General features: G+C 43.2%; 1 protein-coding gene and 1 pseudogene across 1 annotated transcript; both read left to right on the top strand.

Annotated features, from left to right (window-relative positions):
- The first annotated feature begins 16,380 nt into the window (after positions 1-16,380).
- On the top strand, positions 16,381-42,710 carry LOC127648110 (transmembrane protease serine 9-like). Its single transcript, XM_052132715.1, has 9 exons — positions 16,381-16,467; positions 18,867-19,009; positions 35,012-35,169; positions 35,271-35,416; positions 37,695-37,983; positions 38,367-38,529; positions 38,621-38,886; positions 38,985-39,130; positions 42,408-42,710. Exons 1-9 carry the CDS (start codon positions 16,381-16,383, stop codon positions 42,708-42,710), a joined length of 1,701 nt encoding a protein of 566 aa, XP_051988675.1.
- Positions 42,711-43,061: 351 nt separating this feature from the next.
- On the top strand, positions 43,062-51,542 carry LOC127648109 (transmembrane protease serine 9-like; annotated as a pseudogene).
- Positions 51,543-58,934: the final 7,392 nt, after the last annotated feature.

Genomic DNA, 58,934 nt, shown 5'->3' with positions numbered 1-58,934 from the left:
CGTTCCCTCCATCAGGGAACGGAGGTTACATCCGTAACCTAGACGTTCCCCGTCTGTTGCTCTCTCGATGTTGTGTTAGAGAAGCGACACTAGGGGTCCAATTTAAATCACGCCATGCGCTGAGCGTGTATGTGTACTGCTGACACAGGAGCGGGCAGGTCTTTGACGTGCACAGGCGACCAGCTGTGTCAGACCGCACGTACCCTTCCCCAATGCCCCAAAATAGTCGTCGGAGTCCTTCTGGTTACCCTAAACAGACCCTGCAGAGACCACACCTACCCTGAAGGGGAGGTAAGAGTGGTTGAATACATCACATGGGTTTTTAAGGTGGCATGTGGAAATGGCGCAGTGGTAGATCCAACCTCATTAGGTGGGGGAGTTGCCACAACACGGCGACCGGAGGGCAGCTGGGACTGCCTAAGGGAGACACGGGTCCACTCGCAAGGGGACCGTACCGCGGAAAATACACACAGGGGGAGTCCATGTAGGAGTCCTACCCTGTGGATCACCTGTTCCAGTACAGGGTAGATTAAGTATGGCCTGGGTGTGATAGGCCAATGAAATGGCATCCACGACCCAGTGGGAAAGCCTCTGTTTGGAGACAGCGTTCCCTTTCCGCTGTCCGTCAAAGCAGACAAAGAGCTGCTCAGAACGTCTAAAGCCCTGCGTGCAGTCCAGATAGATATGCAAAGCACGTACTGGACACAGCAGCGAAGGGGCTGGGTTCCGCCTCCTCCCGGGGCAGCACTTGCAGGTTCACTACCTGGTCTCTAAAGGGCGTGGTAGGAACCTTGGGCACGTAGCCCGGTCGCGGTCTTAGGATCACATATGTGTCTACCGGACCGAATTCCAGGCAAGTGTTGCTGACAGAGAACGCTTGCAGGTCCCCGACCCTCTTGATGGAGGCGAGCGCGATCAGCAGGGCAGTTTTAAGAGAAAGGGCCCTGAGTCCAACTGACTCTAGCGGCTTGAAGGGAGGTCTCTGGAGGCCCGCTAGGCCCCCCCAGGAGGGGAACAGACTTGGCCAGGAGGGATTTAACCTCTGGGCGCCTCTTAGGAACCTGATGATTAAGCCGTGCTTACCCAAAGACTTGCCATCTACTGAGTCGTGGTGGGCCACGATAGCAGCGACATACACCTTTAGGGTGGAAAGGGAAAGCCTCCCCTCCAGCCTCTCTTCCAGGAATAAGAGCACTGACCTAACTGCGCACCTCTGTGGGTCTTCGGCCCGAGAAGAACACCAATCTGCGAACAAGTGCCACTTCAGGGCGTAGAGATGCCTGGTAGAAGGGGCTCTGGCTTGGTTGATCGTGTCTATGACAGTAGGTGGTAGACCAGCTAGATCTTCCGCGTCCCATCCAGGGGCCAGACGTGGTTCCAAAGATCTGGGTGCGGATGCCAGAGCATGCCCTGCCCCTGAGAAAGAAGGTCTTTCCTCAGGGGAATTCGCCAGGGAGGGGCTGTCGCGAGGAGTACGATGTCCGAGAACCAGGCCCAGGTGGGCCAATAGGGAGCCACTAGTGTGACTTGTTCCTCGTCCTCCCTGACCTTGTACAGCACCTGTGCAAGAAGGCTCACTGGGGGAAATGCGTTCTTGCGCAGCCCCGCGGCCCAGCTGTGTGCCAATGCGTCTGCCCCGAGGGGAGCCTCTTTTCGGGCATACCAGAGCGGGCAGTGGGAGGTCTCTCGAGAGTCAAACAGGTCTACCTGGGCCTTGCCGAACCGTTCCCAAATCAGCTGAACTGACTGGGAGACAGGGGTGTTGAGAAAGTGAGCCTTGTCGGTCTCACGCATCTCGACCAAGTTCAGCCACAGATGACATTCCTGGACCACGAGCGTGGACTTGCAGGAGGGCCATGGCGTGCAGGATGGAAGCGGCATACCCGGTGGTGCTGTAGGCCTTCGCCAGCCGCATCATCCTCAATCCCGTGGGAAGAAGGAGCAATGCGGTGGGCGGCTGGAGTGGCTTGCTTTCTATTGCAACGCAGCCTCGGTGTGATCGCTGCCCAGACACATGGGACAACACCCAATGATCCAACAGCATGCAGAGTGTCAGAGAAATACAGGAACAGGTGTGACTCGTAGCAAACAGAATACACAACCATCGGCCCCGAAGAAAATTTCTGAATGAACTCAACGTATTTCCTCTCCAACACAACGTTGAGAGAGCGACAGACGGGGAACTTTATCTACATGTTTTTAGATCTAGAGTTCCCTGTCCAGAGGAAGTTCCTAGTGTTCCTAGAAACTTGACAGGGCTTTGTTCTGTTGTTAGTACCGTGATACATGGTCTTTTGTGAGGTTTGCTAAAGTTGCAGAAATACAACCTGAATGAAAATTAGTGATCTATAAATGAGTTCAATTTGAGCATTTTTTTTTACTTTTAATTTGGATAATTTTAATAGATTGACACATTTTTTAATAATACTTTTTGAATTTAACTATGTTTTGAATTGTCTCCATATTTAAGCATTTGTAGATGGTTCCATTGGCTGTGTCGGTTCTCTGGTAATACTCCCTGAAAAAGAAAATATATGTTTACTGATACCAAATTATTAAGGATTGATGACAGAGCTGTATCAAGACCAGTGGCAAGAGGTGATGACCCAATGACGAGTAAGACTCTACAATGGCAAAAAAGTTTGAGCGACCTAAGGCAGGGCTTCACCGCCCTGGAAACCTGCCCAAGAAGGTTTGAAAGGGGTTTAAGGAAGTGGATGAATGCTCTTAGATCAGAAGCATCAAAAGGGAGGTCTAGAAGAGACCTGCCCATAAATTGTAAGTTCCACTCAACCCGACTGCATTTTAATAACCAAGCATTCTGTCACTGTTATCAGGGGATCATACCCTGTGTAGAGGATTATTTATAGATTGGTTTTGGGGTAAAGTTTTGTGAACCGTTGCAGACAAAGGAGTGCCTGACTTATTATAGAAGTATTAAACAAACATGGGAATGTTTGTATGATAATTAATTTAGACTGGAAGATGATTTATTACTTTTACTTGTGCTTTTATTGAACTCATGTACATTTTAAAAGTAATGAAGAATGGAAAAGAAACATGTTGGTGACTAAAGATTAAGATTGCTTGTCTTGTTTGTTTGTAACAATATAAATTGAATTGTTTAAGAAATAGGGTGCAGGGTTGGCTAAAATTGGTATAATAATTGAAACAACAATTCTTCAGAGGACCCATGTGTTATGTGGTGCAACAAACAAGATGCAACAAATGTATGTGGGTGTGCACACATTTCCTATCTTACAAGAATGTGTGTAGCCAATGACTGTAATAAGGGAAATCATTTAATATACTAATCAAATGAATGCAGAAAGTAATGACTGTTAGTTAATATAAAACATGTAACCATATGAGGTGATTACAGTGTTCTTTATGCATATAAAATGAAATAGTCATGCTGTTGCCATCATTGAAGCAATTTGGGTCAGGATGACCGGCTGAAAGAGAGAAGGTGGAAAACAATTGCGGCCAACATTACCAATGAATTAGAAAGGAGTAGCCTGTGTACCAGAGTAAGACAAGTTTAAGAAATAACTATGTTGACATGGGACCCATGAAGACTCTGAAATTCAGACTGCATCTAGAAAAACTGTGCAAAACAAACAGAGTGAAAAGAGCATACCAGCCAGACCTTAATGTAATAATAGTTGCAATTGGTCAACCAAGAGGAATACCACAAGAATTTAAGGCCAGAGATTAAGTACATTTTACTACAATCAGCAAAGATTAATTAATTACATTGATGACTCATTGAAAGCCTATAGACCAACTAGAACATACAAGTAAAATGGCTTGGTTAGAAATTGGTTTGACAAACTATTTGGATCCTGGAAAGAATGGCTTACTAAAGTGGGAGTAATAATAGCCATAGCTGTTGTTATTATTTGTGTTGTTGTTTTGTTGTGTTGTGCCTCTTCTCAGATCAATGCTGGCCAATGCTGCAGTTAAACAGATGATCAATGTATCTGTAAAACCATCTGGAATTGACATTGGGGCCACTGTATACCCCACATGCCCTGGACTGGATGAGCTGGACGAATTCTAAAAAAAGCCCAGGAATTACACAAGAGTGGTGGGGAAGGGGAGCCTTTTATTTTGACTATTTATTTTCACTTTTCTATTGTTTTTGGATAGTAAGGGAGCCAGCATATTAACTGAATTTTCTTTTATAACAAAATTTTGGCTCAGAGTGAACTGGGCCAAAATACAAAAAAAGTTAAACATTCAATGTGAAGGCTAAGGTATTATTTCAAGATGTATGTATGTAATGGCCAAATAGTTATTTTAAAGTATATGCCTCCTGTAAATGATATACATTTAGAAGGACATTACAGTACAATTTTAAAGTAAGATGTGAATATTTTCTAGACATAAAAATTCCAGACACTGCAAATAAATTTTTGAACTTTCTGTATTTTATTATTCTTTCTTAACAGGTTCTTCAAAATTCTAGTCACAAAAAATCACAGATGATTCAAAATTAATCACAATATTTTAGATAAAAAAACATTCAATTCTCAAAGTGAGCAGAGTGAAAAGCGTATCAATTGTCAGTTCATTGTTTTACACACAGACCACACACGCACACAGACATTATTTCATAAACGACATGCTCTTGGAATGACAGAATGCAAAATTTTTAAAATCTTCCATCTGCCTATAACTCTCTCTGCGTGTATTCTCACATGAGACAGTTGTCTGGATGAGTCTACTTAACAAGCAGGTAACTGACTCTTTCCTTTAGTGAAACTTGGTATCACAAAGTTGCACCATAAGCAACAAGTTCATCCTTGATCAGAAATCCCATTGTGGCATCGGGGGCATGGTCAAGCGCCCATCCAGAGAGAGAAAGCGGTAAGGGTGCTTGCACCTGTGCTAAATGATGTCTAACACCTGTCTCTAATTTCAGTGAGCATGGGGAGAGCGGCATGGTGGCCACAGAACCACCAGGCGGGAGAGAATCAGAGACTGAGAGAGTCTTGTTGGGATGTTATTTTTACTTTGTAAAACTTCGTTACTTGTGAAGCTGTAAGTGCTGACGTGACTAATTAAAAAGTCTTACCTTGGTTTGGAGCAACCTGCCTACCGTGTCCTTCCTACATTGCATAGGCTCCATGGGGCACACTTTAATCCGTGTCCCGGGTTTCGTCACCAGTGGGTTGTTACAAACCAAGCTAAGACTTTTGGTGGTTTTGTGGCCGTTTATATGCCGCTCTCCCCATGATCACTGAAATTAGAGACAGGTGTTAGACATAATTTAGCTCAGATGCATGCGCCCTTACCACTTTCTCTCTCCAGATGGGCGCTTGACCACGCCCCCACTGCCACACCCATGTCTACTAAGATTTCACCTTTGGCTCTAACAGATGCAAAAACGTCTCGGGTTATGACTATAACCCTTGTTCCCTGAGAAGGGAACGAGACACTGCGTCGTTGAAAACGACTCTTTGGGGAACGCTCCTTAGCGTGCGCCTCTGAATTATGAATGAAACTATTCCAATCTTGATTGGTGTTGCGTCATGACGTAACATGTGACGGCATAACCGGATGCATAAAAGTGACGCCGGTACACATACACATTAGCCTAGCGATGAAGCAAGCCGCTCTCAGGCCTTGAGGGCGTGGCAGGGCGACGCAGTGTCTCGTTCCCTTCTCAGGGAACAAGGGTTATAGTCATAACCGAGGCGTTCCCTTCCGAGGGAACTCGCACTGCGTCGTTGAGAACGACTCTTTGGGGAACGAATGCCCACTAGGCCACGCACCGAAAAAAGGCCTGCCCTAGGGTGAAACTGAACTCAGGCACTCAGCTAGGGCGAGAGCACACGTGCGCCAGGCGTACTAGGGAGGTGCAGACTGTAAAACCTGATGAAAGTGTGCGGGTAGCCCAACCGGCTGCCTCACAGATCTCCTGGAGGGGTACTCCCGATAAGAGAGCCCTAGAGGACGCCATGCCTCTAGTTGAATGAGCCCTCACGGCCAAAGGTGAAGGCAAATTAGCGTACCTTGTAGGCCGAGATAATAGCCTGAACAATCCAATTACTAATGGTTTGTTTCGAGGCAGGAGCCCCTTCTTAGGTGACCCAAAACACACTAACAGTTGGTCCGACCTCCTCCAAGAAGAGGACCTCTCGAGGTAAACACTCAAAGCTCTGACAGGGCAGAGCAAATGGAGCCTCTCTTCTTCGGCCGACACATGAGGTGGAGGATAAAAAGCCTGCAGGACCGTGAGACCGTGCCGTGTTAGACGGCACCTTAGGCACATAGCCAGGTCTCGGGTGTAAAATGGCTTTAACTCCGCCAGGGGCAAACTCCAAGCAAGCTGGCGTCACTGCCAGGGCTTGAAGATCACCCACCCTCTTTAGAGAGGTAATAGCTAAGAGAAAAGCCATCTTGAACGTCAGGTCCTTGGGCGAAGCCGACTGAAGGGGTTCGAAGGGGGCCAGGGATAACCCTTCGAGAACCACCACCAGGTCCCAGGCAGGAACCCTGGACCTGGTTGTCAGTCTCATCCTCCATGTACCACGGAGAAAACGAATGACCAGCTGGTGCCTCCCCAGAGGCCCATCACTCAGTGGTGCATGGAACGCCGAAATGGCAGCCACATACACCTTAAGTGTGGAAGGGGAGAGACCCGCAGAGAAACGATCTTGAAGAAACTCGTGGTTTCAACCACCCCCGCTGATAGACCAGCATTTAGGTACTGAACCCCCTCAGGGGCCAGACCCACAGTTTCCACAGCTCTGGACGAGGGTGGAAGACTGTGCCCCCCGCCTGAGACAACAGATCCCTCCTCAGAGGAATCTGCCATGGCGGAGCTATCAGGAGTGAAATTATGTCTGAGAACCATACTCGGGCCGGCCACATGGGGGCAACCAGAAGTAGACTGATGCCCTCTTGGCGGACCCTTTCCAGGACTCCCGGGAGCAGAGCGATCGGGGGAAATGTGTACAGGCGAATCCTCGGCCAAGCCTGCACCATGGCGTCCAACCCCAGTGGGGCTGCATGTGAGAGGGAGAACCAAAGTGGACAGTGGGACGTCTCTCGAGACGCGAATAGATCCACTTCTGATGGTCCAAATTTGTCCCATATCAACTTCACCACCTCTGGATGAAGTCTCCATTCCCCGGGCCTCAGCCCCTGCCTCGACAGGATGTCTGCTCCTGATTCTGAACCCCGGAATATACATGCTCTGATAGACAGTATTTTCCCTTGGGACCAAAGAATTATCTGATGCGCCAGTCTGCACAGAGGGCTGATCTGAGTCCTCCTTGTCGGTTCAGATAAGCTACCACTGATGTATTGTCCGAACGTACTAGGACATGGTAACCTTTGATGTCTGGAAGGAAGCTCCTCAGAGCCCTGAACACAGCCAACATCTCTAGACAGTTTATGTGCCAAGAATGATGATGGTCCTGCCACAGACCCCTGGCAAAGCGGCCGTCCATGACCGTGCCCCAGCCAGTGAGGGAGGCGTCTGTCGAAACTGTTTTCCGGCGACATGACGCTCCCAACACTGGCCCTAGGGACAGGAACCAATGTTTCTTCCATATTAGCAGAGAACGAAGGCATCTGCGCGTTACTCTGATTATACGAAATGGATTCCCCTTGGGGGAAAACACCTTGGCTTTCAGCCACCACTGGAGGGGCCTCATGTGTAGAAGGCCCAAAGGTATCAAGTTGGATGCTGCTGCCATGAGGCCCAGCAGTCTTTGAAACTGCTTTACGGTGATGGCCTGGCCTAGTTTTAACCCGGACACCATCGCCAGAACGGACTCGATACGTGCAGGAGACATGCGTGCCTGCATCGTAACCGAGTCCCACACAACACCCAGAAACGTTGTGCACTGGGATGGTTGTAACACACTCTTTTGTGTTGAGTCTCAACCCCAAACTTCGAATATGGCCAGGGCGACATCTCAATGCCGAACCGCCATTTCTCGAGACTGGGCCAGAATGAGCCAGTCATCGATAAAATTCAGTATCGCGGATGCCCTGAAGTCTCAGAGGAGCAGGAGCTGCATCCATACATTTGGTGAATGTGCGGGGAGAGTGCTAGGCGAGCGGAAGAACCCGATATTGGTAAGCTTCGCCCCCGAAAGCGAACCTCAGGAACCTCCTGTGACATGGAAGGATGGGTACATGAAAATAGGCGTCTTTTAGATCTATCGTGACAAACCAGTCCTCGGATCTGATCTGACTCACGATGACAGGAATGGTAAGCATTTTGAACCTGAACCTCCTCAAAGGCCGGTTCAAAACTCTGAGATCTAAAATCGGCCTCAACCCCCCATCCTTTTTTTTTTTTTTTTTTTGGAACTATAAAGTACCGGCTGTAAAGACCGGACTCCCTGTCTGAATGAGGAACACATTCTATGGCCTCCTTCAGCAGCAGAGATTGCACTTCTTGTTCCATCACCTGAGCCTGCTCCGGAACCACTGTAGTCTGCACCACCCCAGAGAATTTGGGGGGGGCGGTGCCCGAACTGCAGTTTGTACCCTGATTTTATTATATGCAGGACCCATGCAGATATGTTGGGAAGATGATTCCATGCCTCTACAAAATCTACTATGATCGCTCTCGAGGCTGGTCTCGGGTGTTTTTCGAGCACTGTTCTCGACTTCCTGAAGCGAGATACCGGCAGGATTTAGTCGATACAGTCCTTGTGACCACAATTGATGTGTGTTTTTTATTTTTTGACGCTGAACGGCACGGTGTGCGTTCGCTGGAAATTGATGTGGCCCGAGCGTCAGAGACGGCGGGAACCGACACCGATTTCCTGAGGACTCCGCTGCGAGAGCAACCTCGGTTGCTCTGCAGCGGAGAGGGGACAGCCCTCCGAGGTTCTACCACCTCGGTAGGACCTCTTTCCGAAGCTTCCACTAAGGGAACCAGCCTCTCGAGGCTGGTCTCGGGTGTTTTTTCAAGCACTGTTCTCGACTTCCTGAAGCGAAAGACCGGCAGGATTTAGTCGATACGGTTTCTGTGACCACCACTGATGCTTGTTTTTTATTTTTTGACACGAACGGCACGGTGTGCGTTCAGCTGGAAATTGATGTGGCCCGAGCGTCAGAGGCGGCGGAACCGACACCGATTTCCTGAGGACTCCGCTGCGAGAGCAACCTCGGTTGCTCTGCAGCGAGAGGTGGACAGCCCTCCGAGGTTCTACCACCTCGGTAGGACCTCTTTCCTGAAGCTTCAACTAAGGGAACCAGCCTCTCGAGGCTGGTCTTGGGTGTTTTTAGAGCACTGTTCCCGACTTCCTGAAGCGGGAAACCGGCAGGATTTAGTCGATCACGGTTCTTGTGACCACAATTGATGCTTGTTGTTTTTATTTATTTATTTTTATTTATTTATTAATTAATTTATTTTTTTTTACACGAACGTTAGCTATGCGTTCAGCTGGAAATTGATGTGGCCCAGCGTCAGAGGCGGCGGAAACCAACACCGATTGTGTGCGGCCATGTAAGCCCTACTTATTAAAGCAGATGTATCTCTGCAGGGCTTACTAGGCAGCGCCGGGGTTTTAGCCCATATACCGTGCCCCCAAAACATCATCTGTAATCAAACACTGGGGCTGGAGATACGGGACGAATGCGGTTTACCCCACGATCTCGTTTTAGATATCTTTGTGGAGATCGGGAAAAGCGGCAAACCCGGCGCTGAGTTTGTGATCTGTGCCGCAGGAAACGCACGTCTAATTGCTTTCAACTTGCGTTCCCTGATCATTTTGTGGCCAGCTGATATTCAGTCTGGCCACGGCACGCGTCACAACCTCAATCAGCTCCTCATAAGCTTGGCCAAAAACTGCCGTGCTTGGCTCACGGTCAGTCCGCATCGATGCTGAGCATATCCACTTCCTCGGAAGCAGTGAGCTCAAGCAAGGGGACCTGATCATGGGCAGAAGAAGCGCGACGCGGCTTCTGCACCACTCACAGTAGGCTCGGGATCCTCAAGCGAAGAATGAGAACGTGCGCAGCAGTCTCATTCTCATCTGCAAAATCCGCTCGCGAACCCCGCGATTTCAATCGCCGCTGCCTCAACAGACGCGGGACCAAAACCGTGGGGAACGCGAGCCTGACCGTGCTCATCGAAGCACACCAACCGGGAGCGCAGCACTCTCATGGGTAGTGCTTCACAACTTTCACAAGCAGATCCCTCGAGAGCTGCCTGTGCGTGCTGTGCTCCCAAACAGTTCACACATAAAGCGTGCGTGTCCCTACCCATAATGAAACGAGGGCAGGAGTGCACGCACTTCTTGAACTGTTCGGTGGCCATAATATTTTTAAATCAGAAAAACAACACCAAATAAGACAAACAATTTCAAAATAGAGCGCTTGCTGAAGAGCGAAAGCTAATGTGTATGTGTACCGGCGTCACTTTTATGCATCCGGTTATGCCGTCACATGTTACGTCATGACACAACACCAATCAAGATTGGAATAGTTTCATTCATAATTCAGAGGCGCACGCTAAGGAGCGTTCCCCAAAGAGCCGTTTTCAACGACGCAGTGCGAGTTCCCTCGGAAGGGAATCCTGATTCAACTGTTATTTTCTTATCTGACACTCTCCCACCCCAGGCTGCGGACAGAAATGAAACTGCCCCTGCAGGTGTTATTCCCACCAGGTACTTAACAGTGTTATTATGCTTGTAGTTGGACCAGGTTTGAGCTCTAGCAGTCAAGTTAGTAGGTCTCTCTCTATGAATATCTCTGTACAGTCAATTATACACCTGCATCTCTTGAAATGTCGCCTGAAACCTTTGGGCATATTTTTAAGGACAGCATGTTTGTTTTTAAGGACAACAATGTTTGCCATTACAGGCAACCAGTATCTTAGAATGTTTGACACTGCTTTAAGAAATGTTTAACCTATATGCTATATCTCTGTTACTGAGCCCCAATCTCAATTTCATAAGGACCACTAATAAATGATCTTCCAGCATGAGACTTTCAATTCGCTTCAGCACACTGTTTTTTATTTTTGACATTAACCAACTGAAGATGACTGAAGTTAGCCCAGTGGGAAACAATGTGTGCAGCCTTGTTTTTGACTGTGGAGAATGAGAATCATGATTTCTGAAGCTCCTCTTTCAGTCTTTCATTCTCCTCTTTGAGTTGGTAAAAGTCTGTTCTCAAGTTGACATATTCAGTTTTGAGTTGGTCAAACTTCTCACTGAGACTGTTTTCTGCTGCTTGAGGGACCATTGCATCAGCATCTTCCACTGGTTCTTCTGGTGTCATTGGATCATCATCAGCTGGAAGAAATTTGTGAAAGACAAGACATGTCAAAGACAAGTGACAAAGCAGTTTGATAATTCTGTATGACAAAAACATTGTACAGTGCATAAAACATAATTTGAATGTTCTTACCATGGCAAGGAGCCTCTTAATCCAATGTAAGGCTTTCCCTTTCCTTTTTCTTTCTAGACTTAAAAAAGCAGGACAAAAGAGAGACAAAATATAGAGATTTTAGTGAAGAAGACTGCACACATGAATTACAGCCTAATCCACTCACTTAGCCACATTTAGAAAACTCAATTCCACCTACCTCTCTAGCTTTTCCACAGGCCTGTCACTTTGCCAATTATAAGAAAACACAGAGGGACAAAGTCCGGGCTGTCTTCATCCACAGAAACCTCTCCTACAAAATAATAAGATGTAATTGAAGCTAATGTCAGCCTAGCTTACTACCTTTTGGTTAGCTAGTAACAGTGACAAACGTTAGCAAATGCAACTACTTGAACACACACCTAACACTTAACATGGGCCTTCTTGCTGTTCCCTCTCCCTTTCTACAATTGCACTTATGGCAACCAGAGGCGTTTCCAGCATTGAAGGACATCCGGGGCTTAGCCCAGACAATTTTATTTTCACACTAGCAACCACGTCTCTGTAGTCCAAAGCTGGTGAGAGGGTATTCTTTGAGTTTTGCTCTAGCTGGGCCTGTTTCTACAGTTCCTAAATATTCCACTCTAGTACTATCCTCGACTAACTCATCCTCTCTCCTCCCTGAATCATCTGGGATGCAAAAGAACAGATACAGCCCATAACTTCTTGCAAATCAGCTTCAAACAACTAATTCATAAAGTGCTACATATTTCAAATTGTAGACCAATACCATTGAAGAACATGTATTGGGAAGAGCAGATCAGTGGGATTGCCCTAAGATCTATCATGATTCTTGAATTTTCATGTACATTACTATAAAGTCATCACAAAAGAGTTATATTATAGCGAGTAAAGTGAGGTAAAAAAAATATTTAATATAAATAATTTATATTTTTTGACATAAATAGTCAAAATGATGTATAAGATCCTAAGTTAAAGCAATACATGAATGACTTCATTCTATGTTCATTGACACACCATGACATCGAACTGTATATAATTCTCCATGTTCATCTGTCAAAATCCTTTCATTAGGATCATTGGGATAAACAATGTTTAACTTTTAACTTTCTCTAAATTAAAGTGACTGATTAATTGTTACCAGGTTCCATGCCTGATTCTGGCACAGCTGCTGCTGGCTCCTCAGTCTGTAGCTCATCTTTGCTACCCTCTACAAAACCATTTAGTCAAATCAAAGTGTATATTTACTACAAACAAATATCACAAAACAAGTCACACATACATTTTAGGTTAATGCTTATTGGTTATCCTTAGAGAAAAAAAACACCTGTTAAACAAGAAAATTACACTCCGAACGGGACTAGAACCGACGTCTCCGGCGTGAGAGGTGTATGCGCTAACAAGGAGGCTCAAGTCTACAGCATTTAGCATCAGTCGCTAGTGCACCTCTTGACGTCAGGAGAGTGAGGTTTACACACTGAACAGCTATCTACCTGCTGGCTCTCGTTACAAGTGCAGTGTGATAAAACTAGTGTTCCTGGCTACCCACTGACTCCTTTCGGAAAAATCCCCATAGCCTCATTTGCTTCATTTTTGCTATCTTTCCTGCTAACTGCTGTTAACTCGCCAATAAGTAACGTTAGTTGATGTCAACTCCGCTCCTACCTGCTGCATATTCAACAGAGAGGAAGAAACGGAGTAGCCCATAGGCTACCGACAGCAAAGAATCTTATTCTATAGGCTAGATTATTTTTAAGACCTATGTCTATTTTTACAGGCTGTATGCAGTATGTGCAAAGCCAAAGCACAATGAAATAAGGCAACTTATGATTACGGGGGTTTACATAGGCAATTGTCCGGTTTCATATTTGTCAGTCAACATTTCAAAATACATTCGGGGGCTACACTCAAAACATTCTGGGCTGAAGCCCCGGCAAAATCGGCTGATTCCGCGTCTGATGGCAACCATAGAAATGGACACGACACAAACAGTTTCCTTTATGTTTAGTCTCTGGTCGTTAGCTAGCAGTTAGCTAACTGCTAGTTGTTCGACTAACAAAGTTAGCTAACTTATGCGCTAAAAATGTTAGCGTTACGTGAGAAATCACTTACCTTGTTCCCCAATTTCTGATTAGGTGGGCATGCCTGAGAAATATTTAGACATGTAACAAAACCAAATTCCATATCAACATAAGAAAATAGTTTATTTAACCTTACCAGATATGAATTGAGCGCTGCAAATGCAAACATTTTTGATGATTGTTTCTGTCCAGACCACTCGTTTTATTACATTTAACCACAGCTGTCTTCGGTTCCCCTTCTGTCACTCACTCGACGATGTGTCGATGAAAGAGATACAACGGGTATAAAAGAGAGGCCAGCAGGCAAGTTCATTCAGATTTCTTCTTCGGAGCCGAGCTGTCGCACTACAGCAAGCTGAAGTCGTCTGCTCAATCAATCACCTTCCATTTCAGAGCATTGCTGTTGGAACTACGGCACTTTCCAGCGGTCTCTCTCAACTCTGCACTCCGCAGCATACTACACCCCTGGGCACTTCGACAGCGCTTCTGAAAGAGTTATTTTCTCTAAAAGAGTGACGTTGAATGTCTTTTTAAAGACGAATCTTTTTAAAGATGCCATTCCGTCTCTGTGCAGTTCCTGGATGTGGTTACTATCTCTCCGCCTCTGACGGTCACGAACACTGCCTCACGTGTCTGGGCCAATGTCACGTTGAGGAAGCATTCGTGGATGGGTCATGTTCTCACTGCGAGAACATGATCATGGTCACTTTACAAGCACGGCTCTCTTTCTTCCGAGGGAGCGCCTCTTCAGCCGTCCACCTTCCCAGCCCTCCTACCTACGGGAACGGCACCGATGTTTCGTAGGCTACACTGGGTACGGTCCCGCTGGGTAATTCCCTGTGGGCCACTCATCCCGCAGCGCAGTCGTTGGCCTCCGTCTATCTCTAGGATGAGACTGGCAGCTCGCCTAAGTGCCAACCTAATGTCTCTCCCAGAGCCCGAGACCCGGATGAGATGTCGATCACTGCATCGGGGGAGTCCTAGCAGTGTCGGATGCTGAAGACTCAACCAGACTGCCACCTTTGGGTGTAGCAACCTGGTCTGAGGCGAATGATGAACTCACTGCCATGCTTTCCCGGACCGCCACGAGTGTTGGGCTTGAGTGGAACCACCCATGATAACTTGTGGCTGGATGACTGGTTTCTTGGTTCGGTGCACTGCTCACGGCCTCGCCCCCAGTTCCATTCTTCCCAGAGGTGCATGATGAGCTGATGCAGTCATAGAGGGCACCTTGTTCTGCCCGGACCTGGTCCTTCGACACGTCAGCCCTCACTAACCTTGACGGTGCGGCAGCCCGAGGGTTATGCCACTACTTCCCCAGGTCGATAAGGCGACCACAGTACACCTGTGCCTGCTGAGCGCTGCCACCTGGCAGAATCAGCCGGCACTCCCTTTCCGAGCCTATAGGACAATGTCGTCTCTGGCGGCGAAAGCCTAAAGCACTGCCAGTCAGGCCGCCTCCACCTTGCATGCCATGGCACTTCTACATGTCCATCAGGCCGAGGTGCTAAGAGATCTGCACAAGGGTAGTTCTGATCCGTGCTGGCTGGCCAGAACTGTCCAACTTCGCTATGCGATTCAATTCGCCAGGCGTCTTCCCCGGTTCCACGGCGTTCTCTTCACGTGGGTGAAGAACGAGAGCACCGCCGTTCTGCATTCGGAGATTGCTGTCCTTCTATGGAAGGAAGCGATAGAGCCTGTCACTCCAGCAGAGATGAAGAGTGGATTTTACAGCCCTTACTTCATTGTTCCCAAGATGGGCAGTTGGTTGGTCCCAATCTTGGACTTGCGAGTCCTGAACTGGGCGTTACACAGACTCCCGTTCAAGATGCTGTCACAGAAGCACATTTTGTTGTGCTTCTGGCTTCAAGATTGGTTCGCGGCGTGAGACCTGAAGGACGCATTCTTTCACATCTCGATCTTACCTCGACACAGGCCCTTCCTATGGTTCACGTTCACCGGTCGGGCGTATCAGTACAAGGTCCTCCCCTTTGGCTTGTCCCTGTCCCCCATGTCTTCACGAAGGTTGCGGAGGCTAACCTTGCCCTGCTAAGGGAAGTGGGTATATGCATACTGAACTACCTCGATGTCTGGCTGATTCGAGCACACTCTCAAGTTGCTGTGTGCACACAGGGACCTGGTGCTCATGCACCTCAGCCATTTAGGGCTTAGGGTCAACTGGGAAAAGAGCAAGATATCACCGGTTAAGAGCATCTCTTTTCTCGGCATGGAGTTAGACTCGGTGTCAATGATAGCATGCCTCACAAATGAGCGTGCACAGTCAGCGCTGAACTGCCTGAACTTATCCAGACGGCAAATGTCAGTCCCACTGAAGTACTTCCACATGAGGCTCCTGGGGCATATGGCATCCTCAGCAACGGTCACGCTTCTCGGGTTGATGGATTACCGCTACAGCATTGGCTCTGGACCCGAGTCCTGAGGCACGCATGGCACTATCTAGAGTTCCCTTAATAAATTCTGTGAGAAAGCAGTTTGCCACTTCTGTTGAATACTTAGGTCTAAAACCAAACTGTTTAGAGTGAAGTAGATAATTTTTTTTCTAGATATTTGATAAGTTGTTCAGCTTCCAACATTTCCAGAATTTTGGAAATTACAGGGAGTATAGAAATTGGTCTATAATTCTGAACTTCATCAACTGAACCGTTACATTTTTATTTTATCTTATTACACAATGATGATCAACATTATAGACATTACAGTTTTATAGTCTGTTAATGCCTGATCTTTTGTAAAGCTGCTTTGAAACGATGTGTGTTGTGAGAGGCGGTATACAAATAAAATTGACTTGACTTGACTCCACATACCCCCACCATCCGACTCAGGCCCGGGCAACCTCTAGCCTGCAAACCCCCCAATCTGTGGATGGCCTGTGGACCACCTACAATTTGAAGGGCTGAAGTGCCAGGTACCAATGAGTGATCCACGCACTGGTATCCTTCATGCGGTGGAGCCACTGAATCAGGGCGTGATCCGAGTGGAGGATGAAGGCCTGCCCCAGGTAGTAGCGGATGGCTAGGAGAGCCCACTTCATGGCAAGGCACTCTTTCTCGATGATTCTGTACTTAGTCTCTCTCAAAAAGAACTTACAACTTATTTTGCAATTATAAATGATCAGTTGTATAGAGTAACGCAGGATGTTCAAACAAAAGAATATACAACCCAGCTCCTGATACCACGGAGCCATCGGGAAATGGTGTTCCAGGTGGCTCATTATAATCCCATGGCGGGTCACTTAGGTGAAAGAAAAACACGGAACCATCTAATATCCCGTTTTTATTGGCCAGGCATTGGTGGCGATGTCCACAGTTGGTGTGCGGCATGCCGTGAATGTCAGATGGTTAACCCACCGGCCACGCCAAAAGCACCATTATGCCCACTTCTGTTGATTGAGGTCTCCTTCGAAAGAATTGGAATGGACCTCATAGGGCCATTGGAGCGGTCAGCATGCGGGCATCGCTTTGCATTGGTCCTAGTGGAGAAGCAGTGCTTCTGAGCAACATCTCAGCATGCGGTGTTGCGGAGGCACTCTTCAAAATAATCTCCCGGGTGGGGATCCTGAAAGAAATCCTCACCGATCAGGGCACCACATTTATGTCATGAACACTACACAAGCTTTACGAATTATTGGGCATTACTGGTGGAACGATTTAATAAAACCCTTAAAAACACGATTCCTAAATTTGTGCATGACGATGCTAGAAATTGGGATAAATGGCTCGACCTCCTGTTATTCGCAGTAAGAGAGTGTAAGCACTCTTCTCCACGGAGGGAAGGAAGACACAGGAAACAGGGCTTTCAACTGCACCGGTAAGGCTTTTAATTTATCCACTCTTACCAGATACAACTTTACAATAATTATTCACTGTAACACACACAATTGACAAGCTACTTAGTAGGGCTTTGTCCAACTCTCTCTCTCTGTACTGAAGGTTCTGTGGCTGCTTTTTATGTCGCTCTCCCCGTGCTCACTGAAATTAGAGACTGGTGTTAGACATAATTTAGCTCAGGTGCAAGCGCCCTTACCACTTGACCATGTCCCCGCTGCCACAGAGATGTCCCGCAATCCTCCACTGGCTTCTTCCCATTTTAGCTGCTGTATGGGCAGAGCCCACGCGGTGTGCTTGATGTCTTGCGCGAAGCCTGGGAGGACGGACCTTCAAATAGTATGAATGAAATTCAATACATTCTTGATCTTGGAGCAAAACTACACACTCTGGGGAAACTAACACAGGAGAATTTGCTCCAAGCTCAAGAATGACAGCACGGAGATAATGGAGATAAAGTGCATCTATTGCTTCCAAGTGGCGAGGACCCTTTGAGGTCACGCGATGAGTGGGGGATCTACGGTAGTTCCGGAGAGGGCAGATCTCGGGCCTGAGGTGAATTCAAAGCCTAATCAGTTCACTTGCGGAGACCACCTCTCATTGTATCAACTCGCAGAGGTTGCAAGGTTACAACAGGAGTTTACGGATGAGTTCTCCCCTCTACTGGGTCGTACGAACCTCATTCAGCACCACATCGAGATGTAGGTACGAGTAAGTGGCCGCCCCTACCAATTACCTGAGCACAAATAGAAAATAGTTTGGGAAGAATTGGATGCAATGCTTGATATGGGGGTAATAGAGGAACCCCACAGCGATTGGTCCAGCCCGGTTGTTCAAGTTCCTAATAGCGACGGGTCTGTACGATTCTGTGTGGATTATAGAAAAGTCAACGCGGTGTCTAAATTTGATGCGTACCCAATGCCTCGTGTTGATGAGTTGCTCGATCGGTTGGGCACTGCTCGATTTTATTTGACATTAGATTTGACCAAGGGTTATTGGCAGATCCCCTTGACACCAATTTCCCATGAAAAACAGCTTTCTCCACAACATTTGGATTACACCAATTTGTGACACTTCCGTTCGGTACGTTTCAGCATCTCATGGACCAGATCCTCTGACCGCATTCAACTTACGCCGCTGCCTATCTAGATAACATCATCATTTACAGCAATGATTGGCAGCAGCACATGCAGCATCTGAGGGTGGTTCTGAGATCGCCGCGATGAGCGGGACTCACAGCAAACCCAAAGGAGTGCACGACTGGGCGAGTGGAGGTACGGTATCTGGGGTTTCACTTGGGCCACGGACAGGTGTGTCCCCAAATTGATAAGACGGTGGCAATTGCTAGACCAAAAAGGGGGTGAGACAGTTCCTGAGGTTGGCTGGCTATTATAGCAGATTCGTGCCCAATTATTCGGATGTCACCTGTCCGCTATGGTCTCACTAAAAAGGGAGCTCCAGACCCGGTCCAGTGGATGGAGCAGTGTCAGCAGGCGTTCACGCAAATTAAAGCCGCACTTTGTGGGGGGCCACATTTACATTCACCCGATTTCTCCCTCCTTTTGTTTTACAGACGAATGCTTCAGACACAGGGCTGGGGGCTGTATTCTCACAGGTGGTGGAGGGGGAGAAGCGCCAGGTGCTGTACATTATCCGCAAGCTCTCGCTGAGGGAATCTATGTACAGCACCGTAGAAAAAGAATGTCTTGCCATCAAGTGGGTGGTCCTCACTCTCCGATACTACCTGTTGGGGCGGGCCTTCACCCTCTGTTTGGATCATGCCCCACTCCAATGGCTCCACCGCATGAAAGACACCAACGAGCGGATTACCCGTTGGTATCTGGCTCTTCAGCCATTTAAGTTCAAGATGTTCTACAGACTGGGAGCGCAGATGGCTGCCGGCGATTTCCTTTCCAGAAATGGGGGGGCGTATTCAACGTCCGTCCAGAGAGAGAGTAAGTGGTAAGGGTGCTGCCACCTGAGCTAAATTATGTCTAACACCTGTCTCTAATTATAGTGAAAGAGCATTGTGAAGCTAAAGAGAACTGTGAAGCTAAAAAATATTGTGAAGCTATTGTGAAAGTGTGAAGCTGATGTGCTGTGGCGCTCCTGTAAAAACACAAGTTACTCCATTAAAACTGTTTACCTGAGTTGAAGAGACCTGGTTCCCGTGTCCTCCCTTTACAGTCCATTGTAAAGCTGAAAACGCTGAATAAAATGGTGACTTACCTGGACTGCCACCCCGCTTCCTGCTTCCGTCTTGCTGGAAATTTTACAATAATATTATCTAAGAGCAGAAAGAACCAGTTTGTCCTGATGGTTATGAGAAAATGCTGATTGATGTAGGCGCATTTGTGAAATTGTGGTTCTGGGAACTTCTCTCTTGTACAGCATGATTGGTCAAATTTCCCAATAAAGTATTACATAACCTTTGTTTGTGTTATTATTTGGTTTGTTTGTAAAACAAAAAAAAACAAATCAAACATTATTTAAAACTGGACTTACAGCTGTAGAATTTAGCAAGCAAAACGTCTCGGGTTATGACTATAACCCTTGTTCCCTGAGAAGGGAACGAGACACTGCGTCGTTAAAAACGACTCTTTGGGGAACGTTCCTTAGCGTGCGCCTCTGAATTATGAATGAAACTATTCCAATCTTGATTGGTGTTGCGTCAAGACGTAACATGTGACGGCATAACCGGATGCATAAAAGTGACGCCGGTACACATACACATTAGCCTAGCGATGAAGCAAGCCGCTCTCAGGCCTTGAGGGGCGTGGCAGGACGACGCAGTGTCTCGTTCCCTTCTCAGGGAACAATGGTTATAGTCATAACCCGAGACGTTCCCTTCCGAGGGAACTCGCACTGCGTCGTTGAAAACGACTCTTTGGGGAACGAATGCCCACTAGGCCACGCGACCGAAAAAAGGCCTGCCCTAGGGTGAAACTGAACTCAGGCACTCAGCTAGGGCGAGAGCACACGTGCGCCAGGCGTACTAGGGAGGTGCAGACTGTAAAACCTGATGAAAGTGTGCGGGGTAGCCCAACCGGCTGCCTCACAGATCTCCTGGAGGGGTACTCCCGATAAGAGAGCCCTAGAGGACGCCATGCCTCTAGTTGAATGAGCCCTCACAGCCAAAGGTGAAGGCAAATTAGCACCTTGTAGGCCGAGATAATAGCCTGAACAATCCAATTACTAATGGTTTGTTTCGAGGCAGGGAGCCCCTTCTTAGGTGACCCAAAACACACTAACAGTTGGTCCGACCTCCTCCAAGAAGAGGACCTCTCGAGGTAAACACTCAAAGCTCTGACAGGGCAGAGCAAATGGAGCCTCTCTTCTTCTGCCGACACATGAGGTGGAGGATAAAAAGCCTGCAGGACCGTAGACCATGCCGTGTTAGGCGGCACCTTAGGCACATAGCCAGGTCTCGGGTGTAAAATGGCTTTAACTCCGCCAGGGGCAAACTCCAAGCAAGCTGGCGTCACTGCCAGGGCTTGAAGATCACCCACCCTCTTTAGAGAGGTAATAGCTAAGAGAAAAGCCATCTTGAACGTCAGGTCCTTGGGCTGAAGCCGACTGAAGGGGTTCGAAGGGGGCCAGGGATAACCCTTCGAGAACCACCGCCAGGTCCCAGGCAGGAACCTTGGACCTGGTTGTCAGTCTCATCCTCCATGTACCACGGAGAAAGCGAATGACCAGCTGGTGCCTCCCCAGAGGCCCATCACTCAGTGGTGCATGGAGCAGCCGAAATGGCAGCCACGTACACCTTAAGTGTGGAAGGGAGAGACCGCAGAGAAGCGATCTTGAAGAAACTCCAGAACTGAAGCCACCGGGCAGTTAACTGGATCTAATTCATGTTCTCTACACCAAGTGGAGAACACATTCCAATTGAGGCCATATAATCTCCTAGTAGACGGAGCCCTAGAGCTAAGTATGGTTTCAACCACCCCAGCTGATAGACCAGCATTTAGGTACTGAACCCCTCAGGGGCCAGACCCACAGTTTCCACAGCTCTGGACAAGGGTGGAAGACTGTGCCCCCGCCTGAGACAACAGATCCCTCCTCAGAGGAATCTGCCATGGCTGAGCTATCAGGAGTGAAATTATGTCTGAGAACCATACTCGGGCCGGCCACATGGGGGCAACCAGAAGTAGACTGGTGCCCTCTTGGCGGACCCTTTCCAGGACTCCGGGAGCAGAGCGATCGGGGAAATGCGTACAGGCGAAGCCTCGGCCAAGCCTGTACCATGGCGTCCAACCCCAGTGGGGCTGGATGTGAGAGGGAGAACCAAAGTGGACAGTGGGACGTCTCTCGAGACGCGAATAGATCCACTTCTGATGGTCCAAATTTGTCCCATATCAACTTCACCACCTCTGGATGAAGTCTCCATTCCCCGGGCCTCAGCCCCTGCCTCGACAGGATGTCTGCTCCCTGATTCTGAACCCCCGGAATATACATGCTCTGATAGACAGTATTTTCCCTTGGGACCAAAGAATTATCTGATGGCCAGTCTGCACAGAGGGCGCGATCTGAGTCCTCCTTGTCGGTTCAGATAAGCTATCACTGATGTATTGTCCAAACGTACTAGGACATGGTAACCTTTGATGTCTGGAAGGAAGCTCCTCAGAGCCCTGAACACAGCCAACATCTCTAGACAGTTTATGTGCCAAGAATGATGATGGTCCTGCCACAGACCCCTGGCAAAGCGGCCGTCCATGACCGCGCCTGTAGTAGTTTTTCATGCCAATTTTGTGAAAAATCACTCAGCATCTTTGGGGTGTTGATTTCAGAAGAATAGACTTTATTATCACACAATAAAGCCGAGTTGCCTACGGTGAAACCACAGTACCAACAACAACTGAAGCATCTCTGGTTTGGTTTTACTTAAATACACCTCCTCAAACAAGGTGGGGCTTACATGCATTATCTATCATGCTCTTCATTGACTCTGGTCTTGACCATATTAAGAAGTAACAGAATGTCCTTTGGAAGAGATCAATTCTCCCCCCTAAGTAATGCTATTTATGTTTCTGCACACACAGTCAAATAGTCAAACCTATGTGAGCACATATTCATCACGTCACAGGCCTTTACATACAGTAAACTGCATGTTTGCTCCTCAGACATAACTGTGGTATAAAACAACAATTTAACTTGATAAAAAATATACTACATATTCCCTCCTCTGTGACTTTCTATAGTCACAAATTAACATATTTAAGCATGTACGTGCTCCTGGTTTGGTCTTGTTTTTGGTTGTCACAGTTATGTAGATTGCATTAAACAAAATATTCATCCTAATTTTAAGAGTTCTTGCTTGTAGTGTAGATGTCTTCAACCCAGATGCTTTGCGCATCGTAGAGGATCACCCTTTGGGGAGAGGTTAACCAGCACTTACACCCAGGGCGTGGTTCTTCATATCTTCTTATATATTCATTGAAGGAATCAATTTCCTCCCAATTTGGTCTTTCTGTCCATTCAGGGTAGTTGCCATTGCATTGGGCCATTCACATCAATCAAAGTCATCTGCTTTACTGTTGCTTGAATCCAAAATTATTTTACTAAGGATCACACAGAATCTTATTCCTTCCACAATGTTATTATCCAGATATTATATTAATTTTAGTTAATTGTGTACCCCATTTCTTTTGGCAATCAGGTCATGTTCATTTTAGTCACCACCATATATTCTTTTCCATTCTTCATTATTATTCAAATGTACATGAGTTCAATAACAGCATAAATAAAAATAATTTTCCTTCATCATGCAAACAGTCCCAGGTTTGCTTAATAATAATTTAGGCACTTCTTTGTATGCAACGGTTCTCAAAGCTTTACCTCCAAAATCAATCTATAATTGGTCTTCTACACAGGGTGTGATCCCCTGATAACACAGTGATAGAATGCTTGTTATTCATCGCTGTGATAAAATATTTTAATAAAGCGGTTATTAAGACACTGTCAGGTTGAGTGGAACTCACAACTTCTGGCAGGTTTCTTCTAGACCTCCCTTTTGATGCTTCTTTCCTTAAAGCATCCATCCACTTCCTTAAACCCAGTTCACCCTTCTTGGGCATGTTTCCAGGGCGGTGGCGCCTGTCTTAGGCAGCTCTCATTTTGCAATTAGAGAGTCTTTACCCGTCATTGGGTCGTCACCTCTTGCCACTGGAGAATTTTACCCATTATTGGGTCATCATCTCTTGTCTCTGGTCTCGGTACCGCTCAGTCTTATTATCCAATCTTTAATAATTTGGTATCTGTAAACAAACATTTTCCCTTGCTTCAGGGAGCATCACCTGAGAACCATCACAGCCAATGGAGCCATCTACAACTGCTCAAACATTGAGACAGTCCAAAACATGGTTAAATTCACAAAGCATTATTCACAGTTCAACAATCTATTGAAATTGTCCAAATGAAAAGTAAAATGCAACAATTGAACTCATTTACAGTTCACTAATTTCCATTCAAGTTGTTATATTTTCTCATTTAGCAAAGGTCATAAAAGACTTTGTCTCTTGGTGAAGACTATCCATCAGAACAAATCAAAATACAGGATCGCCTCTGTCAAGCTTCTAAGATGCTTAATTTAAATCATCACTTAATTTAATAATTTCTAGGTAGTTTTAGAACCTACATTTATTCTTCCAGATGTACACTCAACCAAATCTCTTATCTTTAGTATGAGATTCAAATTGCCCTCTGAAAATAACAAATCTTTAATCATGATGAGGAAAGCTGTTTGAACCTTTCCTTCATATTACTGTATCTAACATTATTGTCAAATCACATCATTTTCCATGTAAAAGAAAATAAAATCAAAAGAAAATAAAACAAATTAGTGATATGGTTTTAGCCCACTTAAAAACTTAAACTGAGAGCGAGAGGGAAAGAATTTTGAGAGAGACATTGCACTCCTTCACACTGTTGTTACAGTTATTCCTTTTTTTTTCTTAGAAAATCACAATAACACATTTGTAATTCTACAACAGTGAGAATAGTGATAAATGTAATTTAATAAAATGATATAATCAAATATATTTTATTATATTATCTGCTTTCAACCTTTGCCATTGTAAACCATCTTCAAGAAAACTTCTAGAATTTCTACTTCTCTTATCCCTTCCCTCCTCGCGCAATAAAATTAATGCGCATTTGTATTCAGACCATTGAGAAATTTAAGTTTTCATTTAAAACTCTCTTATGATTACTTTCTCCCTTTTCTTACTCTTTCTCAGGAGAAGGAATTTTCATTATGTCAAATAAACCAACATAAATCACCTTTTTAAATTAACAGAAAATAAATTGAAGATTTTAAACAAAATAAAATAGTAAAGTGGCACAATGGAAGTTCAGACATATATCTTGTGTTTTGCAATAATTGATCAGTGAAATACATTATGTCCTTTGAATTTCTTACTAGTCTCATTTTTATATCCTAATGTTATCATCCTTTAATAATATGATTTTTCAGCTATTATCGTCTAATACTTATCAGCATTTCATGATCAATTATTCAGTTAAATAATAGAGACAGATGTCACTGTTCATAAACTGTATACCTCTAAAATTGTATTTTCATGGATTTAACTCAAAATAAAAATAGCTTACTAGAAAATAGACACTTAATTAACACCTTGTAGTACTGATTAATCTTTTTCTTTAAAGTGAGGGTAGTCTTTGGAAAATTTAGGGGAGTAAACAATCCAATATGTTACTCTTACTTTGCCATTAAGTTTTTATATTTAACCTTCATATCAACAAATTCGCAATTAGATGCTGGATTGAAATTTAGACCCTCAGAACAATTTAGACATGGATATTGAACCCATGGATGGCATTTGGAGAATCAAACATCCAATTAGTCATATATGACTGAAATCAACTTATCAAGAGAAATTTGAATCCACAATTGAAATGTCAATTCAGTAATGATTACCAGCATTCATGATAGTAGGAGGGCCAATCATATAACCGCCCACATACTGTATTTCTCAGTTTTTTCTTTTCTCCGGACTGTCTCCTGTAATATAAGCTTCTTCAATAAATCATCTGGCCCAGCAATCTGCAATGGTGAGAGACTGGTTCCAGAATGAGTTATTGAAATGACTTACACAATGCTGACAACAGAGAGAGTAAAACATAGTTAGCATCAATTTCACACAGAATAGACACATTAACATCAAATTATTCATGATATTCAATTTAATCTTAATGTTTCTCTATGGGTTTCACCTAATACCAATCTCCAGTTTTTCCTTAGCATTTAATATTTTTTCAATCAAATATACCACATATTGGGACTTATTTCAATTCTATCTGGCATGATTGGTCATAGAACAAACCCAAGAAAAAACTTATCTGAGTAAATTTGAAACGTAGAGAACATGAAATGATTTAAATCATTCTTAAATTTATTTTCTTTAATTCTAGTCTCAGTGACAACTTTCAGTGTACCCATGATCAACCAATGCCTACACTGTATATATAAAACAAGAAATAAAAGAAAAATGTCTAATCTCAAAAGAATCTGCTATCTCTTTTTCCTAAATTCGGGGGCCCCTGTGTTTGACTAGAGACATTATGAGAGACACCATGAGAGACACCAGGTTGAACCCCTCCTGCTCTTTCTCCTTACAGAGTGCAGGATCGGTTTCTATTAAGAGCACTTAGGTTTCACTCAATCTCTCCAGTCAGACATTCCTAGCAAAAATAATAAACACTATCTGTTTTATTTTTGTTGGTTGATCAAGTTTACACCAATAAAGTTGCACACACATGTACATTGTTCTCCAGACATATTTAAACACATCAAAAATAAAACATATAATCATGGGTTTATATACATTTATATAACATTTATATATCAAGACATTATAGTTTAATTTAATAATGTTAAAAATGTTATTCTCTCATATTGGACTAGACAGAACATAAAACAGACACATGAATTTGATTTACTTTTCATATTCCAATTTTTTTAATCTCCCTTTCCCATTTTCTGTGGCTTTGATAACTACTGGCCACACTACGTGAAATGACATCCACATTCTATCCAAAGTATTTGGAGCTGACCTTTGGGAGCTGACCTTTGGGAGCTGACCTTTGGGAGCTGACCTTTGGGGTCACATAGGGAGGTATTTTTAAAAAGAACCCTGTCCTTTTACCCTCCTCTGCATCTCTCAGCTTTTTCTCTGCCCTGTCTCATATTCCTCAGTGAATTTTAAATTTTCTGGATATAGCTCTTACTTTATTCTTTTTATTTTTCCTGTTCTTAGTTTTTACTCTTATCTTTTTATTTATTTTTTTACATTTTAATCTAAATGTCTTTCTAAATCATTTTCCTTATCTTCTTCTAATATATGAATTATTATACCCCATACATGAATACATTTCCTATATGTTTGTCAATTTTTAGGATCGGTTTTCATCTAGATTTTAGTTCTTATTTCTCCACTTGTTCCTTCTTCATTTTTACTTGGCATATAAAAATGAAAAATTATTTTAGCACCATTAATTTAGATAAATCAATACATTTAGAGAATAAATTAGTCTCTTATTTCTTCTTTAAATGTATTTCCTTCTACACTAATCTTCAACAGCAATATTTTGAAACAATTTTCCGATTTCTTTCACCTTTACTTTTTAATACTTTTATTGTGCTTTCTCATTTCTTTGAGATTTTACACAGTGGACTTCTAGATTTTACTCTTTCCACTGGAGTTTTACCTTATGTAATATAACAACACTTATCTTATATACAACCTTTGTTTAAATTCCAATTACTTAGTTGACTTCAGTTAAATGCAATACACTGGACTTAAAGCTTTAATTCTTATTCTTATTATTTATTATTTTATTTTTGATTTCTCAAACTGATTTTAATTACTTTACAGTTGTTTCATTTTTTATTTCAATTTCAATTTTTTATTGTTACTTGTCCCTGTGCTTGAAATGTTAAACTTTAAGCACAGATATTTATTTTGACTTCATAACTTTTCTATATGAAGTTTACTTCTCTTCTGTGATTTGACCAGTTCAGAAGTTAAGCATATTTTCACTGCCAGCTGCTAGTTCTAAAAAACCTCACAAGCTGAGAGTTAACTTTCTGTCTACGCAGCAAAGCTGAGTCTCTCTAACTTGGTCACACACCCTACAACATCTCTTGAATGTATAGATTATCTGCATGAAGTCAAATACATTTCTATGCTACAGTCTAGTTTAGGAGTTATGTTCTAGCCCATTCCAATCAACAGCTGCTAGACTAAGAACAGCCAAGACTAAATGTTTTCCAGACAGTTGTAAGTTAACTTTTTGATTTCTTTTTTCCTAATTTCGTTTTACATCTATATTATTTACGCTATTTTTATTCTTTTTCTTATTATTTGTTTATACTTTATTAAATTTATTTTTCTATCTATATATCTTTATCATTGGTTTTATCTCCACTTTGCAATATTTAGAATATTTATTAGGTGCCTTCTCTGCCTGTAATTATCAGCTCTCTTCTGCCTCCATATATTGATGGAAGGTTGAAAATAGCCCAAATATATTTTCCCTGCTGTAAATTGCATATATACACCTTACCATTTATGCAGCACAGGCTGATATTTTGGAACATTTTTAGTTTTCTATATTTTAACAACGGAAATTTCCTTCCACAGTTTTATGAGACAGCTTTCATTTCAAACATTCATTCAACATATAAATGACACACTTTCATTATGGAACAACTTTACTCCATTCGCTTTGTCTCTTATTTATTTATTGGGCTCATATTACATCCACACAGTGTTCCTTTTATGGTCAACGACTAATCACACATTCCAATCCCTGTACCGAACTTATATTTTTATTCAGTCATACTTTTTCATACACATTCACTCTGCACACTCTTTGAACCACAATTATTCTTACAAGCACAGAAATATTACACTTATTACAAACACAAGGCCTTTATAAACACAGAGCTCTCAGAAGATACACTAAAATTCTAAAACACCCCTATTTTACCATCACTGATTCACTTCCTTAACACAGTGAACGACAACTTTTCACCCCTCTTAGGTGACCTGCAGGATTTATTATTAGTAATTTATCTATTTACTTTTTAATCTTTTATGCCTATTCAGACCTCTTATATTAATATTTCCCAAGAGCGGTATCCGCATATGCCTATTCAGACCTCTTATATTAATATTTCCCAAGAGCGGTATCCGCATATGCCTATTCAGACCTCTTATATTAATATTTCCAAAGAGCGGTATCCGCATATGCCTATTCAGACCTCTTATATTAATATTTCCCAAGAGCGGTATCCGCATATGCCTATTCAGACCTCTTATATTAATATTTCCCAAGAGCGGTATCCGCATATGCCTATTCAGACCTCTTATATTAATATTTCCCAAGAGCGGTATCCGCATATGCCTATTCAGACCTCTTATATTAATATTTTCAAAGAGCGGTATCCGCATATGCCTATTCAGACCTCTTATATTAATATTTCCAAAGAGCGGTATCCGCATATGCCTATTCAGACCTCTTATATTAATATTTCCCAAGAGCGGTATCCGCATATGCCTATTCAGACCTCTTATATTAATATTTCCCAAGAGCGGTATCCGCATATGCCTATTCAGACCTCTTATATTAATATTTCCCAAGAGCGGTATCCGCATATGCCTATTCAGACCTCTTATATTAATATTTCCCAAGAGCGGTATCCGCATATGCCTATTCAGACCTCTTATATTAATATTTCCCAAGAGCGGTATATGCATATGCCTATTCAGACCTCTTATATTAATATTTCCCAAGAGCGGTATCCGCATATGCCTATTCAGACCTCTTATATTAATATTTCCCAAGAGTGGTATCCGCATATGCCTATTCAGACCTCTTATATTAATATTTTCCAAGAGCGGTATCCGCATATGCCTATATTAATATTTTCTTAAACTTTATCTGCCCTTATTTACTGTTATTTCATCTAAGCCCTTAACAGCAAATAAGCTGTTGCATGCATCATTGCATGCAATTATTTCTTCTGGAATCAAAACCCTTTATTCTTATTTTCCTTTCTTTATTGGTTTAGAAGAGCTTTTTGAGCGTTCTTACCACCACAGGCAAACTGGCAAGTAACACAAACGTTTATAAGCAAAATATGCTTACCTCTTAATGGTGGCCACCGTGTTTGTGTTTGCTTTCCCAGCCAGCCCGCGATGTAACGACTCTGCTCTCTTCTGTCCCTGTTCGGAGCCAATTGTAGTAGTTTTTCATGCCAATTTTGTGAAAAATCACTCAGCATCTTTGGGGTTTTGATTTCAGAAGAATAGACTTTATTATCACACAATAAAGCCGAAGTTGCCTCACGGTGAAACCACAGTACCAACAACAACTGAAGCATCTCTGGTTTGGTTTTACTTAAATACACCTCCTCAAACAAGGTGGGGCTTACATGCATTATCTATCATGCTCTTCATTGACTCTGGTCTTGACCATATTAAGAAGTAACAGAATGTCCTTTGGAAGAGATCAATTCTCCCCCCTAAGTAATGCTATTTATGTTTCTGCACACACAGTCAAATAGTCAAACCTATGTGAGCACATATTCATCACGTCACAGGCCTTTACATACAGTAAACTGCATGTTTGCTCCTCAGACATAACTGTGGTATAAAACAACAATTTAACTTGATAAAAAATATACTACACGCCCCAGCCAGTGAGGGAGGCGTCTGTCGAAACGGTTTTCCGGCGACATGACGCTCCCAACACTGGCCCTAGGGACAGGAACCAAGGTTTCTTCCATATTAGCAGAGAACGAAGGCATCTGCGCGTTACTCTGATTATACTGAAATGGATTCCCCTTGGGGAAAACACCTTGGCTTTCAGCCACCACTGGAGGGGCCTCATGTGTAGAAGGCCCAAAGGTATCAAGTTGGATGCCGCTGCCATGAGGCCCAGCAGTCTTTGAAACTGCTTTACAGTGATGGCCTGGCCTAGTTTTAACCCGGACACCATCGCCAGAACGGACTCGATACGTGCAGGAGACATGCGTGCCTGCATCGTAACCGAAGTCCCACACAACACCCAGAAACGTTGTGCACTGGGATGGTTGTAACACACTCTTTTGTGTTGAGTCTCAACCCCAAACTTCGAATATGGCCAAGGGCGACATCTCGATGCCGAACCGCCATTTCTCGAGACTGGGCCAGAATGAGCCAGTCATCGATAAAATTCAGTATCGCGGATGCCCTGAAGTCTCAGAGGAGCAGGAACTGCATCCATACATTTGGTGAATGTGCGGGAGAGAGTGCTAGGCGAACGGAAGAACCCGATATTGGTAAGCTTCGCCCCGAAGCGAACCTCAGGAACCTCCTGTGACATGGAAGGATGGGTACATGAAAATAGAGCGTCTTTTAGATCTATCGTGACAAACCAGTCCTCGGATCTGATCTGACTCACGATGACAGGAATGGTAAGCATTTTGAACCTGAACCTCCTCAAAGGCCGGTTCAAAACTCTGAGATCTAAAATCGGCCTCAACCCCCATCCTTTTTTTTTTTTTTTTTTTGGAACTATAAAGTACCGGCTGTAAAGACCGGACTCCTGTCTGAATGAGGAACACATTCTATGGCCTCCTTCAGCAGCAGAGATTGCACTTCTTGTTCCATCACCTGAGCCTGCTCCAGAACCACTGTAGTCTGCACCACCCCAGAGAATTTGGGGGCGGTGCCTAACTGCAGTTTGTACCCTGATTTTATTATATGCAGGACCCATGCAGATATGTTGGGAAGATGATTCCATGCCTCTACAAAATCTACTACGGGAACCAGCCTCTCGAGGCTGGTCTCGGATGTTTTTCGAGCACTGTTCTCGACTTCCTGAAGCGAGATACCTGCAGGATTTAGTCGATACAGTCCTTGTGACCACAATTGATGTGTGTTTTTTATTTTTTGACACGAACGCCACGGTGTGCGTTCGCTGGAAATTGATGTGGCCCGAAGCGTCAGAGACGGCGGGAACCGACACCGATTTCCTGAGGACTCCGCTGCGAGAGCAACCTCGGTTGCTCTGCAGCGGAGGGGGGGGTGGGACAGCCCTCAGAGGTTCTACCACCTCGGTAGGACCTCTTTCCCAAAGCTTCCACTAAGGGAACCAGCCTCTCGAGGCTGGTCTCAGGTGTTTTTCAAGCACTGTTCTCGACTTCCTGAAGCGAAAGACCGGCAGGATTTAGTCGATACGGTTTCTGTGACCACCACTGATGCTTGTTTTTTTATTTTTTGACACTGAACGGCACGGTGTGCGTTCGCTGGAAATTGATGTGGCCCGAGCGTCAGAGACGGCGGAACCGACACCGATTTCCTGAGGACTCCGCTGCGAGAGCAACCTCGGTTGCTCTGCAGCGGGGATAGCCCTCCGAGGTTCTACCACCTCGGTAGGACCTCTTTCCTGAAGCTTCAACTAAGGGAACCAGCCTCTCAAGGCTGGTCTCGGTGTTTTTCGAGCACTGTTCCCGACTTCCTGAAGCGGAAACTGGCAGGATTTAGTCGATACGGTTCTTGTGACCACAATTGATGCTTGTTGTTTTTATTTGTATTTTTTTATTTATTTTTTTATTTTTTTTTTTGACACAAACGCTCGCTGTGCGTTCGCTGGAAATTGATGTGGCCCAAGCGCCAGAGACGGCGGAAACCAACACCGATTGTGTGCGGCCATGTAAGCCCTACTTATTAAAGCAGATGTATCTCTGCAGGGCTTACTAGGCAGCGCCGGGTTTTAGCCCATATACCGTGCCCCCAAAACATCATCTGTAATCAAACACTGGGGCTGGAGATACGGGACGAATGCGGTTTACCCCACGATCTCGTTTTAGATATCTTTGTGGAGATCGGGGATAAACGGCAAACCCCGACACTGAGTTTGTGATCTGTGCCGCAGGAAACGCACGTCTAATTGCTTTCAACTTGCGTTCCCTGCTCATTTTGTGGCCAGCTGATATTCAGTCTGGCCACGGCACGCGTCACAACCTCAATCAGCTCTTCATAAGCTTGGCCAAAAACTGGCGTGCTTGGCTCACGGTCGTCCGCATCGATGCTGAGCATATCCACTTCCTCGGAAGCAGTGAGCTCAAGCAAGGGGACCCGATCATGGGCAGAAGAAGCCGCGACGCGGGCTTCTGCACCACTCACAGTAGGCTCGGGATCCTCAAACGAAGAATGAGAACGTGCGCAGCAGTCTCATTCTCATCTGCAAAATCCGCTGCGAACCCCGCGATTTCAATCGCCGCGCTGCCTCAACAGACGCGGGACCAAAACCGTGGGGAACGCGAGCCTGACCGTGCTCATCGAAGCACGCCAACCGGAGCGCAGCACTCTCATGGGTAGTGCTTCACAACTTTCACAGGCAGATCCTCGAGAGCTGCCTGTGCGTGCTGTGCTCCCAAACAGTTCACACATAAAGCGTGCGTGTCCCTACCCGTAATGAAACGAGGGCAGGAGTGCACGCACTTCTTGAACTGTTCGGTGGCCATAATATTTTTAAATCAGACAAACAACACCAAATAAGACAAACAATTTCAACATAGAGCTTGCTGAAGAGCTGAAAGCTAATGTGTATGTGTACCGGCGTCACTTTTATGCATCCGGTTATGCCGTCACATGTTACGTCATGACGCAACACCAATCAAGATTGGAATAGTTTCATTCATAATTCAGAGGCGCACGCTAAGGAGCGTTCCCCAAAGAGTCGTTTTCAACGACGCAGTGCGAGTTCCCTCGGAAGGGAACCATAACATCTTTGTAATGTCTTTGTGGGAACTCATAATTATGTTGCCGTACTTGTGTCTAGTGATCTACCATCTCTATAGTGAAGTCAGTATGTTTGTTATTGCTGACAATTTCAGTAAGTTTACCAGAGAATAGGCTGGAAGGTTAGATAATGAATTTATGCTTATGGATTATTTTACTAAGATGCACAACTTGTTTCCTCCAGTTGTGAGTCAAGTAATGTCTTTTGTGTATGACTCACCCATTTGTTCTTTGGAGAAAATATAATTTTAGTAAGCTCATTCAGTCAAGAGCAGAATTTTCCTTTGGACAAAAATGAGGGACAAATTCTTTATTTTGCTGTACCAGTAAACAATCTTTGTGCTCTTACAAAACCAACCGTTTACAAATTAAAAGTTGAGATCTCAAGCAACACAGTCTTACCAATGATTAAGCGTGACTGTTTGTTTGCCTGAAAAATATGTGCATTCCTAATTGATCTACTTATGATTCTAAATCATCTTGTTTTTTAAAAATGCTATTCGACAAGTTGGCAGATGTCATTTTACAGTTTGCACAAGAGATTAACACATAACCGAGAGTCATCTAAAGTCCTTAATTACAGTTGCTGATTTCCTGTTTTCTGAAATGCAACCTGACAATTCTAGCAGCTAAACACTTTGTGCCCCTAAACAGGTTGCCCAATAAGTAGCACATATGAACAATGAAGAATGCAGAGGCGTGTCTCAGTTAAACGTGGTGAAAGAGTGTGTGGGTAAAGAGGGTTATTTATGATCAAGAGCCAGACTCCGAGTTCTCAGAGATTATGAGAATGCTCCAAATACTCCGTGCAGTGTTTACAGTTGCTATTCTAATGAGAGGTAAAAACATGATGCAGACTCAAATAACCATGTGATTACAAACTTTAACTTTCTAATTAATACTTAAGGTTAACTAATTTATTTTGATATTTGAATTATTGCTTTCTTTTATGGGATAAAGTTTTATATTAAATAGTGTGTTTTGTTCTAGAATAATTGAGAACTGAACTTATTTGGATCTTATTATTAGTTTCATACTTTGTGCAGGATAGATGTGTAGTCTCTTCAATGGGTTGCAATGTTGTTTAAACTGGTGTTAATAGCTCTGCTGGCAAAACTTTGAAAAGCATCTTTCCAAAACTTGGACAAAAAAGTCCAGAAATAAAGATGTGATCCGTAGGAACTTTAAACATCTTTATACAGTGCATGTGATTTACTGTAGGATGATCTCCATCAAAAATTAAATATTGTGCTGTTCTGAATGTAGAATAATTGAGCATTGCACTAGCAATGCCAAGGTCATAGGTTTGATTCAACACACAAACTGATAAACAAACTGTTTAGCAAATGCTTAAATGTAAACTTGTTTATTTGTTTTCTAGGATGTGATGCACAATTGGCAGGTAAAATGATTTGTACTACATAATTTAAATTAACAAAGTCTGAAATGAAAAAAACTCTTGCTGCAGTATGACTGGTTGATTATCTAAAACATACATTCTTTCTTTTCTCCATAACAGATTGTGGCATAGCCCCTCTTAATACAAGGATAGTAGGAGGACAGGATGCTCCTGTTGGTGCATGGCCATGGCAGGTCAGTCTCCACAAGACCAATGGACATTTCTGTGGTGGTTCACTCATCAACAATGAATGGGTTCTGACAGCAGCTCACTGCTTTCAAAGGTAACCACAAAAACATCAGTTGATCATAGACCAACCCCTGCAGAGATAAAATGTTGTCTTTCACTCGATTAATGTGCTGATGGTTAACACTTTTTCTCTCACCAAATTTCAGTACTTCAACTAGCGGCCTGACTGTGTACCTGGGGCAACAAACACAGTCAGGAACAAATACAAACCAGGTTTCAAACTGTCTCTCAAATCATTAAACATCCAAACTACAGTTTCATCTCTTATGACAATGATGTCACTCTCCTGCATCTGTCTTCACCTGTGACATTTACTGACTACATTAGACCGGTCTGCCTGGCAGCTGCTGACAGTACATTCTTCAACCGCACTGCGAGCTGGGTCACTGGATGGGGAAATATTCAAACCGGTGGTAAGAGTTTAATCGAATGCACTAACACTGAACGGAGTCACCCAACATAATGTACTATTGCAGTAGCTGACACAAATTTAATTTTTTTATGTGTTTCTCAGTTTCCCTGCCTTCACCGGCAACTCTACAGGAAGTGCAAGTGCCTATTGTTGGAAACAGGCAATGCAAGTGCCTTTATGGAATCCAAACAATCACAGACAACATGATCTGTGCTGGACTAATCGAAGGGGGGAAAGACTCCTGTCAGGTATGAGCACTTATTGCAAACTAAATGCTGAATTTTACCATGCCTAACATAGTGCATCACATTCAAAATACTTTTGAGTTCATTTCAAATGTCAGACTTTTGATATCTTTTTGGCTCTCAGTTAATGTTTTATATGAGATGAAATTTTACAATGAACTGGGTTAATTCAAGTCAGAAAATATTATTTAATATTACTGAATCAACCTTTATTACTTTAATGTTATTAATGTAGAATTATGTTAGGTTACACCAATGAAAGTATTTTTAAGGTTGTAAACAGAGAGGCAATCATTTTATCATAATCACATAAATTTACTATGGAAACCATGGCTTTCTGTCAAAATAGCATAGCACTACTGTTTTTATATTTTTATAATTTTAGAATTACATGTGTAGAGCAGGTGAAACTGTGTTAAGAATGATCTCAAAATAAAACCTCCTTCTACAAGGCACCTGTATTCCCTGAAGTGGCGTGTGTTCACTAAGTGGTGTTCTTCCCGTAGCGAAGACCCCCAGAGATGAGCAGTCGGGTCAGTTCTTTAATTCCTAGACTCAGTTCAGTTAAAGGCTGTCTCATTAAAAACCGCCGTCCTAACCGCGTTCACTTCCATCAAGAGTGTCGGGGACCTGCAAGCATTCTCTGTCAGCGGAACTTGCCTGGAGTTTGGTCCAGAAGACTCTCACGTGATCCTGAGACCCCAACCGGGCTATGTGCCCAATATTCCCTCGACCCCTTTTAGGGATCAGGTGGTAAGCCTGCAAGAGCTGCCCCGGGAGGAAGCAGACCCAGCCTTATCGTTGCTGTGTCTGGTGCGTGCTTTGCACATCTACTTAGATCGCAAGCAGAGCTTTAGATGCTCTGAGAAGCTCTTTGTCTGCTTTGGTGGACAGCGGAAAGGGAACGCTGTCTCTGAACAGAGGCTTCCCCACTGGATCGTGAACGCTATTGCTTTGACCTACCAGACCCAGGCCGTGCCCACCCCCTTGCAGGTTCTAGCACACTATACAAGGAGTGTGGCATCCTCGTGGGCACTGGCCAAAGGCACCTCTTTAGCAGACATCTGGGCAACACCCAATACCTTCACGAGATTTTACAAAGCAGACATCTGGGAAACACCCAATACCTTCAATATTTTACAATCTCCAGGTTGAGCCGGTTTCGTCCCAAGTTCTTTCAGGTACGAACGGGTAGAGTTTGGTAATCCGGAACAGCTGGCCAGGTGTATTGCTTGCGTACAGCGCCTTTCCCCTCCCCTGACGTGAAAACATTGGCTTTTACCCCTAGTTGAGTTCACAAAGTCGTGGATCCTGGATGACCTTCCTCCCTAGCCCTGTGGCTCACAAATTCGGCTGAGGAGCTCGCAGCAGACCCTCTACAGTTACTAATATGCCCTGTACTGGGATAGGTGCTCCACAGATGCAGATTACTAAGGTAACCCCCTATGATGTATTTTTCCATGGACCTACCACCGCACCTCTTCCATGTGCAGCTGTTGAGCCCATGTGCTGTACTGCCACATGTTGACCTACAATTTTTAGAAGGATGTGGTCTGCATGGGGTATTTTCCCCCTGAAAGGATAGGAAAGGAAAATAACACCTCCACCAATGCATATAATAGCATTAGATTGCCCCAGCCAAATCTAATTATCTTTGGAGAGAAAATGTAGAGAGAAAAGGCCGCAGCTGGCGTGGCATACTCCCATGCTAGTTATGTCGTCCGTCCCCCTCAGGGATGTGGGGAATTACATGACGTTTTCTGGGGCATTGGGGGAGGTTATGTGCTGTCTGATGTACCTGATATTTTGCATGCAGCAGTATACTTGCACCTGCATCAGCAGTCCACGTAACATGGTTCAGCTGTTGTGGCATTTTTCTATAGGGTCCCCTAGTGTCACTACATCGACACAACGTCAAGTAAGTGACAGAAGGTGAACGTCTTGGTTACTGTCGTAACCTCCATTCCCTGATGGACGGAATGAGACGTTGTGTCCCTCTTGCCACAATGCTATACTTGCCGCTGAAATGTCTGGTACCTTGTCTCGGCTCCTCAGCACAAAACCGGAATGAGAATGGGCATTCCTTCTCATTTTATACCCGTATGTCCAGAGGAGTGGCATGCAAATTCCACTCACCTATTCCCATTGGCCTTTCTCAAAGATTGAGGTGTATCGGGGCACTCAAGGGCAACCCCTAGTGTCACTAAATTGACACAACATCTCATTCGCTCCATCAGGGAATGAAGGTTACGACAGTAACTGAGACTTTTTTGTCCAACAGGGTGATTCTGGTGGACCTATGGTCAGCAAACAGGGCTCAGTCTGGATCCAGTCTGGGGTTGTGAGCTTTGGTGAAGGATGTGCTTTACCAAAGTTTCCAGGTGTCTATGCCAGAGTGTCTCAGTACCAGACCTGGATCACCCAACAGATCAACCAGACAAATAATCAGCCAGGCTTCATCAAATTCATCTCCAATGGTACTGATGGTGATCTCCGTGTCAGCTGTAGTGGTTTGTCTGCCATTACATCAACTGCTGCACCTGCAACTACAACCACTGCAACAACTGCAGGTAAGTTCCTTTAAGTTACAGCTATAATGGATTGATGTGATCACCTCAAAAAATATTTTCTTATTCAGTCTTGTTTTGTTTTCCAGTCAACATATACATTATATATCAGTCAATATATAGAGAATATATATATACAAATATACATACATACGTTTCCTGGAAAACAAGATAAAAATACTGATTAAAGGATTTTTTTTTTGCAGTGCAGTACACATTTTTCATGAAGCTAAATGTCCTGGAAGTTAAATGCATTATCAGATGCATGCTGGATTTTAGTGGGAAATGGTTATTTTACTAAACTGAACACATTCTATCAATAACTCTTGAAGCAGTATGACTGGTTGATTGTCTAAAACATACTTTCATTCTTTTCTCCATAACAGATTGTGGCATAGCCCCTCTTAATACAAGGATAGTAGGGGGAATGGATGCTCCTCTTGGTGCATGGCCATGGCAGGTCAGTCTCCACAAGACCAATAGACATTTCTGTGGTGGTTCACTCATCAACAATGAATGGGTTCTGACAGCAGCTCACTGCTTTCAAAGGTAACCACAAAAACATCTGTATAGATAAAACGTTGTATTTCACTCAATTAACGTGCTGATGGTTAACACTTTTTCTCTCACCAAATTTCAGTACTTCAACTAGTGGCCTAACTGTGTACCTGGGGCGACAAACACAGTCAGGAACAAATACAAACGAGATCTCCAGAACGGTCTCTCAAATCATTAAACATCCAAACTACAGTTCCAGCTCTTATGAAAATGATATCACTCTTCTGCATCTGTCTTCACCTGTGACATTTACTGAATACATTAGACCAGTCTGCTTGGCAGCTGCTGACAGTACATTCTTCAACCGCACTGCGAGCTGGGTCACTGGATGGGGAAATATTCAAACCGGTGGTAAGAGTTTAATCGAATGCACTAACACTGAACGGAGTCACCCAACATAATGTACAATTGCTGTAGCTGACATACATTTTTTATGTGTTTCTCAGTTTCCCTGCCTTCACCGGGAACTCTACAGGAAGTGCAAGTGCCTATTGTTGGAAACAGGCAATGCAAGTGCCTTTATGGAATCCAAACAATCACAGACAACATGATCTGTGCTGAACTAATCGAAGGGGGGGAAAACTCATGTCAGGTAAGAGCACTTATTGCAAACTAAATGCTGAATTTTATCATGTCTAACCTAGTGCATCACATTCAAAATACTTTTTGAGTTCATTTCAGAGCTCTGACTTTTGAGATATTTTTGGCACTCAGTTATTGTTTTATATGAGATGAAATTTTAAAATGAACTGGGTTAATTCAAGTCAGAAAATATTATTTAATATTACTGAATCAACCTTTATTACTTTAATGTTATTAATGTAGAATTACATTAGGTTACATCAATTAAAGTTTTTTTAAGGTAGTAAACACAGAGGCTATAATTTTATCATAATCACACAAATTTACTATGATAACCATGGTTTTCTGTCAAAATAGCATAGCACTACTGTTTTCGTATTTTTATAATGGATTACATGTGTAGAGCAGGTGAAACCGTGTTAAGAATGATCTCAAAATAAAACCTGTTCCCCTTCTGTCCCTCACTTGAAGTTGTGTAAATGTAGTGACACTAGGGGTCACACTTGAGAGCACCCAAAACACCTCAATCTTTGAGAAAAGGCCAATGGGAATTGTCGAGTGGAATTTGCATGCCACTCCCCCTGACACACAGGTATAAAAGGAGATGGAATGCCGATTCTCATTCAGATTTTTTCTTCAGAGCCGAGCGGTTGTCTCGAAGAAGCATATGCTGTTGGATATACGGCGCATTCCAGCAACATTCTCTCCTTCTGCACGCCTAGTTCAGATTACGTCAGATTACTAAGAGAGTATATTTCTGCTAAAGAGTATATTTCCTATAAGAGCAAACACATTAAAACACACACTTTTTAAAGACATGTTTTTATAAAGATGCCTTTCCAACTTTGTGTGATTCCTGGATGCGGCCATTATCTCTCCGCCTCTGATGGCCATGGGTGCTGCCACACGTGTCTTGGCAGTGATTGCACTGAGGCAGCGTTTGTCAATGGTTCATGTTCTCATTGCGAGAATTACAGTCACGGCTTTTCTTCTTCTGGGGGAAAGCCACTGCAGCCACCCCCCGCCCTGTGCCTTCTACCTACACGTATGAGGCCGCCCGGCTAGTGTTGAAGGCGATTTGGGGAGTTCGATGGGCGCGTTCTCGCCGGGTAAATCCTCGCGGACTGCCCGTTCCCCAGCACGCTAGTTTTCCCCCGTTGAGTTCCGAGATGAGACCAGCTCTCCTCATGGCAACTTAATTTCTCTTTCGGGGCTCGCGAGCAGGATGAGTTCTCAATCGCTGCATCGGAGAGTGCACTGGGCTGCCACCTTCTGGTCTGCCTGCCCAGTCTGAGGCCGATGCAGAGCTGACTGCTAAGCTTGCACAGGCCACTGCGAGTATCGGATAAGGCTTTCTTAATGCACCTATCTCCCAGATCGGCCTATTCGGCGATACCATTGAGGACTTTTCTAGGAGTGCTCAATGGTGAAGAAGCAGACGGGGGCTTTACAGCACATCTTGCCCTAGCACTCCTCACAAGTGAGCATATCTGGAGTCAGCAGCGACTGAGGTCACCGCATGCCATTCACATCCTGGGCAGCCTCAACGCCACAGCAGAAGCACTGTCACAGCAGGTGAGCACAGCAGAGCTTTAGATGCTCTGAGAAGCTCTTTGTCTGCTTTGGTGGACAGCGGAAACGGAACGCTGTCTCCACACTGAGGCTTGCCCACTAGATCGTGAACGCTATCGCATTAGCCTACCAGACCCAGGCCATGCCCGCCCCCTTGCGGGTTCGAGCACACTCTACAAGGAGTGTGACATCCTCGTGGTTACTGGCCAATGGCACCTCTTTAGCAGACATCTGGGCAACACACAATACCTTTGCGAAATTTTACAAAGCAGACATCTGGGCAACACCCAATACCTTCGAGATTTTACAATCTCCGGGTTGAGCCGGTTTCATCCCGTGTTCTTTCAGGTACGAACAGGTAGAGTTTGGTAATTCAGAACAGCTGGCCAGGTGTATTGCTTCCGTACAGTGCCTTTCCCCTCTCCTGAGGCGAAAACATTTGCTTTTACCCCCAGTCGAGTTCACAAAGTTGTGGACCCTGGATGACCTTCCTCCCTAGCCCTGTGGCTCACGAATTTGGCTGAGGAGTTCACAGCCAGACCCTCTACGGTATTTTCGCAGCCAGACCCCTGCAATGTATTTTCCGTGGTACGGTCTCCCTCTCAGCAGATCCGCATCTCCCTAGGGCAGAGTTCTCTGTGTCCCCGGTCGCTGTGTTTGTAGAGCTCCTCCCCTTCGAGGTAGGACCTACCACAGCAACTCTTCCATGTGCAGCTGGTGAGCCCATGTACTGTATTGCCACATCTTGACCTAACCTTTTTTGCAGGATGTAGTCTGCACGGGGTCTTTTCCCCCTTAAAGAATAGGGAAGGAAAAGAACACCTCCCCCGATGCATATAATAGCATTAGATTGCCCCAGCCAAGTCTAATACTCTTTGGAGAGAAAACATAGAGAGAAAAGGCTGCGGCTGGCGTGGCATACTCCCATGCTAGTTATGTCGCTTCCCCCCCTCAGGGATGTGGGGAACTAAATTACGTCTTATGGGGCATTGGGGGAGGTTACGTGCACTCTGATGCACCTAATATTTTGCAAGCAGCAGTATGCTTGCACCTGCATTGGCAGTCCACATAACACGGTTCAGCTGTTGTGGCATTTTTCTATAGGGACCCCTAGTGTCACTACATCGACAAAACGTCAAGTAACAGAAGGTGAACCTCTTGGTTACTGTCGTAACATCCATTCCCTGATGGACGGAACGAGACGTTGTGTCCCTCTTGCCACAGTGATGTACTTGCCGCTGAAATGTCCGGGACCTTGTCTCGGCTCCTCAGCACAAAACCTGAATGAGAATGGGCATTCCTTCTCATTTTATACCCGTATGTCCAGGGGAGTGGCATGCAAATTCCACTCACCTAATCCCATTGGCCTTTCTCAAAGATTGAGGTGTTTCGGGGCTCTCAATGGCAAACCCTACTGTCACTAAATTGACACTACATCTCATTCGCTCCATCAGGGAATGAAGGTTACGACAGTAACCGAGACGTTTTGTGTCCAACAGGGTGATTCTGGTGGACCTTTGTTAAGCAAACAGGGCTCAGTCTGGATCCAGTCTGGGGTTGTGAACTTTATAAATAAATAAAAATAGTTAACAGAGAGGCTGTAATTTTATCATAATCACTCAAACCATAGTTTTCTGTCAAACCATGTGTAGAGCAGGTGAAATGGCATGTTGTTAAGAATGATCTCAGAATAAAACCTGTTTTTTGTTCTACAGGGTGATTCTGGTGGACCTATGGTCAGCAAACAGGGCTCAGTCTGGATCCAGTCTGGGGTTGTGAGCTTTGGTATAGGATGTGCTTTACCAAAGTTTCCTGGTGTCTATGCAAGAGTCTCTCAGTACCAGACCTGGATCACCCAACAGATCAACCAGACAAATAATCAGCCAGGCTTCATCAAATTCATCTCCAATGGTACTGATGGTGATCTCAGTGTCAGCTGTAGTAGTTTGTCTGCCATTACATCAACTGCTGCACCTGCAACTACAACCACTGCAACAACTGCAGGTAAGCTCCTTTAAGCTACAGCTATATTGAATTGATGTGATATAGATTACAATATAATCACCTCAAAAAAAAATATATATATTTTGTTTTCCAGTCAACATATTAAATCAGTCTATATATATATATATATATATAGTACTTTTTTTTTACTGGAAAAAAAGACAAAAATACGTATTAAAGGATTTGCAGTGCAGTGCACATTTTTCATGAAGCTAAATGTCCTAGAAGTTAAATGCATTATCAGATGCATGCCGGATTTTAGTGGGAAATGGTTCTTTAACTTAAATGAACTAATTCTATCAAAAACTATTGCTGCATTATGACTGGTTGATTGTCTAAAACATACTTTCATTATTTTCTCCATAACAGATTGTGGCATAGCCCCTCTTAATACAAGGATAGTAGGGGGACAGGATGCACATGTTGGTGTGTGGCCATGGCAGGTCAGTCTTCACAAGAGCAATGGACATTTCTGTGGTGGATTACTCATCAACAATGAATGGGTTCTGACAGCAGCTCACTGCTTTCAAAGGTAACCACAAAAACATCAGTAGATCATAGACCAACCCCTGCAGAGATAAAATGTTGTCTTTCACTCGATTAACGTGCTGATGTTTAACACTTTATCTCTCACCAAATTTCAGTACTTCAACTAGCGGCCTAACTGTGTACCTGGGGCGACAAACACAGTCAGGAACAAATACAAACGAGATGTTCAGAACGGTCTCTCAAATCATTAAACATCCAAACTACAGTTCCAGCTCTAATGACAATGATGTCACTCTCCTGCATCTGTCTTCACCTGTGACATTTACTGACTACATTAGACCAGTCTGCCTGGCAGCTGCTGACTGTACATTCTTCAACCGCACTGCGAGCTGGGTCACTGGATGGGGAGATATTCAAACCGGTGGTAAGAGTTTAATCGATTGCACTAACACTGAACGGAGTCACCCAACATAATGTACTTTTGCAGTAGCTGACACAACTTTCATTTTTTTTATATGTTTCTCAGTTTCCCTGCCTTCACCGGAAACTCTACAGGAAGTGCAAGTGCCTATTGTTGGAAATAGGCAATGCAAGTGCCTTTATGGAATCCAAAAAATCACAGACAACATGATCTGTGCTGGACTAATCGAAGGGGGGAAAGACTCCTTTCAGGTAAGAGCACTTATTGCAAACCCAATGCTGAATGTTACCATGTCTAACTTAGTGCATCACATTCAAAATACTTTCGAGTTCATTTCAAAGGTCAGACTTTTGAGATCTTTGTTGGCACTCAGTTATTGTTTTATATGAGATGAAATTTTGTAATTAACTGGGTTTATTCAAGTCAGACAATAGTATTTAATATGACTGAATCAATCTTTATTACTTTAATGTAATTAATGTAGCACTACATTAGTTTACACCACTGAAAGTATTTTTAAGGTTCAGGCCATGTAAGAAATAGCACCTTGAGGTGACAACTTCACATTTTCAGTTTTTACAGAGAATTCAACCCAGTATTCACAGTCCTAAACGTTCCACACAATTCACAATGTTGGTGACTCTCATAAGTACACACAAGTTATCACCATGCCACATAACTTAAAGGGAAGAACAAACACAACAATGACAGTTAGCAGTAAAAAAAAATAATAAAAAAATAGTTAACAGAGAGGCTGTAATTTTATCATAATCACTCAAACCATAGTTTTCTGTCACAATAGCATAGCACTACTGTTCTTATTCTTATTTTTTATATAATTAATTACATGTGTAGAGCAGGTGAAATGGCATGTTGTTAAGAATGATCTCAGAATAAAACCTGTTTTTTGTTCTACAGGGTGATTCTGGTGGACCTATGGTCAGCAAACAGGGCTCAGTCTGGATCCAGTCTGGGGTTGTGAGCTTTGGTGAAGGATGTGCTTTACCAAAGTTTCCTGGTGTCTATGCAAGAGTGTCTCAGTACCAGACCTGGATCACTCAACAGATCAACCAGACAAATAATCAGCCAGGCTTCATCAAATTCATCTCCAATGGTACTGATGGTGATCTCAGTGTCAGCTGTAGTGGTTTGCCTGCCATTACATCAACTGCTGCACCTGCAACTACAACCACTGCAACAACTGCAGGTAAGTTCCTTTAAGGTACAGCTATAATGGATTGATGTGATTTAGATTACAATATTATCACCTCAAAAAAAAGAATATATATTTTGTTTTCCAGTCATGTATATTTGTATATTTGTACATGTATATTTTTTATCAGTCTATATATATATATATATATATATATATATATATATATATATATATATATATATATATATATATTTATATATATATATGCATATATATATATACTTTATTTTTTACTGGAGAACAAGACAAAAATACGTATTAAAGGATTTTTTTGCAGTGCAGTACACATTTTTCATGAAGCTAAATGTCCTGGAAGTTAAATGCATTATCAGATGCATGCCGGTTTTTAGTGGGAAATGGTTATTTTACTTAAATGAACAAATTCTATGAAAAACTCTTGCTGCTGTATGACTGGTTGATTGTCTAAAACATACTTTCATTCTTTTATCCATAACAGATTGTGGCATAGCCCCCCTTAATACAAGGATTGTAGGAGGACAGGATGCTCCTGTTGGTGCATGGCCATGGCAAGTCAGTCTTCACAAGAGCAATGGACATTTCTGTGGTGGATCACTCATCAACAATGAATGGGTTCTGACAGCAGCTCACTGCTTTCAAAGGTAACCACAAAAACATCAGTTGATCATAGACCAACCCCTGCAGAGATAAAATGTTGTCTTTCACTCGATTAACGTGCTGATGGTTAACACTTTTTCTCTCACCAAATTTCAGTACTTCAACTAGCGGCCTGACTGTGTACCTGGGGCAACAAACACAGTCAGGAACAAATACAAACCAGGTGTCAAACTGTCTCTCAAATCATTAAACATCCAAACTACATTTTCATCTCTTATGACAATGATGTCACTCTCCTGCATCTGTCTTCACCTGTGACATTTACTGACTACATTAGACCGGTCTGCCTGGCAGCTGCTGACAGTACATTCTTCAACCGCACTGCGAGCTGGGTCACTGGATGGGGAAATATTCAAACCGGTGGTAAGAGTTTAATCGAATGCACTAACACTGAACGGAGTCACCCAACATAATGTACTATTGCACTAGCTGACACAAATTTCATTTTTTTTATGTGTTTCTCAGTTTCCCTGCCTTCACCGGAAACTCTACAGGAAGTGCAAGTGCCTATTGTTGGAAACAGGCAATGCAAGTGCCTTTATGGAATCCAAACAATCACAGACAACATGATCTGTGCTGGACTAATCGAAGGGGGGAAAGACTCCTGTCAGGAAATTTTACCATGTCTAACTTAGTGCATCACATTCAAAATACTTTCGAGTTCATTTCAAAGGTCAGACTTTTGAGATCTTTGTTGGCACTCAGTTATTGTTTTATATGAGATTAAATTTTCTAATTAACTGGGTTTATTCAAGTCAGAAAATATTATTTAATGACTGAATCAACCTTTATTACTTCAATATAATTAATGTAGAAGAACAAACACAACAATAACAGTTAGCAGTAAAAAAATAAAATAAAAAAGTTAACAGAGAGGCTGTAATTTTATCATAATCACTCAAACCATAGTTTTCTGTCACAATAGCATAGCACTACTTTTCTTATTCTTATTTTTTATAATTAATTACATGTGTAGAGCAGGTGAAATGGCATGTTGTTAAGAATGATCTCAGAATAAAACCTGTTTTTTGTTCTACAGGGTGATTCTGGTGGTCCTATGGTCAGCAAACAGGGCTCAGTCTGGATCCAGTCTGGGGTTGTGAGCTTTGGTGAAGGATGTGCTTTACCAAAGTTTCCAGGTGTCTATGCAAGAGTCTCTCAGTACCAGACCTGGATCACTCAACAGATCAACCAGCCAAATAATCAGCCAGGCTTCATCAAATTCATCTCCAATGGTACTGATGGTGATCTCAGTGTCAGCTGTAGTGGTTTGTCTGCCATTACATCAACTGCTGCACCTGCAACTACAACTGCTGCACGTAAGCTCCTTTAAGTTACAGCTATAGGAGATTGATGTGATTTAGATTACAATATAATCACCTCAAAAAATATTTTCTTACTCAGTCTTGTTTTGTTTTCCAGTCAACATATACATTATATATATCAGTCTATATATAGAGAATGTATATATACATACATACATACATACATACTTTTCCTGGAAAACAAGACAAAAATACTGATTAAAGAATGTTTTGCAGTGCAGTTCACACTGTCCATTAAGCTAAATGTCCTGGGAGTTAAACGCATTATCAGATGCATACTGGATTTAGTGGGATATTGTTCTTTTACTTAAATTCAGCAACAAATCAATTATATTCCTGGTCAGTTTCAAGCAAGAATAATAGTCAAAGAGGTAGCTGTGGCTGTCAGCTCATCTCTCAAGCTCTTTATATGTCCACTGACCATGCATGAGTTTCAGTAAAAGTAGAAACTTTCAAGGCTTAGTTGTTCATACAATGACCAAAAAGCCTGTTCTGTGACATATTACATATATGTACATATCATGCAATGCTAATGGACTATGACTTTGTCTCTACAAATAGTCTACAAATACAAAATGCATGCATAATGTTTTTTCAGGACAGCTCTAACAAAAGATTAAAAGAAACACAAAAAATAAAACAAGTAAGACCTGAATGCATTATTCTTTGTCTCTTTTTCTTTAGCTGTTGTGTGTGGAAGGGCCAAACTGAACACCCGTGTGGGTGGAAACAGCTCCCTGGCATCTACAGGTGTATGGCCATGGATTGCCAGTCTGCAGTTGAACGGCAGTCACATTTGTGGAGGAACGATGGTTAATGAACGGTTTGTCATGAGCTCTTCTAGCTGCTTTTCCAGGTAAAGACAATTAATAAAAAAAAAAATAATACATTTGCTGGCTCATTAGGATTAAAAAAATTCAGATTGGATTGATTTTGTTGCTTCTTATCCAGATCAAAAAATGCCTCCGATTGGACCGTGATCCTAGGTCGCCTGTACAATAGCGGCATCAACCCAAATGAGGTCTCTGTAAAAGTTGTGAACATCACAATCAGCAATTATACAGGTGACAACATTGCAGTCTTGCAGTTGGCCAGTGCACCAAAACTCTCAGCGTTCATTCAGCCCATATGCGTGGACCTGGAAGATAGTACCTTCAGTGCTGATACTCCATGTTGGGTGGCAGGCTGGGGCTCAGGAGCCGGAGGAGGTAAGTGTGTGTTTTTTGAGTGTCCTTTAATGTGAGTACTTTTAGAATGATGTGCAGGTGGGGGCGTGTTCAAGCACCGATTTGTGAATGGAGAGCGAGATCAGGAGATGAGAATGGTAAGGAGTTCCACCTGTGGGTATTATCTCTAACAGCTCTTTGTGTTTTGCAGTGAGAGCAGAGAGGGACAAAAAGCGGTAGTTCAGACCAAAGAGAGAAACTGACACACAAAGCTGATTGTGTGTGATTGTGCTGAAAAGCCATTAGTGTGTGTGTTACAGCAAAAGAGTGTCGACATAAAAACTTGTTTAACTAGCTCCCAATTCCTCCTTAAGAAGAAAGCTATTTACATGTCACACTGGTGCCGAAACCTAGGAAGGATACACTTCTATGGAGTCCTCGCCACTGGAAGTAATCTTAAGAACAGTCACCGGCATCTACCAGGCCCAAAACTAGGCCCTCATGGAGCTGCAGAAGAAGCAGCAACCATGCTTTGAGGAGCTACTTCAAGACCAATAGGAGGACCGACGGGTCTTGAGGAGCTTGTTACCCCAGTAGGGGGTCATCCGCCGCGACCCCGGCATCAGCATACCCCCACGTGATTCTTGCTAAAATGGGGGGCAGTCTGCTGGAGCTGCAGGGGTCCTTGGCATTTCCAAGACCAATGCCCCACCAGGGAGGTAGATACATTGGTCTGGGTCCCCGATATGCCGTGAGCCTCCCCCGATCGAGCAGGAGTGTACCAAATACCTGTGAGTACATAGGGGAGTACATATCAAGCCTTGGTGTATTACAGTTGTAATCAAACCAAAGTTTGATTCAATCTGAGGCTTTTGGTACAGGTAGGCGGGTGAAGGTGAGGTGTGAGCACGGGGATATTTATGATCATCCGTTAGTGACATCTTTAAATTTCAGGGACTCTTTTTGGGTATAAATTGGCTGGCATTTACATGCTTTATTGAGGAAATTTTGTGTGGATGCGTCCTGTAACGTCCATGTGTCTTGTGCAATTAATTGGGGAGGCGAAGCCAGGGCTGTCTACATCAGCTCCACGTCAGAATGACGTATGGGAAGAGGAAGGCGCTGCTTCCCCAGCCCTTAGAGTATTCCCTGCAGGGGATTTCCCTCTGGAGCAGACATGAGACCCTTAGGCATGCCTTTGATCAAGTGAAAGTGATTGATGGTCAACACCTTTAGCCAGACATCACGCTCACATATCCGAAGTTTTCAATTATTAAGGATCGGGTTTATCGAGTGAAGCAGGATGCACAGCTCATTATAATCTGATGGCGGGTCACTTAGGGTTAGAAAAAAAACTAAACCATATAATAGCCCATTTCTATAGGCCAAGCATTCATGGGGATATTTGCAGGTGGTGTGCGGCATGTCATGAAAGTCGGCTGGTGAATCCGCCGGCCACCCTAAGAGCACCTTTGTGCCCCCTTCCTTTGAACGAGGCCCCCTTCGAAAGGACAATAGAACGGACGGTAGAATCGCTTAGTGTTTTTTCTGGTGGACTATGCAACGCGATATCCGGAAGCAGTGCCTCTGCACAACATTTCAGCATGTAGTGTTGCGGAAGCACTCTACAGAATTATCTCCTGAGTGGGGATTCCGAAAGAAATCCTTACTGATCAAGGCCCTATTTTCATGTAACGTACACTACGCGAGCTGTACAACTGATTGGGGATTAAATCGATTCAGACAAACGTGTACCACCCACAAACTGACGGCTTGGTCGAACGGTTTAATCAGACCCTGAAAAATATGATTCATAAGTTTGTGCATGAAGATGCTCAGAATTGGGATAAGTGGCTCGAACCCCTGTTATTTGCAGAGCGAGAGGTCCTGCAAGCCTCCATTCCCAATTCTAATTATTGTACTATCATAAGCCTTGTGACATCATGAGGGACAATTGGGAGGAGGGACCTTCAAAGAGTAAAAATTTAATTCAATACATTCTTGACCTCAAGAACTTGAGGCTCTTGAGGCTCAAGAATGTCAGTCCCGGCTGTATAACAGGGGACTGTGATTATGGGAATTTACACAGGGAAATAAAGTCCTTGTATTACTCCCCACATAAAGCTCTATATTACTCTGTCCTGTTCTGTGTGGATTACAGAAAAGTTAAATTTGCGGTGTCTAAATTTGATGCATATCAAATGCCTCGGATTAATGAACTGCTCGATCAGTTAGGTGCAGCTCGGTTTTATTCGACACTGAATTTGACAAAGGGATATTGGCAGATCCCCTTAACTCCCATGTACCATGAAAAAATTGCATTTTCCACATCGTTCAGTTCACACCAATTTGTCATCCTTCCTTTCTGTTTGTTTTTGGTGCCCCGGCTATGTTTCAGCAGCTCATGGGCAGAATCCTCAGACTTCACGCTGCTTATCTAGATGACATCATCATTTACAGTAATGATTGGCAGTGGCAACTGCAGCACGCTGAGACAGGCGGGACTCACAGAAACCCTAAGAAGTGTGCAATTGGATGGGTGGAAGTATGGTATCTGGGTTTCCACTTGGGTCATGGACAGGTGCGGCCACAAATTGATAAGACTATTCCGATTGTAGCCTGCCCAAGACCTAAGATCAAAAAATTTGTGAATGGAGAGCGAGATTGGGAGATGAGAACGGTAAGCAGTCCCACCTGTGGGTATTATCTCTAAAAGCTGTTTGTGATTTGCAATGAGAGTGGAGAGGGATAAAAAGGGGCTATCCAGACCGAAAAGAGAGAGAGAGGCTGACACGAAGATGACTGTGTGTGATTGTGCTGAAAATAAAAACTTACTTGGATTGTTTAACCGGCTCATGATTCCTCCTTAAGAAGAAAGCTAGTGATGTGTCACAAATTAATAGTTTATTAGATATTTAATCCATTGTTTCATATCTTCTTACTTTGTACATTATTTGTTGTTCTTTTACAGCTAATCAAACACTTCAGGAATTCCAAACTGCTATAGTGAATTGTGGGAACTCATCCTCAAACAGTATTTGTACAAGTTCCCTGAACTTACAGGAGGCAAGTTAATTCTGTTTGAATACACAACAATTAACATTATTTTCAAGAAATGTAATTGACCATGCACCATGAACAGCCAAATACCATGAATCTGAGGCTTCTCTGACAGAGACCATTTTTCCTCATATATCTAAAACTCTATTCATGAAGTAATATTATAAAACACTCTCTCTCAGGGTGATCAAGGGGGTGCACTGATGTGTAAACAGGGTCTGTCATGGATTCATGCTGCTGTTCTGACAATACAGATCAGCACTACAAACAGCAGAACAAATACACTCTCCAGTAACAGCACTGCAGTGAGCAGGTCTGTCCGTGCCAAAGACATCCAGTTCTTCACTAAAACCTCTAGCTATGCGTCATTCCTGAGATCTGTGGTGGATTCTTTCCCTCAGAAAGCCTCAAACAACACAAATACAACTTCATCTTCAAATGCAAGTTCAACTGCATCCAGCAACTCTCTGTCCTTTGGAGGGTCACAATTGTTTTCCTTCTGTTTTACTACTGTCCTCTTCCAGCACTTCTAGCACTCCAATTTTTACATTAACGATTGACAATTAGGACTTTTCAGTATAAATCTATTTAACTATAAATGTTACTAGAAACTTAGACAAATCAAATATTTGTAATTTGATTTATGTGACTGATTTAATAATTGCATTAATCACAAAACAGCAAAAGGATTTGTGTTGCCCATATAATTTTACTTGACACATGACTGAGGTAACTAAATACAAGCTTTTGGCTATATATCTCTTCTGTACAATTTCTGTGTAAGATTTTATACTGTTAGCACTTAAGAAAGTCTGTAACTTATAACCTTTTACCAACCTCACATTGTATGTTTGCATTGTAGCACTGGTATGCAACATGGCACTTTATGTAAATGTCCCAGTTTGAGTTGTTCAGTTCTTCTGTCTACTGTATGTAATCTAACAATTACCTCAAGCTGCACCACTCTTGGGACATCACTGTTTGTTAATTTTTATGTGAATTAGAGTTCTTAGGAAAATGTTTCCATTTTATTAGTGTTTGGATTTATTAGTGTTGTTTTTTTCAGGATATTATGCTGTTTTAATGCTTAAACATTTTAATTAATATATTTTGTTTGATCTCACATGTGTGATTCAGATGAAAAGTATTGTTTTATTTTAATTAAGAAAAGCGGTTTACATATTCCAATTAAAATTAAGTTCTGTAAAATGCTTAGTCTGGCTGATTATTTACATGCCTTTATCACAAAACACAAAAAGGGTTTGTGTAAAACATGATCATGTGGGAAATCCTGCAAGTTATCACATTCACAAAAATTATGATGGGTTTGAAACGGAGGCTGTATTTTTGCTCCAAAATAACATTTTTACTTTACTAATGTGGAGTAAAAATTTGGAATAAGAAGTAGGGTTAATATAACATGCATTCCTGTTGTTTGTATGATGCCATTTAAAACTTGCTTATGGCGCCAATCTGTGGACACATTAACACTTCTGGATTTGGCCACTGGGGGCAGTGATTTGAATCTTGGTAAGCACAAACCGATTTCAACAGTTGAACAGTAGAACCTCCTGTCATCGTATTCACAATATGATCAGTCTGTCAGTCCATCTGTTTTGTTTAATGTAATGTGCAAAAAATATGTTTTTTCTTATCTTCCATGAATTATGTTCATATTATTCATAAAGGTTCCATGCCCGTTGTGAGCCAATCAAAGTTATCGACATAATACATTTGCAAATAAGAATGTTAACATAGAGTTTACAAATATAGTGTACAATGGGGCCAAAGGTACACCTTTTCAACATTTGTTTTTTTTTTTTTTCTAGTAAAAAGGCCCCCAGGGGTGTTATTCTGAAATAGTTTAGATACCGGTTGCACAATTTGGAATGCCCAATTCCTAATGCACTCATGGTAGCGTAGTTGTAATATAGTGAATACAAGTTATGTTTATGTATATTTCTATTTTCTATATAAATTTGCTAAATATTATTTTTCTAATACTGCTAAATATTGTTAGATTTCCTATTTGTGCGTTATGTAAAAAAAAAGAGTGTTATGTGCATTTAGTGAATTCATTATTTTCATTTGAAAATAACCAGCGTTATGACGTCATCGCACGCTTCAGTTGGGTGCGCGCCTGTGATGTGCTTCATTCATAGTAAATGCAGCGATGAGAAGCCATCACATCAGCATTCTTCGTTTAATCATATCATACTTCTTTTCAGGTAACTAGGCAACAAAATGCACAAAACACACTTCTGTTTGAGTATAAACACTGTTAAATGGAATACTAATGAGTTGTACAAGTGGAAAGCAGTTCTTTTCACTTTATTACTTGTTTATCAACCCCCCTGTGATCTCTGTTAACTGTGAGTTATGTAATCAGTGGTAGAATGTAACGAAGTACAAATACTTCGTTACTTTACTTAAGTACATTATTCACATATCTGTACTTTACTTAAGTAGAATCAATAGTGCATACTTTTGACTTTTACTTCGTTACATTTTACAGCAATTATTATACTTTCTACTCCACTACATTTCTACAGCGTTCCGTAAAATTTTCATTACATTTTCTGATCAGTTTTTCCCCTGCCAAAACGTCTTCCTGACCGTCCGTCCGTCGCACGTGGCGTTTGTCTCGCCAAGTTTGGTTGCCATAGATATGGGTTGCTATAGTACCAACGATTCTAGAACGCTAATCTTTGACCCAATCAGAGCCCTATAACTAAGGCTCTGGACCCAATCAGATCCTTCGATCCAAAGATTCTAGAGCCCGGCCCCTTTCGCTTTTCCAATGGCTGCATAGTCTGGTGTGGTCAGTCAGGGGTCACTGTGGGTGTGGTGCTTGCCCTTATCCGATGGAGTCTGAGCCCGAATCAATTAGCCATCCATGGCCGTATTTACAAGCATTATTCGAAATTACAGGATCAAAAAACAACTCGTGGAGGTTCCTATGTAAACTATGCCTGCCCCGAAAAAATGAGCTGCTGGCCTTCAAGAACTCTCCTTCAAATCTGAAGAAACATGTTGAGGTAAGCAATCTTGTTGCTGAGCAGAATTAATGTCATTTTCATTAAAAATGTTTGCCCATAAATCGCCACATTGACTTGATTGTGTAAGAATGTTTTTTTTTATACAAAAAATTAAATAATACATTAATGATTAACGTTAGCTAGTACTATGATAGTTAATGTCCCCGCTGCTTTTGCATGTTCATGTTGTTGTACGTTACTGCTATTAATTTTGGTTAGTAACGTGGTATTTATGCTGCAATCTTGCGAAATGCATCTTGACATATAGCAATCATAGCGAAAAGAACACGGTTATGGCTATTATAAATCCGTCGTAGACCTAAATGCCGGGAAGATAAAGCTAACGTTAGTAGATTAGTGGATAGCTAACGTTAATATTTTGCGGGAAACGGAGGGAGAGAGAGGGGGCACAGATGCGTTGCGGCTTTGAACTGGCTTTTTAATGAAATAAGAGCTATATTTTTTTTGGGGGGGGGGGGGGCTTTAGTCATGATTATATGGATGGTTATGGTATTTAGTAGATGCTTTTGTCCAAAGTGACATACAATAGTCATCAGTGTTTGTGTTTCCTACACATAGACTAATTTGTGGCGGTGCGCCACAGAATCGATAACATTGGCTGCCACATATTGCGGTTTTGGCGGCCGCCAAAGCGATTTTTTATCCCGCCAAAGCCTTATTTGATCGGTCAGTGATGTGTTGATGACTGACTGGCTGCGGTTGTGACAGGTTGCATGTTACTGAAAGAACGAGCAGAGAGAGAGCCCCTCCACCGGCCGCGTGCGCGCACTCTCATCGTCTTTAAACTATCTTGCTCTCCCTCCCTCGCTCATATTAATCAAAATCAATTGAGAATTGACATGATGATAAAGGGTCAGAAGACAGTAACCTCCATCATTATAGGACTATTAGGTTGAATGAGTTAGAATTAATGAATTAACCAAGAGTATATTGTTACTTTTTATTTTCAGAGAAAGCACGAACATCACCTCAACCAATATCTTCAACTGACAGCACCCACAATCAGGAGGAAGGGAAGCTTGCCTGCTGGTGAGAATGCATCACACAGTAAGCAGCTGAAACTAGAGGACACCATTGGTGGAGGAAGTACTGAATCACAGATGGTAAGCACAATTACAATGCCACAGCCCATACTGTTCTTTTTTAATTATTAGAATATAGACGTTAAGAGAATAAATTGTTATGCAAGTACTTTTACTTTTAATACTTAAAGTACATTTAAAATCGGGTACTTTTTACTTTTTACTTAAGTAGGGTTGTCATTGTGGTACTTTTACTTTTACTAAAGTAAATTTGTCACTGGTTATTTGTACTTTTACTTAAGTACTGAGATTCAGTACTTCCTCCACCACTGTATGTAATACATTTTGGCTGAGTGAATTTCAAATGTGTCTTAATTGAATGTAATACATCAGACAATAGACTCAGCAGTATTCACATTGACGATGTGATTGGTGTACTAACTGCATAGCTACATTCATTAATTTCATGTCACATGTATTAAGGATATATGTATGTGGCAGGGCGGAGGACGGGGCTGCATCATGATTCTACACACCGATCCCTTATCAGGCTAATCAAGCCTCTGAGAGGGATAAAGGCTGACTGCGGAAGATGGTGTGGGAGAGAAAGACCGTTTACGGGCATGTCCATCATGTGTGTGTTTGTGTCTTTTGTTTCAGTTTATCATTCAAATATTATTTATATTGCCAAGCCGGTTCTCGCCTCCTCCTTTCCATTGATCTGCGTTACACTGGTGCCGAAACCCGGGAAGGAGGAGAGATGCCCCTCGCAGAGTCCTCGACATTGCCGTCCACCCAGGGGAGCGCCGCAGCCATCTGCCATGGGATGGAGTAGACAAACCACCCGGAAACGGTGAACCGTCCGTGAGGCGAGTGGGGACTGGTCTCCCCGAACGCCTGGAGTGATGGAGCCCCTGCCTGGGGCAGAGGAGAGCCCTGCCATCCCCCAGAAACACGGAGAGGTCGAAAGAAGACCGCCGTCCGCGAGGGTAGGAGGGAAGTGAGTCCCCGACCGCCTGAGCGGTAGGGCCGCTGCATTCTTGTACTCTCTGGAGTCTTGGCCAGAGTTTGCCAGCAAGAGTCCAGCCTCTTACTGATAGCACCGCGTTGGCTGAACAGGGTTTGGTTCTCCGAGATAATGTTTCTCCTTGACGGCTCACCTTGAGCGATTCCGGACAGGAGGGACTCTATCTCAGGAGCAGGGGACAATATTTAATCCCCGGCCCAAGCTGTGGAACCTTCATGTTTGGCCACTGAAGGGTACCAACTGAGGGACACTGGGCTTTCACCTGACGTTATCGTTCTAAATGCTAGGGCTCCCTCTACTAGAAGAAGTTATGCCAATAAATTGGGTGTCTTTGAAAGAAGGTGCAGTGCACATAATGCAGATCCAGTTAACTGTCAGATTGCTTCAGTTCTGGACTTTCTGCAGGAAAAATTATCAGCAGGCACATGCCCCGCCACTCTCAGGGTTTATGTGGCCACTCTATCAGCTTGCCACACCTTGATTGATGGGATGCCGTTGCGGAAACATCCTCTGCTCGCTCGTTTGTTCGTGGAGCCATGCGATTGAGACCTCCTGCTAGGACCAGGATCCCTTCATGGGACTTAGCAATAGTCCTTGAGGGTCTGGTTGAGACCCCCTTTGAACCTCTAGAGTCAGCGTCTGATAAACGTCTGACTCTCAAGATGGTTTTTCTCATGGCAATTACTTCTCTAAAAAAAATTGGGGATCTGCAGGCTCTGTCTGTCTTGCCATCCTGCTTAGATTTTGCCCAAGGAATGGCTAAACCAATATTGCACCCTCATCCTTACTACCTGCCTAAGGTTCCTTTCTCGACCATGCATCCAGTCTCTCTCGAAGCCTTTTGCTCCCTGCTGTTTACAACGGTGGAGCAGGAAAGCTTTTACCAACCTCACATTGTATGTTTGCATTGTAGCATTGGTATGCAACATGGCACTTTATGTAAATGTCCCAGTTTGAGTTGTTCAGTTCTTCTGTCTACTGTATGTAATCTAACAATTACCTCAAGCTGCACCACTTTTGGGACATCACTGTTTGTTAATTTTTATGTGAATTAGAGTTCTTAGGAAAATGTTTCCATTTTATTAGTGTTTGGATTTATTAGTGTTGTTTTTTCAGGATATTATGCTGTTTTAATGCTTAAACATTTTAATTAATATATTTTGTTTGATCTCACATGTGTGATTCAGATGAAAAGTATTGTTTTATTTTAATTAAGAAAAGCGGTTTACATATTCCAATTAAAATTAAGTTCTGTAAAATGCTTAGTCTGGCTGATTATTTACATGCCTTTATCACAAAACACAAAAAGGGTTTGTGTAAAACATGATCATGTGGGAAATCCTGCAAGTAATCGCATTCACAAAAATTATGATGGGTTTGAAACGGAGGCTGTATTTTTGCTCCAAAATAACATTTTTACTTTACTAATGTGGAGTAAAAATTTGGAATAAGAAGTAGGGTTAATATACCATTCATTCCTGTTGTTTGTATGATGCCATTTGTTATGTTGCCAAATGAACACGTAGATAAACCACTGAAGAAGACCAGGACCACAAGGGACGTTTTTGCATTTTAATTTCTTCTCCAGATGGTGAAAACTGAAAGCATACACAACATGCTCTTAGAAAAACTGAGCTCTAGACAGACGAAAATAAAAGTAATTCATCGGCGCTTTAAAATGCATTTCTCAACTAGACAATACAAAAATACATTACTTAAGATCCTTATAAACACATATATAAACTTACGGCTTTGCCTTGACAGTGCTTTAATGCGAATGGCAACAGATCGCTGACCATACCATGCTGGATTTGCCTGCTATGTTTACCATGAAACCGAAACCGGAAGTTAGCGCGGCCGCGCAGGAAATAAAATTGTCCGCTAATATTTTCTAAATAAAACTTACAAATAAACATGAAATACTTATAAGAAACACTTAGAAATGCTTTTTTAAACATTCAACTTATTTATTAAATTATGAACTGCCTTAAGGGCAACACATTCCCCGCCTGACCTCAGAGAGGTCACTATCAACAACAAAACTTAGCGGGATTCAGTCCTTTGGCAAAAGAAGAATGACTTCAGTAACTGGTCGCAAAAAGGTCTTTCGAGTGCCTTGGTCATTTACTGTGACCTCGACCTTCCTTACTCGATTGTCCTTCCCAGGGAAAGTTGCAGTGACTCTACTCATGAGCCAGCTGTTCCGTGGAACCTGCCTGTTCTTGAGCAAAACAAGGTCACCAACTTGCAGATTTCGACAAGATACAGTCCATTTCTGCCTCTGCTGCAATAAAGGCAGGTACTCTCACCTCCAGCGTGTCCAGAACTGGTTGGCAAGAGCCTGAACTTGTCTCCATTGCTTGGTGTAAAGGTCCTTGTCCAAGAAATCTCCAGGAGGAGGTATAAGGCAGGATTTCTGGGTTAGCAGCATAGAGGGAGAGAGAATGAAGGGATTGTCTGGATCGGACGAAACTGGAAGGAGAGGTCTGGCGTTTATGATTGCAGACACTTCAGCCATAAGTGTACACAATACGTCGTGAGTGAGTTGCACCTTACTTTGAAGCAGCATTGAATCCAATATTCTCCGTGCAATGCCGATCATGCGCTCCCAGGAGCCTCCCATGTGGAACGCATGAGGCGGGTTGAATTCCCAACTGCAACCTTGATCATTCAGGTATAGTTGCAGAGCTTTGTCCATTCCTAACTCCCCAATGAACTAGGCCCCAATGAAATTAGTGCCACGATCCGATATAAGTTTTTTGGCAAGGCCTCTCAGTGCAAAGAAGCGTCTCAGGGCATTTACACAACTACTGGTGT

The sequence above is a fragment of the Xyrauchen texanus genome, chromosome 8 (assembly GCF_025860055.1).
Source record: "Xyrauchen texanus isolate HMW12.3.18 chromosome 8, RBS_HiC_50CHRs, whole genome shotgun sequence".
In the NCBI taxonomy this organism is placed as follows: Eukaryota; Metazoa; Chordata; class Actinopteri; order Cypriniformes; family Catostomidae; genus Xyrauchen; species Xyrauchen texanus.
The sequence above is the reverse complement of the archived record's forward strand: the minus strand, read 5'-3'. Positions and strand labels throughout refer to the sequence as shown.

Bases quoted from the DNA above. Each gene is read 5' to 3' on its own strand.
- LOC127648110 (XM_052132715.1), top strand. From the start codon at position 16,381: ATGAGTGATCCACGCACTGGTATCCTTCATGCGGTGGAGCCACTGAAT. The intron at 35,417-37,694 runs GTATGAGCACTT...TTTGTCCAACAG, and splicing joins GGGGGAAAGACTCCTGTCAG to GGTGATTCTGGTGGACCTAT. The intron at 38,530-38,620 runs GTAACCACAAAA...ACCAAATTTCAG, and splicing joins GCAGCTCACTGCTTTCAAAG to TACTTCAACTAGTGGCCTAA.